This window comes from Bidens hawaiensis, unplaced genomic scaffold (assembly GCF_021521415.1).
Source record: "Bidens hawaiensis isolate Kalapana, Puna unplaced genomic scaffold, B.hawaiensis_p1.1 tig00010504_1, whole genome shotgun sequence".
Taxonomy (NCBI): Eukaryota; Viridiplantae; Streptophyta; class Magnoliopsida; order Asterales; family Asteraceae; genus Bidens; species Bidens hawaiensis.
Genome location: NW_027491802.1, coordinates 552,423 through 624,511, shown reverse-complemented (window position 1 = coordinate 624,511; position 72,089 = coordinate 552,423). Strand labels below are relative to the sequence as shown.

Here is a 72,089-nt window from a genome sequence, read left to right as displayed (position 1 = left end):
CGGGACTAAGATTCCCAGAACTTGGAATGTGGCACGGTAAAAGAAATGTTACATCTAGCAAGACATGTTATTTACTTTTTATTTTTGGCTTGCGTGCCTAATAGATTAAATGAAGGACATTTAATGTCATTTCCTGTAATTTCTTTTGGCTTATGCCTTCTTTATGAAAAGTTCCATTAATCTCACATTATAATTTTATGTAATATACATATTCTGATCCACATACCAGATGGGATTCATATATCCGTACAACAAGAGTGATGTAATCCTTTATTGAAACATAAGAAGATCCTACAAGCACTTATATTATAAAGAATAAGAGAAAGTGTACCAGATGAAACAAACTTCTTATATATGTGCAAATGGAATTACAAAAGATTACAAAGAAGACAAATCATTGTAGTTTACAAAAATAAAAAATTATGATGCTGCATCTTCATCTTCCGCATCAACTTAATCGCCATCATCGGTTGCAAGAAGCGCCTTCAACTGATCAATCCCGTCTTCTTTGTCCGTAAGCTCGACGATTTGATTTTCAATAGTGAACTTCAAATCATCAAATGTCTCCGTCTTCTCAACAAGAATTTTGGCAGTATCTAGGCCATGCAAGACATATTCCTTAGGAAATTTACTCTCCTCTGCAAATTTAAAACCTTCCAGAAAACCTGTCTGGCGGCCGGCCTGAGAAGATGTATTCAAGAGCGCCGTGAGACAATCCCCTAGTTCATCGCCTTCTCGGATGTGAGCGATAACATGTTAAAATATCATATAAGAACATTTATTTTGGGTGTGATTATTTACCTTAGCAGAATTCACAAAGAAGTAAGAATTACCTGGAGAACTCCTTCCGCCAGCAGCCATCTTTTGTCCGCCTTGGCTCGGACAAGATCCATTTTGTTCCCTGCACACTCCAAGGCTTGCTCCCTGTTTTTGGCAGCAAGAGTAGAAAGTCGTTCATCATTAGAAGATGACTCATATTTCAAAGCCTCCATAGAGGCTTTATACTCTTCTAATTGCTGCTGAAGAGCAGCGGTAGCATCCTCAGCGATTGAGCGACGAGCCTTCTCTGCCTCTAATGCCACCTTGGCATCCGCTAACTGTCGCTCAGAAATATCAGTAGCCAGGCTGTTGTCTTTGGCTTCTTTCATAGCCTCAGTGGCTTCTTTTTCCGCCTGGGCTGCTTTCACCTCCAAATCTTCCCACGCGTCGTTCATGCCTAACTAGTCTTGACATATTTCTTGACTGGTGGAGACGGCATTGGCCAGAAAGTAAGAATAAGATTTTAATAACTCTTGACGTCCACGTCCATGTTGACGATCCCTCTCTGCAGGAGGAAGACTTTCTTTCAGATATTCTAGGCACACGTCTGTGTCGCCAAATGTTGAATCCTGGCGTAAGGACCAATGTGGACGATGCACCAAAGGTTCCTCTTCATGCCGGGACGTGTCGCCAACGGCTAACTATGGGATCTATCTCGCGGGCCTGACACCAAAACTCGAAATGACGAACTCGTAACATCCCAAAAGGATGGACCTGTGATAAATGGACACCATAAGCCGTCAAGATGGCTTTAACAAACTTCTCCACAGGTAACCGGAAGTTCCCCGTGGTAAAATGATTGGCATATACGGCCATTTTCTTGGCCGGAGGGTTAGTAGCAATGGAACCGTCCGCCGGGCGTTCAGGATCTCACTCCGGAGCCAAGCTGTAAACATTGACAATGGCGTTGAAGTCCTTCTCCTTGAAGTTAAAAACGACCTCATGGATAGCAGGGGCGCTCTTCTTGTTGCCTGCCATTAGAATGGAACAAGTATACTCAAGTTCTTATAAAACTTGGATCTGAAGATCTAAGAATGAATTTCGAAATCTTAGATCTAATGTTGGAGAGAAAAAAGAAGAAGAATTGGAAGGTGATAAGAATGAATAGGAGTTGGAGTCAGTCTATTTATACACATCGCAATTAATGCGACCGATTGGATGCAGTGGAGAGAGAAAAGGCGACCCAATTGAGGGTTGACACGTCAGGCAAGAAAGACGAAAAAGTAAGACTAGACTGCCAAAAGACGTCATACGCGACTTGTCAGTTGTCTTGCGACATTTCTCTTTCCGCCACGTCATCACTTTCATGCCACTTGCAAAATTCAAAAATGGATAATCCGAAAATATCTCACAAGATAATATCCTACATACAATAATACAAGATTCACAAGATGACAAAATTTTTCTTTTCATTCATATGGAAAGATAATTACAAAATATGTAAAGAATTACAAGAAAATCTTATTCTATGGATCTTCGGCGGACGCATCTTCCGGAGGTGTGGGCGGAGTGTCTTTCGCCCCTTCCTCCAGATATTCTTTTAGTCGATCTGCGCCGTCGCTTGCCGCTGCAAAATCTGGAAACATGTCTTCCAAAGGAAACGATAAATTGTCATATTCGTTGAGACGCATCTCATACTCTTGAGAAACATCACGCCCATGCAGCGGGTGCTCCTCAAATGAACGACCGGCTTGAGCATATGCCAACCCTTCACTAAAACCCACCACGCGGACATAGTTGGAAGAGGCGGTAAGCAGGAAGGCAAGGCTATCCGTTAGCTCAGAACCTTCCTTGATATGTTTAATGACCTGCAGAAGAAAAGAAGATTCATTAACAACTGATGGCAAAAATATTATGGCAACGAAAGTATGGGATAACATATCGCGTTAAGACCCTGGCCCAGTAACCACCGTCGCTCAATCTCCGCTCGCTCCTCCCGTTCTTGAAGTTCATGGAACCCGTCAGCTATTTTTTGCTTATCATTTAGGTATTCAGCTGCACGGGCTTCTGCTTCATTACGCGCCTGCAGAAGCGAGTCGTAAGTGTCCTGCATATCGTCAGCCCTCTTATTCCTAAGCTCAGCTTACTCCTTCTGCAGTTTCAATTCTGCTTCAAGCTCTTGAATTTTGACCCCTTGACGGGTCACTTGGACTTCTAAGGCCAAATTGGCATCAAGTGCCTTAGCCAGGTCCTCCTTTTTTCTCTGAGCTTCTTCCCGGGCAGCTTGAAGAACAGAGTTTTGTTTCTTACAAGCTTCCTCCCATTGACGTGCAGCAGCCGTGTGCCTATCTTTCTCATTTCTAAGAGCAATCTCAGCACCATATAGCTTCCATTTGGCTGTGTTGCTGCCACACGGTGCTCGTCGGCTTCTTTGTTAGCCTTCTCGGCGGATCGGGTCATTTCACCCCACCTCTCTCCCATAGACCGCCACTCTCGCAAAATCTCTTGACAACAAGCCATTGTATTGGCTAGGGACGAAGAGTAGTCTATGTAAAGTTCATAATGGGAATGACCACGTTGATAGATCCCCTCCGTGGGCAGGACACATTGATTTATAAATGTCTCACAAATGCCCGGATTGGTGAAGCGGGATCCTTTCACAATATTCCAGTTGGGAATAAATATGTGATCATCTTCTCCTCGATTGGGCTCCCCGTAATAATCAGAACTTGATGCTTGCGGACGCACCGGGGCAGGCGAAGATTGTCGAGGAACATCACGTGTTGTTACCCCTTTGACATTCAATAATGGCCGTCAAGAATGATAACCCTCTCCTTCACCCATAGAGAATGGAGAAGAGGATAGGGAAAATTGTGGAGGAGGTCGAGGAGGGGATTCTTGCGTTTTGAGTGCCTCCTTATCCACAACTGGATCCTTTCCTTTGGAGCTGGAAGCATTCCCAGCCTCAAACAAATAGGCCAGCGGATCTTCAGTTTCCAGCGGAGGAAGTGGGTCTTCTTGATTCTTCTCAAACAGAGGACTTGGGAGCATGTCTTCTTTCTATGGAGGCGGAGATGGTAGTTTCTCGTCTTCAGGTGTTGTAGACGGTAATTTGTCTGATACAATATTTTCGCCAACAACTGAAGACAAATCTACATAACAAAATCGCACATGAGTATTGGCTAAAGCATAAAAGTTAAAAGAAAGGTGTTTCTTTGACTTACCAGCCATCCCTTTCATGCGTTCAGCAAGGCTGATTTTTTGCTTCTTCGAACGTTGCGTCCGTCGTATCTTTGTTGATGGTCCTTCCGCTGCATCCGCGTGGATTGCACCCGCGTCACTTTCCTGAGGGGACTGGAGGTTCCTCTTCTGCTTCAATTTTGACAGTAGATGTGAGACGGATGAAATTTCAGAAGCAACATCAGAAACTTCTTCTTCTTGGGATGACGATTCGTTACTTGTAAAAAGAATGACGATCACCCCATCAGAAGTAAGAGCACTGAGCAGATGAGGGTTAAAGATGTACGCACCTATCTGGAAAATAGCATCCAAGCCATCGGTTCAGCACGTACTTTAGTGGGGAAGAGAAACTGGTTTCGGGTCCTTTCCAGGACAGGTGTTTCTTTCACGTCACGGATACGTTTTCCCGTGCAACCCCTATTTTCAAAGAGGGCATTCAGCATAGGTCCTTCACCTGGAAAACTCATAAGTCAGTCAAAAATTTTCATATGAAATAAAAAGGAGAAAAGGAAATGTAACTTACGTTCATTCACGCCCATAACGACAAGCTCCAAATCCGGGTATGGCCACAGACGGCTCATACCCGCCCATACCAAGGCCTCCCGGGCAGAGCCCGCATTGGAGATGGTTCCAAAACCAAGGCACGCCTCGTTGGCCGGACGACGGACCATAACATCTGGAACGACGTCCTCTGAAATCCAGAAAAATTTGTAGCGCCAATCTTTATAACCTCCCTCTGACACAATGCCAATAATCCTTTTAGATATTGGATTGCACTTAAACCACCCGCGGTTGGTCATCTAATAGAACACGAGGAATCGATCGATTCGAGGCAACACTCCTTTTGCCGTACACAGGAATTCGAAGTGTCGAATTTGCATAATTGTAAGAGGGTGTAACTAGGATAAATGGATCACGTAAGTGCTTAATACCTTCACGAGAAACTTGGTTATCGAAAACCGAAGATTCCCATAAATAAAATAGTCGGTGTATACTGCCATCTTGCCGGCAGGAGGCATGCTTGCGACAGATTCGGCACTAAGGAATTCCGGTCCCCATTCCGGTGAGATACCATAAGTACTAAGTAACGTTTCGTACTCAGAGATATCCCAATTAATCTCTAAAGTATTGATGTTTGGTACCATAGATCTTGTGTCACTAGCCATTGATTCAGTTGTAAATGGAAAATAGCGAGCAATCGTGAAGAGAATCGAAAGATCGATTAGAAAATTGAGAAAAAACGAAGAATTAAGATATCAAAGGCGATAAAACTTCTTCAAAAAGATAACTTCCCTATTTATACCCATCACAATTAATGCGATGGGATACGAATAGTAGAGAGAGAAAGTTATCGTCCATCCAGCAGACGCCACGTCACACGGGAAATTCGAAAAAAAGAAAAAGGTGCATAGTTGGGTACAGTGACAGCCGGCATAAACGTCCCATCACCTGTTCACGCGCCTGCAAGTGGTCAACTTGTCCTTTTTCATAGTTATCCACACCGCCAACAGTAGATATTTCTACCAAACTCCAAAATTTAAAATCCCCAAATTCTACCTTAAGTCCATTATTCCACCCGCATAAAATCTTCACGCGGAAGAAACAATGGACTGGGGGGGACTTATAGAGGTAGGGTACCAAAAAGACCCAGACACCATTAAGTGATACCTGCGGGTCAGAGGAACACTTCTCACAAGGCACCCGCGGAATATATGGATCACCCGCGTAACTTTGTAAAGGAAGAACATTCTTATATCACGCGGAAGCATCCAGGCACCCTCAGACGTCATCCGCGTGATAACACATTCATCCGCCAAAATGACCAGGAGACAGTGCCAACAGGACAGCTGTAATTAACCAATTGCTATATAGAAGATTTACCAAGATGCTTTCTTGGGCAACATGTGATCTCTCAGCCAATAAATAAAGGACAGCTGGCCAGATTGTTATAATCGTGCACATGGCTAGGGTTACATAGCGTCCTATCATATTAAGACACATGTCCAGGTTGTTATGCCCATGCACATGCAACGTATAGCTCCACCTATCATATGAGGGCACGTTTCCAGGTGGTTACGAGAGCATCTTATAGAAAGGGACAGCTGGCCCAATTACATTCTCACACTCTTCGGCTATAAATATCCTCTCAATCTCCATGAGGTATGGATTCACTCCCAACTATTTACTCTAACTACTTAAGTACTTTCTCTCTGTAAAAACTATACTTATTCTCACGCCGGAGGGTGGTAACGGGAAGACCCCCCCCCCCACACACACACACATTGTCCTTCCCGTAACGAGCTCACGGTGTCTGTTTTTCAGGTTCCGGTCATTGGACTTTGGGAGATTGAGCTCATATCATTGTTGGTTGTTATCCATAACATACCCTGTGTACTCATTGGATCTAGGATCCGTCTAGGGGAATAGAACCGTGTTTCTTCACAGATCAAACCACAAATAGTTTCTTCATAAAAATAAGATTAATTATAAGTTAATAAAAATGGAAGATAATGTAAATTACATGGTTATGCATAACAAACAATTAGTCTCATTTCTTGAAGCCAAAATAACAACTTTTCATATTAGTTTTTGATTGAATAGTGGGTTGAAAACAAACTACTTCGATACAATCTTATGTCTTTTGAACTATCGAATCTCACTTCATACATTCAGTCGCTTTCTAAGTCGTAAACAAACATATACTTCCTCATATCTGTTAATAACACGTCTTCGCGACCATTCCAAAACCCTAAAACTTTTATTAAACCATGAGGCTAGAACTCACAATGCATCACTCATTCTCTCTTCTTTAACGCCTGCACTTCCACACCTTGGTTAACAATTTGATAGACGTCATACACATATCCAACTTCACCATGCAAATCAACCAACTGCACCTTAACCAATCCAGAAGGTAGTTCATGAAGATGATCAATTACTCCAAATTCATCATTAGGCACATAAAAGGTTATTATTGTCCTTCCTAAATAAGCTTCAAGATAATCATCATATTCATTACTAATTAACCAATGCAAACATCCATTAACAAACACGCCTTCACCAGTTATGGGTAAAGACAGGACTTGTGGTATCTTTCACTCTGAGTCCGTGACAAAATCATGCACTTTGTTACCATGAAAATAGAATGGTGTGATTTTCATGGGTGACAACTCGAAGGGTTCTCTTCTTAGAGGATGGATGAAACCAGAGTGGTGGCCTCTAGGAGGCGCTATGATGAATAGAGTATGCCCTTGCAAGTACCTATGATTATATCATTATGGTATATTGAATCCAGGTTCATACACATAAACTTCATCACCGGTGGCATCTTTGTCACTTCTAAGAGTCTAAGTATGCATGGTGAGTTGGAAAGATCTGATGGGAATAATTGATGAAACATGATGAGCACTAAATCGTTCACTGCCACTCGTTTTGTATGCAAGGTTTTGAGATTAGATTGTTGATGTAGTTGCACCATTGCTTCCCTACACACCAGATTCGAGCCAAAGATTTAATTGGTGTTCTTTATATGATGTCGTACATGTTATCCAGAGGAAACCCAGGCATGATCGTAGATTTGTGAAGGTTGAATTGTGGTAAGTTAAGGGTTTACGGTTTGCTTGATTGTAAATCACAATATGTAAGATCTTGGCATTTATTAATTTATAGTAATAAATTCTTTTGTCCGCGACAACAAAAGTGTTGAGCTCAGAAGACGGATGACCTGAGCAGTCGAATGAATGACATAATGATCAGCTGACTTGGAACTGATCGCTTTAACATATATAAAGCAGTTTTGTAGTAAATGTCGTTTGTTTCCTTTTTATAATTATTATTTGTAGGGCCAATATTCTATATTAGTTTTAGGATTTTGTATGTCTTTATATTCGCTAAGATTCGGTGTAATACGTACCTTAGTACGCTTATTTTATAAAGACAACATGTAATTGTTGGAGAAATGGGGACCCTATATAAAGGGTCACTTAACCCATTTCTCGACAACCAACCTTTGCAAATAACTCTTACATTTTCACATCCAAGTATTCCATATTCTCTCTAAATCTAAAATTGTCTCAACTCCTCACCCTCCTTCCAAGTTTCGGTTTTCTCTTACACACATACAAGATGAGATCTCGGTCCAACTAGTTGTTTCCGTCAACTAGTTGTAAGGTTGATCCAAGAACGACTAGTACTTAGTTTGTTGTGTGTTTAATCCGGTCACGGTACCTACAATTGGTATCAGAGCTTTCGGGCTCTACTAGTTGTAGATCTTGGGTCACAACCTTGGATTTTGGTCTTGTGTGTAAAAAGAAGTATTTTTCGAGAAAATAAGTTATTTTCTGATTTTTGTGTTCTTCAAGTTTTTTTAAGAAATTTAAGTTGTTCTTGTTCAAGAAGATGGTAAAAATAGGTTAAAGGTTGTGTTTGTGGTGTGTTAATCACAAAAGATTGTGTTTGTAGTTGTTGCATGTGAAGGTTGTCTTGAAAAGTTGTGTTAAACATGTATTTGGATATGGTTGAGAAAGGTGACAGGAAAGTGGGTTTGTGACTTACTAAATTTGTTTAAAATTTTCGCCTACTTTGCGTAAGTCGGTCAGTTTTCAAAATCGATCAGTTTCCAAAATCGATCAGTTTCCAAAATCAATCAGTTTTCTAAATCAATCAGTTTCCAAAATTGACCATTTTTCTAAATCGATCAGTTTCCAAAATCGATCAGATTCCAAAATCGATCAGTTTTCAAAAATCGATCAGTTTTCAAAAATCGATCAGTTTTCTAAATCGAACAGTTTCCAAAATCGATCATTTTCCAAAATCGATCAGTTTTAAGATCGTTCAGTTTTCAAAATCGATCAATTTTCAAAATCGATCAGTTTTCAAAATCGATCAGTTTTCAAATTCGATCACTTTTCAAACATCCTTTTCAAAACCCATCCTTTTTAAAACCCATCCTTTTCAAACACCATCTTTTTTTAAATCTCATATTTTCAAATCCCATCCTTTTAAAAAACCATCCTTTTTAAATCCATCCTTTTCAAAACCCATCCTTTTTGAATCTCATCATTTTCAAAAACCCATCGTTTTTTTAAAAAAAATCCCATCAATTTTAAATCCCATCGTTTTTTTAATCCCATCATTTTTTTATCGTTTTCCAAAATCCCATCATTTTTTTAAAAAAAAAGTCTTAAAATTCTAAGCTTGAAGGGAGTCTCAGTATGAGAGAATGCCAAAAGGACATGTTAAAAGAAGAATTCAACATGTTTAAATATACTCAAGGAGAATTGGTTGCCTCTCTCATCAACAGATTTGCGTCACTCGTTACTAAATTGAGAATTGTCGGTATCATCCCTGAGTTGTCTGAGATCAAAATGAAGTTGTTGGATTCACTGCCTTAAGCATGGAATAGCAGTGTGTGTACCATCAAAAGAATGACAGACCTGGATACCTTAACACTGTCAGAGTTAACTTCTACCATCAAGTTTTTGTGCAGAGAAAATAAAGATGAGACAAATGTTGTGGGTGTGAGCAGTCAAGCAAGTCCTATCATCCTCGAGTGTGCTGCAGGTGGAAGTAGTCAAGCAAACACCTCGTCAAGCTCCACTGATGGGATTCCTACACATGCCTTTCTCATTCCCGAGGTACACAAACTTTGCTCTCAAGAATGTATTGATAAAGTTATTCACTATTGAAACCATAATGCTAAAATTCTTGAACAAATTGATAGCATTAGAGTTCAGAATGATGATCTTAAAAAGGCTGCAAAGATATATGCTACTAGGATTAACACTCATGGTAATGATATGGCAGATCTTAGGGAACAAGTTTCAATTGCTAGAAATTTAGCAAAACGTCATGAAAATCATGTAATTGAACTAAACGCTAAAATTGTTAAATTGGAAATTGAGTTAACCCACAAGAAAATTGCCATAGAAAACTTTGAGTTAGCAACCGAAAAGCTGAACAAATTAATTGGGTCACAAATGGAGTTAAGAATAAAGACTGGATTAGGTTATGATAGTTCTGCAGTTCCACCTCCTTTTAATGATAACTATACTAGCCTTCCTCACTTTGATTTTAACTCTCCTCTTGCGGAAGAAATGGTCTGTGGTATTGGTCATGTGCCCATATCAAAGACATTTGTTCCTGCTGCTCCCAAGACTGTTGATTCAGTTGTTCCTTCAGTTAGTCCTAATAGTAGTTCATCTTCTTCAGCAGTTTGTGTATAAGAAAGTGGGTCGGTGGAAAGGCCTTTTGAGGTGAACATAACTAGTTGTTCATCATCAAGTTGTGAGACTGAGGATAATTCAAGTAAAAGAAAAGTGTTTGAAAATGATAATCAACCGAGTATTTCATGTAAATACGTTCCACCAAATAAAAGATCATTTTCTCAAACAACTAATCAATCACAAAATCCTCAGTCATACAACTGTTTTGATAACAACTATTATGGTCATTATCAACAAAATTTTGTTGATCCATATTACACTAATGTTTTTGATGATCGGGGTCAATCATCAAATGTGTTTTATAATCATGTTCCTTTCCACGGATCATCTTTCCCACCACACCCACCATTTTATAGTTCTGATGAGTTCTATAGTGCTCCTAAGAGAAAGTGTTGTTTTGTTTGTGGTCATTCTTCTCACCTTGCAAGACATTGCAAGCACTGGTTCAAGCAACAACTTGATATTCAAAGGCGTCTGAGTCAGTCCCCGAAAGGTGATTTTAGTAGCCCAGTTTCAAGGACTGATCAAGCTGATAGTGAAGCCAATGAAGTGGATGTGAGATCCAAAGTCAATAAAGTAAAACCCAAGAGAAAACCTATTTGGAGAACAAAAAGGATAAAATCAAAAAGAATCCTAAGACTGAAAAGTCTAAGGATTCACCAAAAACAGTTTTAAAATTTAGAAAACAAAAGTCCAAAATCTTCAAAACCAAGGAACAAGCTTATGCTTGGTTTCCTAAGGACTGTTCTTCAAGCGACGAGTCGCCAAGAAATAAATTGTTTTCAAGAAATAAAATCAAGTTTTGTCGATTTATGGTCGAATTTCCCGAGACAACTAAGTCTCGGGAACCCGTGTCCATTTAAACGCTTAGTGCATGTAGGGTCAATCAAGGAGGACTATCAAAAGCATACGGTACTTAGATAGTGGTTGCACCCAACATATGATGGGAGAAAAACCCTTGCTATATGATGCTAAACCATTCGATGGCGGATTCGATGTTTGTTATTTGATGGGATAATACATACTTACGATAGTCCATCTGACAACAGCTTTGCTGACCTTTTCACTAAAGCCATCGTCCAATTTTGATTAAAACAAACTATCTATCTTTTTGTATATAAATTTGTAAATATTTTTCAAATATGTCATAATTTTAGAGGGAGAAAATGAGTCTCAACTCACCAAAAAGATTTTACAGTTGTTAAGAAAAACAAAATTTAAGTCACTTAACTTCCAAAAATATTTTATATTATTTATTTTATTTAAGAAAAATCTGAAAAAGTCTTTAAAGTATATTCTCTCGCTTTGAGGGAGCTCATGTTTAGAGGGAGTCGGATAATATTAAAATATCAGAAAATTTTGAGAAATTGATCCGACCTTTGGAAAATGATAGAAAATTGTCTTAGGTGAACCTAGCACATGAAAAGAGTAGATCAAAAGCCAACAAGATCACTGATTGATGTGTAGATAAGCTTGACAAATGAGTAAGTATCATACTGATATAAACTTAAATAGTCGCCTATGCTAGTGGTTACACTCTTATGAAGCGGCCACCGACTCCAAATAAGTCATATTAATGAAGGCAGAAATCCTAATAGTCAGTCATGCACGAGCCCGTTAGTGATTGGTCACATTAGAAAAATTATTTCTTGCTTTAGTTTCGAATATTGAAAAATATCAAAAATCATTGAAAGAGCAGAAAAAGTGCAAAATACTCAAAAAGTATTGAAAAATCAACAACAAAAATGTTGATAATTATCAAACAAAAAGAGGTATATTAGAACCATGTAACGTGGGGCAAACAAGTAAATCCTAAACACTTTATATGAAGGCATAAGTCAACAGGAGTAGTAAGTCCATGGTTCAGCCTTTACATATTGTTTGAAAGAAAAGTTTGCAAAAGTTTATGAAAGCACAAAACGTTTTGATCAATCATTAGGGGGTCGGAGTCAATTCGGGGTGATACTGATGAAAACAAACTATGCCCGAGGTATGATGGAGTATGTAACATGTCAGATTAACAAGGGGCCACACAAGTATTGTTCCTAATTAATACCTTAACATATCACGGTGAAATCAAAATACTTGCTAAGTTTAAAGTGAAGCAACATATCTACAATCGACTTTGGGTTATTGGTATAATAATATCCAAATAGAAGTGTGATCTAAGACATTTTAGACAATGTGATTCCATGTTGTGATCTTTCTCGCAAATATATTAAAGTCATTAGAAAATTATGTAAATATTATTGTTATATAATATTAAATTCATATTTACTCCTATCTTTTCATTTTTCTTGTTTTATTTTATGTTTCAACTTCAAAACATTATGTATATATATTCGTAATATTCGATATATGAAAATTCCAAAAAGATTTTAAGTTTTTATGTGTTCGTACATATTTTATTAAACCTTTGTTTTATTCAAAATCATGTGTTTTGTTGTCAATGTCGTTCATACAAAGTTCGTTGGAAACCTGGGACTTAAACAAATCATATACAAGTTGAGGGACTGAAATTGGTATCTTGTGAGAAGTCTATATAAAATAAAATTTCAGAGTTATTAATGCAAATACTTCAAACCAAGAGCATACTTTGAAAAAGAAAATTCTTCTTTGACCCTCAAGAGGGTATGTGAACGAATTTTATTCGCTCTAAGTTTTGTGCAATAGTACATGGACAGGTATATCAAGATCAAGTGTCCTGGGCTGCAGAGACTGAAGTTGCCGATGCTGAAGCGCTTAAAAGAAAACGAGAACGTGATAGTTGGCGGTTGAACCTAAATTGAACTGATCGTGTCTAAAGATCAGTCGAAGGACAAAGCAAAGAAACAAGTCGGCACAAGAAAGTCAATAAAAGAAAATTAGATGTCGAGCCTCCCGCATCTGATGTTTCTAAAATTTGTTGTTGCCGATCCTTCCCAGAAAATAAGATTGAAGTTCAAGTCTTCAAGATCGGAAAATAAAGAACTGTTCAAGATCCAATCTCGTTCAATCTCTTGGATCAAGACAATTACTGGATTTTAAGAAATAAAGACGAAGCAAGGAACTTGATGAAGATTTCTGGACATACTCGATCCTAGAGGGAGATTGTAGGGCCAATATTCTATATCAGTTTTAGGATTGTGTATGTATTTATATTCGCTAAGAGTCGGTGTAATACGTACCTTAGTACGCTTATTTTGTAAGGACAACATGTAATTGTTGGAGAAATGGGGACCCTATATAAAGGGTCACTTAACCCATTTCTCAACAACCAACCTTTGCAAATAAACTCTTGCATTTTCACATCCAAGTATTCCGTATTCTCTCTAACTCTAAAACTCTCTCAACTCCTCACCCTCCTTCCAAGTTTCGGTTTTCTCTTACACACATACAAGATCCGAGATCTCGGTCCAACTAGTTGTTTCAGTCAACTAGTTGTGAGGTTGATCCAAGAACGACTAGTACTTAGTTTGTTGTGTTGTTTGATCCAGTCACGAGACCTACATTATTGAATTGAGCTTTTGAGCATAAACATTATGTTGTCGGCCAGCTAATGATGTCATCCATTCGACTATTAAAAGTTATCCATCTGTTTCGAGGTCCACACTTTTATTGTTGTTCAAAAGCTCATTCATTCGATTGTCTAAGATTTATTTCCCAAATAAACAACTATTATTTAAATCTGTTCCGAAGATCAGGTGACCGATACCCCATAAATGATAAACCTTCAACTTTTATATTTCAAATTTAAATGCATTGATAATTGACCCATTTAATGAATCCTAATATTAACGAATTTATTGCCATTAATTAATACAACCCATGATCTTAAATATTTGTAACATTAATAGATTTATTAATATAAATTAATACAACCCGAGATCTTATATATTACAATTTACAATCAAGCAAACCGTAAACTCTAAACTCACTACCATTCAACCATCATAAATCTACGATCATGGCTGAATTTCCTTTGGATAACATGTACGATGTTGTATAATTTGCGTACCTGGAGGATGAATTCGATCAATGATGCAAACCTGTAATCTTGATTTTAGTCTTAGTTTCTTGAACAATTGCCTGGATTAGTCTCTGAATCGTGTATCACTTTCAGATAAACCTATTTGCGGGTTACACGCAATGATTTATCGGATAAGACAGAGATTTTCTGTAGTTGGAATTGGATTTTTAATGATCCTATGAATGTGATGAAGAACCAGAGAAGAAATAACCGTCTTTGATGTTCTGTATGTTCGATAGAGAGTTATAAACCTAGGGATAACATCGATCAATATATCTATGATCAATTCCCACATGAGCCCAAAATAACCAAATATAAGCCCACTTATTATTATACTTAAGCCCAAGTATAAAAGCGAATAACAAAGCCCAAATAACATTATTGTTAAACGAGCCCGCACTCCCTCGTCACCTAACCCGCTTAATCTCTAACGTTATTTCCTCGATCGACAAGTTAATCCAATAACACTAAAATATCCAACATACGACATTGATCATATCAAGAATGCTAGTGAAAAATTTGTCTCGAATTTGGTGTGTAGGTAAACAATGGTGCAACTATATCAACGATCGATCTTAATCTCGAAACCATGCATGCAAAACAAGCGGCAATTATTCCCATCAGATCTTTCCAACTCACCATGCATACTCGGTTTCTTGGAATATAAAGAAAAATAAGGCACTTGTAGCCTAGAAGTGACAAAGAAGCCACTGATGATGGAGTTTATGTGTACAAATTTGGTTTAAGATACCCTCATAACATAATCCTTGGTGCTTGCAACTGTTTGCTCTAATCATCACTGCACCTCCCAAACGCCACCACTCTTTGTCATCCATCCTTTACGAAGAGAACGTAATGATTTGCCACCCATGAAGATCACACCATTCTGTTTTCTCTACTCATGACAACGGTCATGGAGGATTGATATTGAAGAGACAACCCGATGTGTCAAGGAGTACAACGGGCTTTGTTTTGATTAGTCTAAGAATTATTTCAATATAGTGTGCATTGTACTAGCTAAGACTACTACAAGATGAGCCCCGGCCAGGCAGTCATCAACTAAGATGAATCTACGCATCATGGTGCATGTCTTTGGGACTGACTCGTGGTGAAAGATACCACAAGTCCCGTCTTTTCCCATAATTGGTAAAAGTGTGTTTGTAATGGATGTTTGCATTGGTTAATTAGTAATTTACCAATTATGATTATTATCGTGAAGCCTATTTAGGAAGGACAGTATAACCTTTGGTTACTAATTAACCAATGCAAACATCCATGATTATTATCGTGAAGCCTATTTAGGAAGGACAGTATAACCTTTGTTATGGCTAAGGATGAATTTGGAGTAATTGATTCTCCTCATGAACTACCATGGTTTGGTTATGGAGTATTTTGTTGATTTGATTGTGAAGTTTGATATGTGTAGTATCAAATTGTTAACCAAAGCGTGTAAGCGCGGGTGTTGAATGAGTGAGAATGTGTGATACATTGTGAGTTCCAACCTCATGGTGTAATAAAGGGTTTAGGGTTTGGGAACGATAACGGAGACGTTGTAATGACATATTTGGGGAAACATATTTTTGTTTACGACTTAAAAATGACTGTATTGTATGAACTAAGATTCGATGGTGGGGAGGAAGGTTCAGAAGAAATAAGATTGTATCAAAGTGTTTGTTGTCAACCCGCCATTAATCAATCATAAGCTTATGTAAAAATTTGTTACTTTCGCTTTAATAAATGGGACTGGTTGTTTGTTATGCATGGCTATGCAATTTACATTATGTTATATATTTATTACTTATCTACTTATTATAATAAAAGACTACTTAATTTTATCACTTGTCAATCTCATAGCCTTCTCATTTTTTATCAACATATTTCAATATATAGTCCCTTATTTTTAAGTTATTTAAATATATAAATTCAAGTTTATTTTTATTAAAGGTAAATTCTAATCGATTCATTCATTAACATTAATTGTGAAATAAGAAATAAGGAAATTTCAACATTGAAGTTGCATGCCAGTTAAAATAAAGTCACGTGTAATTGTTTATTAAAGAAAATAAACGCGCATCATTGTCTAAGAATTTAGATTTGTATGGTAATAAACTACAAATTGTTTTTAAACTGGAATTCGAGCAATAATACATAATATTTTATATAAGATTGGTTTCAGATTTTGATTTAAAATTTTCTCATATGCATTTGAACTCGGGAAAATGTGTATTTTCTTAATTTTCTCCGAACATTTTATATAAATATTGCAAACATGGAGAATACATATTACATAAATTTTGGTGTTTAGTTTTAATTAATTCATTAACTTTTTGTGTAATATAAAGAGTTTTAGTAATAAGAAAATCAATATTTATTTCTTTATATTTTCTTTTATAACTCAGACCAAAATGTTTCAAAACACATATTTTATGACTTGATTTATACTTTTTCTATGCATTTAAATATATTTAATTTAATATGCCTTATAATACAGATTACTTAATTAAAAGCATTTAAATTCAAAATTTTAAACCAAAAAATTTGTTTCAATCTCATCCACTATTTTCCCTTTTCAAAAGTCATTTATGATATTGAGAACAAGATTCATAGTTAGTCACTTTCGTGAGGTTTTTAAATAATTTCAATATTACATTAACTTATTAATTTTATTTTTATACAAATACAAAGAACTGGGGTTATCTTAGTGTTTTCTGTTGGTTAGTAAATAGTTAAAGTGTTTATTATGGTTTATATCAAAACAATAAAGATGTATGCAAAATTTATAAAAATTACAGTCATAACAATTATTATTCAAATGTGTTATAAAAATTCATTAACATTCACACCTTAATTATAATATAACTTAATAGAAATATTTATTATTTTTCTTAATATTTGTAACTTGATCATGTTCCTCATTATATTTCAAGAATATTTCATTTTCACATTAACTATAAAAAATAGTTAATCAGGTTAAAAGTCATTTACCATGCTTTCATAAAATCAGAAATCTTTGCTTCTTATTATTTTTTTATCTATATAAGTTGTTAAAATATATATATATATATATATATATATATATATATATATATATATATATCGATTAATTAAGTATTCCAACAACTTTTCATTACATTACCTAATAAGTCACACGATATTAGTATTCAAAATTTAAGCATTCCTTATCCAATACTTTGAATTATTTTAAATAAGAATCACTATCTTCAGTTTATGAAACTTTAAATATTATAATATTTTGTTAACTCTGAATAATCACTGTTATTTGAACAATGACTTTAAGGTTAGCATGTCTTTGTTATTTTCCTATGAATTACATTCTTATGAAATGAAACAAATCAATTTATTATATTTTAATTTTCAGTTATATATGTTGCTTAATTATACAACTTTTAATTGTAAAATATATAATCAATTAAATTTTGTCATACACAAAATATTAATGACAACAAATATATCATAATCAATCAATTTAGATTCTAAGGATGATTATATATTTCATCAAAGTTCAGGTAATCTGTTTTTGGGATAATCATGTTTTTTAAATAAACATGAATTGATGATCTCAAATGACATAATATTAATTGTTTAAAAGGTTTGGTATTTTATGTGTATGAATACTTTTTTTGTTAGTTTCATGGATATATTTATCATTATTTAGGGTTGGTAATTTGGTATGTACTTGAAAGAACCTTATTTGTCACACGGACAACTATATGTGGTTACATCAAGAGTTACAAGCAAGCTTATATGTTACCTTATCAAGATTTAGAAGAACTCCGATGTCATGTTTAGTTCTGATTCAAAATTCTGAACTGGACAAATGTCCATTGGAGGTAATGTTCAGTTTAAAGCATATCCATAAAACTGAACTAAAACAAACATGATAAGTGAGTCCAATGTAATTCATTTTTAATTTTCATTAATGTGGTATGTACGAAGACAATCAAGAAACCCTTTCTTCCCTATCGAAACAAGAATAACACTCTCATCTTTCCAACAGGTGAGTTTATAGGTGTCTACTATAGCGAGGAATTGAAGTTTGCAAGAGACCTTAGTTACCCCGTGCTCCCACTCTGTAAGGCCCTGTTACCGGTGCCTCACTTTTGACATCGGATTTACTCATAAACGCAGTTCCAAATATCATAGTTAATTAAAAACTTCGCGGAATAATATAAAACATCAACCATTCGTTACAAATATCCTTAATTGTCTTTTAAAACATGACATAAAATATAACTTTCAAAACATCATGGCAATCTTCAGATGCCAGCCTATTCAATCCTGTCATGTGTCCATCTTAAATCAGCTGTCTCAATCTGTTAACCTGCGTGCATACTAAAAGTCAGCTACGCTGCGTGAGTTCTAGTTATTCACATAACTTATTTTACATAAACATATACGTGCCCGAAGGTACGCATTAAATACATAACATGTACTTCATTCGTCCATACACATTTATAGCTAACCTTACGTTATAAAGGGCATTTCACCCTACATACCTCGGATATTATTAGGGTCGGTACCCTCCATCCTCGGATACTATTAGGTTCCGGTCTCCCTTCATCCTCGGATATTATTAGAGTCCGGTCTCCCTTCATCCTCGGATATTATTAGGGTTCGGTACCCTCCATCCTCGGATATTATTAGGGTCTGGTCACCCTTTATTCCATTCCTTCATAACATACCTTTCTATATATATAATTGTAAGTTTCATACATACATCATTCATTCTTCATATACAAAAATTTTATCATCAAACCTTTATCTGGCAGTACATGCAATATCCGAAGATGGTTCATGTACCGACAAGCAGTCAATCATACCTTTCACATAAAACATATATGGCATACACTTATCACATAGGATAATTGTATTAACTAATCACATCGAGTATGCACATAGCCCCGAAAACATAGCAAGGAATGGGGCTAGAAACTCACCTGAAGTCGGTTACGTTCACCGTTAACAGTTATTCCTCTCTTGAGCTGAGCGCGACTAACTATATAACAATTACGCGTATCAATTAACTATCACTACCCATATCACTTTTCTAGTGTAATTATAACCCTCAACGACCTGGCAGCGAAGTTCTAGGGGCGGCAGCCCCTAAAGGGGTCCAAGCGGCTGAGCCCCTAGCTGGGGTTAAGCTGTCTTAACACATTTTCCATTAGGTTTTCATAATATTATTTTATTGCTAACTCGATAATCCTTTTAAGGCATCTTTCGTTAATTAATAAAGTCCAAGGGCTATTTTGTAATTAAATCATTCTTTTCTAAGTCTATGGACCGTTTATGCCATTCTTGTAAACTTAGCTCGTTATCCAGTTATCTGATTCGTTATTCAGTTCTTTAACGAATTAGAATTCTATAACGAATGGAGTTCTGAATCGTTATATCATAACGAATCACCACTTATGGACCATCTTAACAAATTGAACTTTATAGCGAAGTGGTCTTACATAGCGAACTGGCAATCATAGCGAATTGCTCAACTAGTTCGTTATTCTTCCTTAACAAACTAGCCTAACGAACGAGGGTTCTTCCGTAACGAACCACATAACGAACTGAAGCTCATTCGTTATTCTCCCGTAACGAATTAGGGTTAGGTTTTGTCAGAGAATGTCAGAAACATTCTCTGACATACTTAAATACCCGCGCCGCCTTTCCGGCGTCGACGTGCCGGAAAAACGCGGTTTACCCCATTTTACACCGTTTTTCGTCCCGTTCGATCCATATATGAGCTAGGGTGACCCCTAAGCTCATCTTTTGATCGGTTTACACCTGATTCTATTGGGATCTCGTGACTTTAACGGCTTAAGGTGTCGGCTCGTCGTTTCGTGACTAGATCTAGCGGGTTTTGGTTTATACAATATCGTACTATCATTACCTCGGGTCGGTGCTCGGTTTCCTTGGTTTCGGCTAAAGTAAGGAGAGAACTAGAGAGAGAGCTTAAGTGTGTGTTTTGGATGGTGTAAGGAATATGAGAAATGAAGGATTAAATTGTGATTATGGTTTATATATTTATGGGTCATGGGCTTAAGCCCATGGTATTTCCTTCTTACCTAAGTCTATAACTCACATCCATTCAATCAACACAATCCCAACTCATACTCCATTTATTTAAACCGATAATGACTCACTATAAAATAGACGAAATTTATTTTATTATTATAACCAAAAGTAGGCTGTTACACACTCTCTCGCTACCTCTATGAAAGAATGGAAAGCCCTTTCATAGAATTTGCTAACACACACTCCTCAAAGAGGATAGAAGCAAAGAAAGATGGAAATGAAGCTTTATCCTATGTGTACAAGATCCTTATGAATTCACTATACGTGAGATTTGGTATTAACACAGAAAGCACTACTGCCGAGATCTGTGATCATGATCGCTATAAAACAGTGTACAAAAAAGATTCCTTTATGTATGGTTCACTGCTTGGTAAGGAAAGATACGTAGTTTCCTACCATGTCAATACCGGTAATACCCCGGAAGAATGGAACCCACCAAGGAACGGGTTTTGAAACCAATTTCAACCTCCCACTTTAATTATCTTTCTTTTTGAATTAAAAAATAATTTTTTTTTGTTTTACTTTAAATGGTAAAAGTATTATTTGTTTCTAAGCTTACATACAAACGGTAACCATCTTAAAACATTTTTTTGAAAGGCAGTAAACATCTATAAATATTTAAATAAAATGAAATAAAATAAATAAGATACTTATAAAAGCATTATAGTTTATAGAAAGAAAATGTAGAACTAAGTGATTATGTGGAATACATGGGTGTTTAAAAGTGGATGTAGTGTTGGATGATAAATGGTAATTTTTGGTGTTTAAAGTGAATGAGTGAAAATCTGATGTGGTAGCTGATGTGACGCGCTTAGTTTTGTTTTACTTATCCACCATTGTGGATGCTCTTATAATCAGACATGGACTAAAGATTTTGATTTTCTAAAAACAATGTATACCAACCAATACAACAAATGTACTGAACAAGGAAGTTTTTTACTCATTTGTAACATATTTGTTTAACATTAGTTATGTAATTATTAAGATTTTAATGTAAATTGTAATTGTATAAACAATATATGGTTATTTTTTTAGCTGAATTTTACTTAATGTATAGTTTAAAATTTTCATCAATTACTTGTGTAATACATGGGTCTCAAACTAGTAAGTTATAATTAATCTTATTTTTATCAAGAAACTATTTGTGGTTATAAATCTTGTTTTGGATTAATGAATTGTTACTTATATGTCAATTATATATATAGAGAGAGAGAGAGAAAATTCCAATTTAACTCCCTGGGATATATCGTCGGGACACGGACTAGCCACTAAAAACTAATTTGCGCATGTTGCGCACCTGTATTTCTCCGGTGGGTTCTTCTGAATCCTACCGTTAGTTGACTTACCGTTGACTGTTAATGGTGAAGGGTAAAGTCGTCTTTGCACATCTTTTTCTCCCCTGATCCATTATAACCCCCGAATTAGGGCAATTTTCATTAGAAAATTGAATTCAAGGCCAACGTTACATCATTTTACCCCTCAATTTTTTCGATCAGCTTCAGACATCGGAATGCCGAGCTCATATTCTATTAGGCCGGACAGTGAGTATTGTGACCCGGACGACCTATATGGTAACGTTTTACAGTTTGCACAACATTTTCGTTTTTTGCTTGATTGTTATTAACGGGCTGAACGGTTGTTATAGGTGAAAATTATTTACATGCGTTCACCATAAAACTTTTCCATTGAGGGTATTTCACTACCGAGGGGCAGCGAAGATGCGAAGGGGGGAAGATAACTTACGTCGATGAAGTTCAAGTTTCTGAATTTTGTAAATGTTTGTTGGTTGGAATACTTTGTAAGTTACAATATGGTTGTGGTACAGCTTGTTGTTTTCATTACAAACATCCGCATGTCAGTTTGGATTTGGGTTTAAAGCCATTGATTAAAGATTATCATTTTCAAGATGTTTGTGCTATGGTTAGAGGTAGTGATGGTGTAGGTAGTCACATTGTTGAGATTTTTGTAGAACATGGCAGGACTAGTGGTACTAAAATTGTGGTATATGATTTTGGATTTGTGCCTGGTTTTGAAAGTGTTCATGAAGTGAGTGGTGAAAGTGTCCATGAAGTGAGTGGTGAAAGTGTTCATGAAGTGAGTGGTGAAAATAGTTCTAGTGAGGAAGATGATGACAGTTATAACAGTGATCGATCAAATGAAAATGATCCTAAGTATACGGCTGCCTTTCAAACACCCTTGGAGGATGTAGAAGTTGACATGAGGTTGTATAAAGCTATTGTAGATTTTGAGTAATTAAACACTTACACAACACAAGAATCGACGACCCGGGTTTGCATCGGTCCAAGATATCCGGTAACTTGTCCCGACACCACATGGTCATCTCCCACAACAGTCTTCTACACGGGAAGGCTTGGAAGGTTACCCCGAGGAGTATCGATTACACTTGGATTGAGACATCCGGTGTTAATAGATGAAGAACGGAGCCAGCCGGAGATAATACAGGAAACGACAGCCGGAAATAATACGGGGAAATAGGAGGAGAGTATTAATAATTCGGGTGCAAGGGTAACATAGTAATTTTGCTTATTTTTAACGAGTCAATGATAAGTCAATTGACGATAGGAGTCAGAAGAACCCTCCGGAGAAATACAGGTGCGCAATATGCGCAAATTAGTTTTTAGTGGCTATTCCGTGTCCCGACGATATATCCCAGGGAGTCAAATTGGAATTTTCTCATATATATATATATATAAAAAGGATCCAATACAATAATCCCTAATCGTACATTACGTACGCAACTCGTAGACCCGTCGATTTCAAATAAAACGCGGTGGCAATACTGTAATTTTCATCAGATCTTATTCGCTGCTCGCATCGATTCCGTCCACCTTCACCATGACCGTTCAGCAATCCGTCACCATCCAATGATTCTGTCCACAGTCCACCATCCAACGATTCTGTCCACCATACACCATCTTCCTCCGTCACGACCTGTAGGTCAGTTGATAAAATTGACCAATTGAACTTGAAATTGTTGAACTAATTGACCAATTAAACTTTGAAATTGGTCCAATTAATCATCAATTTGAAGTTTCAGTTGATCAATTTTGAGTTTTGAGTGATGGATTTTAACTGAACGTTTAAAGTTTTAAGCGCCATTTGCAGAAACCAGTTGCAGACGTTCCATATTTTGTTCATATGATCGATCGATGTTCAAATTCACGGTCGATTGATAATTGTTTGATGATTACGAGATTAGATGAAATGATTTTAGTGTTCAATTTCATGTTACAGGTATTTAATTTTTTTTTGCTAGTTTAGATATTTTGTTTAGAAGTTCTGTTTAGAAGTTCAGAACTTCTAAACCTTTTTGAACACCCAGAACTTCTTAGAACGTATTAGAACGTTTAAAGATGTTCGTTTTTTTTAACACCCAGAACTTCATTGAATGTATTAGAACGTTTAAAGATGTTCATTTTTTGTCAAAACGTTTAAAGATGTTCTTCTTTAGTCAGAACGTTTAAAAGTCTTCACTTTTGTTTCAGAACGTTTAAACATAATATTTTGAACCCTAATCAGAGCTCAACTGAGTGCATTATTTATGCAATTCCATAATCGATTGATATTTTTGTTAGAACTTCTAAACTTGAACGTTTAAAGATATTCGTTTTTTGTCAAAATGTTTAAATGTACAGTGTCTTCAGTTTTGTTTAACATCCAAAATAAGTTGCAACTGTAAATTGAAGGCTCAAATTTGTATGATTAAGCGAAAAATTGAAGAACTAAACAGCAATCATTTGTTTAATTGTAAAAAAAAGTTGACCGATTGTGTTTAAAGTTTATTTGCAGGTAACGAACATTTTTAAGTTTAGATAACTCAATTTAGTTTGATGTCAATCTGTAGATTAGTTTGATATGGATCGACGTTTGAATTATATTGATATGGATGGACGTCCGATGAATCAATTGATGAATTAGATCGTAGAATTAGATTTAGGTTATTTAAAATTATGCCACCGCGTAAAAATTTAATCGACGTTTATAAAGCTCGCGTACCTATTGTACGATAACTGATTATTGTACAATAACCCACCCCTATATATATATATATATATTGAAGGTTTGTATATGATATTGTTATATTTGATATATATTATAGCACATACCTAATACTTGACAGTTAAATGGGTAGTGGACGTTGGTCCATGTACGTGAGCTATTGATACCGAAATGTAAACACTTACCCGTATTAAGAAAATGTTGTTGTGGTGGTGGTGCTTGTGGGTGTAGTAACCAAATCAACAAAATAATTTGTTATAGAAGATATGATGAAGTTGACAAAGGGTTCACGAGAGAGATTCTTTAGACTTTCCGGTCTTCAAATATCATTTTATAATATTATATATATATATAGGGAAAGTATATGTTAGAATCCTCCTCCAGTTGTAAAAACCCTGGAAACCCAAATATATGGTTGTGATTGTACCATGTGTTCACTTGATATATTTATTAGTTGTTTCATTAAAGGGGATATGGTTGTGATTGTGCCATGTGTTCACTTGATTTTATTAGTTGTTTCATTAAACGGGTAGTTTAGTCTTTTTACCCACTCAATGTTTTTCCGTTTTATTGGACTTCATGTAGTCACATCATCAGTATTCATTAGAGGGTTATACCATATTTTCTTTTCTTATGTTCATCATTTTTCCTACTTCTCTCTTTATATCTTCATCTCTTTTCATTATCCTCTTCGATTTTACAATTAGTCAGACATGTCTTCCAAAGCAAAGCGAGTGTTATATTTTTCCCATTTTTCTCCTTCAAAGAAACAACATCAAGTTGCCCCATACAATTCTTCTGATCTTCAATCTTCAATCCATGTTTTTGCTCATCCACCACTTGACCTGTCTGTGTCAGTTGATGTTGTTCCAGTTGTTGAATATGTTAATCAGACATCCGAGTCGGTCACCGCACTCACCCATCAAGAGGCTTCTCATGTTTCTGATCAAGTTACAGTTTCGGTTATATCTATTCCTCCTCCGGCCACTGAAGACTTAACAATAACAAATGAGATTCCTCCTATTCGTGAAGATTTTGGTTTTTGCGTGTTGTGTGATGCTCCCTACCCATATCCAAGTTTGAATGGTGAGGATTTTTTTGTTATGGCAGTGGGCTTGACTCAGTCCAGTTCGTTATAACCAATGGGGTGATTACAGTCTTGATGAATCACCTTAATTTTATTTGTTTAGTAGCATTTCATTTTATTAGTTGGCTATGTGTTTTCTTTTACTATAATTTTAGTTGTGTATTTGTATGTGTAATCTTGAACTCTTTTTGTTATTAATATAATCTTAATGTGGGTAAAGTTAAAATACAAAGTGAGACAAAAATGAGAAGTGTGAGAAGGATTTATGAACACACAAAAATTCTTTAAAAATAAATACAAAAAAACAATAAAAAATCATAACTCAAAATATAAATAAAAATCGAAAAAAAATAAAAAAAATAAAATGTTTCCGCCATCATTTCGTTCAAAAAATACAAAATTTTAATAAAAGACACAATGCTAAGATTAAAGACACAATGACGAAAATAAACAAAAGACACAATAAATCGCAAAATTTAACACAATGCTGAACAAAATATAGCACAATGTTGAGTAATATAACACAATATAAAGAAAAAAAAACACAATATCAAAGAATAAAGACACAATCAATGACGAAATAAACACAAAACACAATTATAAACAAAAATACACAACGACTTTTTCACTTACCATTGTGCGTTAACGAGAAAGACTTTCTCGGTGGAAACATTTTTGTGTTTTTACTTTTTCGTTTTTTTTAATTAAATTTTGAGTTATGATTTTTTTATTTATTTTTTAAATTTTTTTAGTGGGTTTTTTGTGTGGCTATAAATCCTTCTTATTCTTCTCATTTTTATTCCCTTTTGTAGAATAACTTGACCCTCTTAATGTTTGTCAACCAATATCTATCCATCAAGATTAAGGTTTTTACAACTAGAGTGGGTTTTCATTATAACCCTACACTATATATATATATATATATATATATATATATATATATATTTGAAAAGCAACTTCTCTTGTCTCACACAAGTAACTATGGCTCAACGTACAATTACTTACGCATGATGTATAAGCACTTGATGCTGCATCTACCACCGACAAACCATACAATCCATTCTTTCCATATGTGCTTCCTTCCTTTTCACAACAAACAAATAAAAGAGGACGATGACAACGCAGTCCACGAAGCCACTCAGCTGTGATTTACCATAGCCCTAGATCATAGTTTCTACATGACAATTCACTTCTGATGAAGGCGAATTCAATCGAACATCGGACCTATGGTTATGTGAAAGTTAATATATTGAGTTCACACATTTGGACCCTAATTACACACATATATTGGTCTCATTACTGTCAATCTTAAAACTGTAATGGAGTTGGAAAAAATAAACTTTAGGGATGTTTGATGATAATCGGTTTTTACATTCATGTCAGTTTAAACTTGTTTATTCTAATATTTTCATTGGTGATTAGTTAAGTCAAATGCTGTAAAGGCTAGAGATAATTGAACATACAATAACTCAAAAAAGTAGCAGAAAGAATTGTTCAAGATTTTATTAAATTCACACAGATTAATGTATTATGCAATTGTCACGCTTCCTGTCATTTTCGGTATGTTTTTAATTTGTTTGCATGCGTAGGATTAAAATATTGAATCATAGTCATATAATCGACTTGCTTTTCAATTCAGGGTTTTGGAGTTATTCTTGAACTAATCACCCCAATTTAGACATAGCGTAGTAACATCCTTAATCTTAAATAAATTCCTTTGTTGATCAATTCACTCCAATCTAAAGAAGACGTCACTGTCAGGTGAGTAAATTGACCCGTTTCTGGAATGCAACCTAGGTGTTTGCTAAAATGTTTCAATGAATTTAGCCATTTCATTTTCAAAACAGATGTTATTTTGGATATGAGTAAGTGAATAAAACATATTTCTTACATTAGTCAAAAAAACGTCTCCCCATTAGGTGTTATTTGGATCTCGTAAGCTACATAAATGAAGGGAACTTGGGATTCTTGAACACGTTGTACTTGGTTTTGCTTGGTTTTTTTAGGATTTACATCGTTGGGTACGTTAATTCTTCTTTTTATCATATTGTGTACGTTAGCCCTTGGGCTGCAATGATCCTTTACCGGATTTGCGTTGCGTTTGGTTGTATTGGTATAAAAAAACAAATGTTTTAATTATCCATGTATATTTCTAGATGGCCATTTGTTTTGAAGAGTCTTAAAGCTAGCATTATGGCAAGAGCAATAGGTGATAGTTAATTTAATATTGATATAGCACAAGAGTTTTGAAAGGTTTTTCAAACTTTTCTAATTCTAGAGAAGTTTTTCGAGAAGTTTTTTTATTTAGACAACAAAAGAGGTAATTTTGTAGTTTTGAACAATACAATTGGATAAAAGAAATAGTCTTTTGAATAAAGTTGATGCCAACCTAAAACCCTTAAATAGATGCCAAAATACTTTACTTGCAAAGTTTCAACGCTATCTATGCAAGCAAAATTTGATGTAGTTATGGTGATTGAAATGCTTGGTCTGATTTAAAAATGCATATTCACAATTTGTATAACTTTAAGGAATAAGTTATAAGTTATACCTTATACACTTACAAAACCTAATTTCCCAAGCATCTTATAACTAACTAACAGCCTATAAGTTATAAGGTATAAGGAGCTAAAATAAGGAATCTCAAACACCCCAAAAGTCCATCTAGATAGTGTGTGTGTGTGTGTGTGTGAAGGATGCGAGAAATACTTATCCTTCTTGTTTTAAAAGCTTGCCACGTCATCTCTAAATTTTTGTTAAATCACTACACAAGGTCAAGAGGAGGCCACCAAACGATGATTAGCCCCTTTGGGTACTATGTTGTTAACTAATTTAAATATTTATTATTTTATTATTTTATTAGGTTATTGACTCATGTATGACACGGGTGAAAATATATAAATTGTCAACTAACTAATATATATAATTTCAAACGACAAGAAATCTTTTAATCTGTTTTTTTTTTAAACAGATTTCTTGTATTCATGTACGATTTCTTGTCTTTTAATCCTTTAATGTGTATTCATCAAGTAAATTGATATATAATTCATATTGATACGGAAAAAAAAATATATGAGCATATAATTAATTTTGAGAAGGAATATATAAACGTATTATATGGTAGAACAAATTATACATTACACAAAATGCAAAATAAGAATTACATGTTAAAGATTTAATAAATCTCTAACTCTTTATAGTAGTCCCCTTATTAATGATGATATCGTTTAGCATATTATGTCCCCTATTTTTATATTTGTTTATGATCATCCATTTGCATGACCTGATGATTCCAAGATTTAATAAATCTCTAACTCTTTATAGTAGTCCCCTTATTAATGATGATATCGTTTAGCATATTATGTCCCCTATTTTTATATTTGTTTATGATCATCCATTTGCATGACCTGATGATTCCTATGATAACATGCTCCAAAACTACAATGACAGATGTAAATGATATTAAATTTGTGAAAGAAAAGTGAGTTATCAATATTTGGTTTTAATGATTATTGTAATTCTCCATCTTAAACGGGTTTGCCCCTCTTTTGCTGAATACAAACCAACCATGTTGTAAAATTGTTGCAACATGAAGAGATTATTACAAATAAGTAGCTATTAAACAAACATGTAAGGTCTTTGTCAAAACTCGTTCATACCCAAACCAAGATGCCCATTTTATAAAAAGATTTGTTTTGTCCAAAGTCTAAATCACCATTTTTAAGAAGATCTTGTTGTGACCCAAACCCATTATAACCCGAACCCAAATGACCATTTTTAAAATAGACCATTTCTGGTATGAAACAAAAAAAAGCTATTTTCAAAAGACCCATTGCAACGAAACCCATGATGACCTAACTGGCTAACTCATTCGGGCATTTTAACCATTCTGACATCCATTATAGTAACATTATCCATAAACTCTAAAGCATGAAGATATATCACCTTGTACAACTAGCCTTATGCTTCAATCATATCATCTCATGAAGCTACTCTGACTTCGATTTTGTGCGCTTTACAACAATGCAAGTGAGGTTTCATGCTTACAAACATAGTCCTAAGCTTCAGCCGCATCCAAATATCTTCTTTGTGACATTTACAAAAAAAAATTAAAAAAAACAAAATAAAATGAAATATTTGACCATACAGTCACACTATTGTTATCTGGAAACAATAAACGTTTGATAATATGAAGTGAAACTACTAATTTTAATATGAAGTATAAAATTACAAATAAAATTACAAATATTGTATATAAAGTAATATTCAGAGATTTACGAATTTTAACCTATTATTTTCATATTGTGTAATTTATTCTATCATATATTATATTTTATATATGTTGAACATAGTTTTTATATTTCTTATTGTGTTATTATTTAAATATATTTATTTATTTTAATCAGTGTTCTACACGGGTACCTATTATAGAATATATAACAACACATACAATTGACACATGTTACATGAAAGGCTTAAGTAATAAAACTTACCATATTATTTCAGTTCATTTATTCTAGAGCTCATCAACAAACATGACACGTCAATTTTCATTAAAAACTAATCCATAGATATTATCAATATTTTTAAGTTAACAAAATGAGTTTACAACCAGCTGAGCAAATGCCTATAAAGTTGTCATACTCAGTGATTTTTTGCGAGTAGTGTTCTGTTTAATTGCATTTTTGCAAATATTGCTACACGCAGATAAATACAAAGGGTAAACTTGTTATTGTTTTTTATAACTCAACAGACATGTCGAATTTTCATTCAAACCTATGAATTTAGCTACAAGCTTTTGTGAAGGCCTATGCTTTCTATAATCATACCATAAAAAATATGAAAATATCAAGCAAACGCTTTTACACCAAAAATTAAAAATATAATAGAATGATTTCTTTCATTTCATATGAATGTACCTGCAAAAAACATGAATAAAACATATTAACCTTAAAGTCATTGTACATATAACAATTATTGTTCATAGTTCACAGAAGATTTAAAATGCCGTAGGGTGAATGTAGTAATTATTATTTATAATAGTTGAAAGTATCGTATAAAGAAAGCTTAAATATTGAATTAATGATTGCTACCAGATTTGATATTAATAAATACAATTAATCCGAAATTGTAGGTTTCAATATGTTGAATAATTTTAGGAAAGCGAAATTATGGGAATAAACTGAAACAAAATTTTTTTATATAAAATTTGAATTCTTTCCTTAATAGTTTTAATTCAAAATTTGAATAGATCATGTTACAATATTATTATGATAATAATAATAATAATAATAATAATAATAATAATAATAATAGGAATCAATCCGTAGATTGTTGTTATGTGTCATTTAATGCTGAAACAGTAACTAATTAATATTAATACTTTAAAGCTCACTTAATGGTTTTCAAAAACTAAAAAACCAAAATTTGTGGCTTTTGATTTGGTATGATTCCAAAACTGATCCGTAGACACTCATATAAAACTATCATTATTGTATAAGTTGATTGGTTTATCGTTAATCTATTTCAAAATTGCAGTCCAATTTAACTTCTATTAGTCAAATTTATTACATTTTTAAATATGTTATATTTTAGCTACAAAACTTAAATAAGAATATTAAGAATTAAACAAAACTCATAACCCTAACTCCATAAAGCTTGAAGCTTTCAATAATATATTTTAGAAAAACCCAAAAAACAATAAAAATGCATACAAACATATATGTGTATTCAACAAAAACTGCAGATTATAAAAATAAACCTTAATTTCATAAATCAAATCACAATCTACATGATCAAAAAATTATACTCATAAACTCAAAAAATAGTTCATGTTAAAGAGATGATATAATAATTACCATAAATATATATATATATATATATATATACAATATCAAATTTAGAAAACCTATAATTACCTTTTGTCGAAACTTCATTCCAGTTGAAACCTGAGAAGAAAATAAAAAGTTAGTATTCAAGATTTAGTCAGTAATCGATTTAACCATCAAACAAAAAATTAGGGTTCACAAATAATGAACAATGTGACTACATATGGATCTGTGTTTGAATACTTTAAACATTAAATTGATTGATATTGAAATTAAGCGCTGAATCGATAAGTAAAACACTAAATCAATTAATAGATTTGGATTCAAATTAAAACCTTTAACCAACAACCGATTATACACTATAGCGATTAAGAGTGATAATACCTTTAATCGAGCGAATATTGGAAAGCAGAAATGACGGTATAGAATGAAGATTGGAATAGAGAGAATGAGGATTAGATTATGGTTATGTTTAATTGGATGGTGTTATGAGATATGGAATTAAAAAAAAAGGAATGGTGAATGTAATGGGTTGGGATTTAATAAATGGGTCCATGTCATTATTTTGAATGTAATGTAATTTAATTTTGAATTATTTAATTATCAAGAAAATTTATAAAGTGATTGGTATTTATGGAAATAATAGGGATTAGCCAATAAAAAGAGTCAATTTGTTGAAAAACTCTATTGTTTTAATATATATATATATATATATATATATATAGGGAAATGATCATGAGAGAACTCCATTTTATGAAGAAAACTAATAATGAAGTATTTTTTATTTGATTAAAAAAATATTTTTAAATTTTTTTTTCTTTCATCCTTCTTATATGTTGTTATTCTTCACCACAAAAAAATATAACACTAAAAAAAATTTAAAAAAATAAAAAAAATTAACGAGTAATGCATATATGCAATACACCGACTTTTTTTTATAATGCATATGTGTAATAATGTACATTTTGATATTTGAAATAGTGTTGAATAGCATATATATAGTTGTTGTATTGTTTGTTTGCAATAGTGTTATATTATATACAAAGATTAAAAAAAATCGATATAGTGCATATGTGCATTAGTGTTGTATTACATATATGCGATAATGTGTTTTGCATACAATTATTAGTGTCGTATTTGCATATATTCAATAATGTGTATTGGATAATGCAATTGTGTTGTATTATATGCAATAAAACACTATTGTATATATGCAATAGGCATTAGTGCACATATGCACTACAGTACTACACCGACAAGTTTTTTTTTTTTTTAGCGTCAATATCATCTTATTAGAATGAGGAAATAAAAAAATCACAAAATATTTTTTTTTTAAATAGTTAAAAATAATTCTTTACTAGTTCTCTCTTTAAGAGGAGTTCTCTCTAAATCCCACCCATATACATATATATATATATATATATATATATATATATATTTACTGTTGATGAAGAACATTTGATGCGCTAGGAGACGAGTGAGAAATATGAAGAGCATAAAACAAAAAAACTAATTTAAATATCTATTATTATATTTACTGTTGATTAAATGCATGCTTCAAAAGAAGTGATATAGGTTATTAGATGTAGACGTAAAAAAAAACGGTTTCAGACCTGAACCGGTGGACCTGACCCGGAACCGGTTCCAGGTCATACCTGGTGGATCTAATACCCGGTTTGGGTATTTATATGCCCAAAAGTCCTACCCGGTTCCGGATATTATGTCTCAAAACGGGTCGTAGCCGGTTCCGACCCGGAATAACCGGTTCCGCCGGGTTTTAGGCATTAAATGTTGCTGCAGGTAAAAAATAACCGTTGGAACCGGTTCCATAGTCGTTGAAACCGGTTCCAATGGTAATATAACCGTTTTATAGCCGTTGGAATCGGTTTTTGATGTCCTAAAACCATATAAATTGATTTGTTTTCCATTATTTACCACTAAACTCAAAAACACTAAAAATACTTCTCGGTTCCAAACCAGTTCCGGTTTCTATCCGGAATAACCGGTTCCGCCAGGTTTTAGGCATTAAATGTTGCTGCAGGTCAAAAAAAAATAGTCGTTGGAATCGGTTCCAACGGTAATATAGCCGTTTTATAGCCGTTGAAACCGGTTTTTGATGTCCTAAAACCATATAAATTGATTTGTTACCCATTATTTTACCACCAAACTCAAAAACACTAAAAATACTTCTCGATTTACACTCATTTTACAACCCCGACCAACCTACGCCTCTCACTTCCACCACTTTTTAGTTGTTACTATGGAAAGCACCAAAAAATCTAACAACAAGACTAGCAAGAAGGCTACTACATCTGTTTTTATTGACCCGGTTCGTGTTGAAGAAGACCTCGAAGTTGTGGAGGTCCTCGCGCATACCCGCAACGAAGATGTATGGAAGAATTGGGATTTGGTTAAGTTGACCAATGGTGACGTTAAGGATCGTTGCAAATTTTGTGGCACTTTCTTAAAGCACGATTCTAACTTGACTTTAAAAAAACACAACGACAATAAATTTTGCAAGGCCTTGAAAATAGTTCCCGCAACCGACCAAGACGAGTTGGGTCAAGATGGTACACTCTATCTTTACAACATGAGCCGGGTTCATGATAGAATGACAAAGTTCTTTATTCAACAATGTTTGTCGTTTAACCACTTGGACAACCCCGAGTTGATGGCCATGATTCAAGAAACTCTAAAACCCCGATACACACATGTAAGTCGTACTACCCTTAGGCGTCATTGTATCAAATTGTGGGAGTGTGCAAAAAGAGATTTAATCGACTTTTTTCAAACTTTACAATCAATAGTGAGTTTAACTAGTGATGTTTGATCGGCACCACACGGGTTACCGGAATCATACATTTTTGTCACCACTCATTGGGTTGATCCGATGTCTTAGCAATTGATGAAACGCACCATCGCTTTTGAAAACTTCTCGTACCCACATACCACCGATAAATTGTTTATGGATGAGGTAATAACGACTTATAACTTGAAAAAGAAATATTTTCGATGTCGTTTAATAACGCCTCAAACAATTTAAAGGCGGCGGAAACATTTATCATAGAATATTCACCACCTTGTTTTGGGAATTTTTTCATGTTCGATGTGTTGCACATATTATCAATTTGTTGTTCAATAAGGTCTCGGAAATGAAAACATGGTACTCGGTTTGACTTGCTTTAGATATATGTTACAAAATGTTTTCAAAAGTGGTAAAAGAAGGTATATTTAATATAAAAACTATTGCAAATCGGTTGAAATAAAATATTTGGGGCTGAATTGGGACGTTCTGTTGGAATCCAACTTGTTATATGCTCAAGTGTGCTTTAGCCCAACGGGAAACATTGCAAAGTTTTCATAACAATCTTGTTGATCGGTGCAAAGCCGATTTGCTTCCCGACGGTATTTGGGTCAATGTCGGTTATTTGTTGGAGTATCTTGATGTTTTCAAAAGTGCAACAACTAAGTTATCGGGGGTTTATTATCCTACTAGTTGTTGGGTGTTACAAGAATTGTACAACATCTCCATGAATTTGAGAGAGTTTGAGGAGAAGAACGAATTTTTCAATCATATTGTTAAGGTAATTAAGGAAAAGTTCCTAAAATATTATGAAGACACACCACCAGTGTTTACTTGTGCTGCCGCTTTAAACCCTTATTGGAATGTTAACAGGGTTGAGGCATTGATCGAGGAAATATTTGACAACATGGGTATGCATGAAATCAACCCGAAGTTATCAACGGAAGCGAAGGACAATTTTAACAAATACCTTCAAGAACTTTATGATCATTATTTTCAACTTTATGGTCCAAGTTCAAGGTTGTCTTTTGGGATGTAAACAACAAAAAGTAATTCGTGCAAAGACAAGCTTATAAATTTGATGAATGTTGTTCGTGAGTCGGCGGCTAAGCGGCAAAGGGGAAACACACCAACAAGTGAACTTGGTCGATATAGTGGGGCAAACTATGTTGAGGGTTCAACGGTCGATGAAATTCGCAGCATTGATATTTTGGCTTGGTGGAAGGAAAGCAAAACGAATTTCCTATTCTATCTGCCATGGCTCGTGACTTAATTGTCGTCCAAGCTTCAACGGTAGTTTCGAAATCGGTTTTTCTCTTAGTGGCAGGGTATTATCAATGTGAAGAACAAAACTAACTCCTGAGTCTCTAGAGGTGTGCATTTGCCTAAAGAATCATTTATATGCGATGGATCGTATACAACACAATGCAAACTTTGAAGACGAAATATCACTAGAGCGTCCAAGTCATGATGAGGAGATGGAATAATAGCTTTCTTCCGGGATATTGGGTGGTGAAGAAGACGAAAACTAAGAAGAAGAGTTTGATGCCTTGTAATTTTTATTTGCTTTAGTAACTTAATTTGTAACACGAGCCAATCGATCAAATTTCAAGTAATTTTTAGTTTTGCTTTGTTTATTATTAGTCATGTTTTATTATTCTTTCACTTGATTACAACAACGACGAACACTTTATTATAAAACACAACATATTACAAACATTATTAAACATAACAATATTAAAACCATAACAACTCAAACAAGGTTCGTCGTTTTAATCCCATGCTCTACAACAATTAAGCATTGTTACCGGCAGCGGTAGGTACTTGAGTTGTAGAGCCGGACAACTCTCTCGCTTTCGCTTTCTTGGCATCCAAACTTTTTTTTCACGGCAATACCAATTGGTATGCTTTCGTAGCGTGGAGTTCGACCCCGCTTTTAGAAATTTGGAACAATATTTGCACCATGCCATCTCTTGTGACTTGGTCATGACAAATAAATCATAATACACCCAAACCTCGGGGCATCGTGGGGTGTCGATGACCATAACAACATTGTCATTGATTGCCATTGATTGCTGGTTTAAGCTTAATTGTGATGTAAAGTGTGTTTTAGAGTTTTAAAAGTGGTTTAACAAGTTCTACACACCATCTAGCTATTTATAGTATGTGTGTAAGGTATATATGGTAAATACCGGTTCCAACGGTCCAAACACGGCTATATAGCCGTTGGAACCGGTTCCTAACGGCCATAACTGTTTAAATTTCAAAAACCCGGTGTACCCGGTTTTTGGGTATAAACCAGACCCAGTTCGTACCCTAACCGGTTCCACTGGATTCCCATATTATTCCACCGGGTCGGGTTCGGTTCATACCCGGTTCTTGACTGGAACTAGTCTATTTTGTACCCGATCTGAAAAATAACCGGTTCCTACCCGGTTCCGGTTATTAAAAATACCCGATTTGTGCACGTCTAATTTAGATGTCTACTTCATCGTGAAAATTGTCAGAATGACCTCTTTTGATGTCGATAGAGAAATCTAAAATAGCCTATTTAAAAAAATGAAAAAAACCCTATAAATTTCGTATAGGATTCCACATTAGGAATTTATCCGACGAGGTTCAAAATGATTTGATTTTCGTTGGCTTCGTCAAATTTTAAATAATCTCGTCTTCCCCGGGCATATTTTAGGAAATCCCGTCTACTTTGTCCGAGAATTTTTTTTGTCATTTTCTTTAACACTATTTCTTGCACTTCTCAGTTTCTCTCCATCATCCTCACCATCTTCCTTAAAGAAAAACCCTCTAACCATGTAAATTGGATTGAGCTTCGACGATGTTTGAATCGTTTCGGCAAGCACAAATCAAATCCAATGGACAAATTATCGGGAATTAGTTTGTGCTCGCTGAAAACGGTTCAAACGTCACCCAAGCCCATTCCGGTGTACATGGTTGGAGATTTTTGAAGGAAGATGAAGTGAAATTAAGAAGAAAGATGTGAGAAAAGAGAGAAATAGTGTTAAAAAGGAAATGACATTTTTTCCCCTAAAAATGAACAAAGCATACGGAATCTCCTAAAATTTGGTCGGGAAAGACGGGATTACTTAAAATTTGGACGAAACCGACAAGAATAAAACCATTTTGAATCTCGTCTGATCGATTCCCAGTGTGACGCCCCATACGAGATTAGGAAGGTTATTTCCAATTAAAATAAATTGGCCTATTTTGGATTTCTTTTTTAAAAAAGTTCATTTTTGAAAATTTCCCCATTGAACTTGCAAATCTCATCATCATCAACATCATCATACTTAGTATATCCCACCAATAGCAAAGCTATGGTAGGGTCTAAAAAAGGTAAAATGTAAACAGTCTTACCTCTACCCCATATGGATATATACAAATCGAAAGTTTAAAAAATCGAAAGGGTAAAATGTAGACAGTCTTACCTCTACCCCATAGGGATATATGCAGACAGTCTTTAAATTGTGTGTGATCAAAGTTTAAAAATCAAAATATTAAAATGATAGCATACATGTAGATTGTAACTTCAGAAAATGTGCTTTTTTTCTAATTCTCCAACCATATGCTACTTTATTGTAGCAATTTGTTCCAAAATTTTACTTTCTTTTATTTAAAACTATATAATTATGCTATTAATTTTTATTACATAGATAAGGTTCGAATAATAGATGTAGCCATGATCGAGATGTAAAATAAAATTATTGCATGACTCCCCGATTGAAAAGACATGGTTCTATCATTGTGTATACGTGGCGTGGTAGTGATACGAAGAAATAATTCTTACATTTTAGTTAAACGTCTATTTGGTCAAATCACGAACATAAATGGTAAGGCAATATATAGTGGGGCGAGAAAACAATTATTTTAGGAACACCCCCCCCCCCTCCCCGCGGCGATAATAGGGGCGATAGGGGGGATGAATATTTGTCGCCGGTGTTTATTATTATTTTAAACATTTGATCGTTGCCAAAGGTCTTAAATTAAGAAAACAAAAAACAAAAAAATAACAATATATACACACACACACACACATATACCTCTTCTTCTCCAACTTCATCTCCATTTCATACAAAAATACACTATTTTCTTCAAAAACAAACATACAAACATGATTACTAGTGTAACATCCCCAAAATTTCAATCCAAAATTAACAAACTAATAAAGATAAAGAACCAAGAAATATTTTCAAGATAAATAATAATAAAATGAGATAAGGAAATAAAACAATTCCATGTTAAGAAAATATGAAAGTTCCCCCACATGGAGAGATTGAAAAAAGTGGAACCATTCCACATAGGTTAAAATTAGAAAGATAAAATGCATCACATATGAAAAGTAAGAAAAATTTAGAAGCTCTTTATAAGAAAACGAATTTCTATAGTAATATTCTTTTATGCCTAGCATGTACCCAGTGGTCCTAACGGAGGGTGCAAAGCACCCGACGCGCACATGCACGGGCTCTGGCGAAGGGCGATAGTCGCAATGTGGCGCTTTGATGACGCATTTTGCACTTCGCACGCTCGCATCACCACGAGCCGCTTGAGAGCCGCCTTATTGTTTTTGGAAAATGGAAGAAATATCAAGAACTGAAAAGTTATCAAAGACAAAGGACTAAAAATGAAAAATCTGAATTCTTGATTTTTCGCGCTATGCGAACAGACAAGAAATTGATTCTTCACGCGATGCGAAGCACAAAACGCAGAACCCAAGAAAGTACGCTTTCTCGCTAAGCGAGGAACCAACCCAGGTTTGCTTCGCGCTACGCGAAGTGCCCATTATGCATGGATGACAAGCGTGGACACGTCGCATCACTTGTCAGACCACGTGCCGCCATGTGGCACCCCTATGGTGACTCAACAATATTAAGTCGGTTCGCGCAGCGCGAAGGGATTGATGCATGTTTCTTCGTGCGACGTAAAGCAACACAAAAGTTGTTATAAATAAGATGGTTCACGGGGTATCCCTCCATACACCAAAATTCCTTCACTTTCACATACTTTACCTCGTTTTGTGTGCATAGTCTTGTAGTACGTGCCAAGATCCTAAGTTCTGACGGTTTAAGCCTCGATACGCGATATAGAGTAGAAATGATGCTCGATCAATTTTAGATATCTAACTCCAAATACCCGTGTGAGGTAGGGGTTTTGTCTAAGTTATTATTTTATTATTATAAATGGTTTAGACCATAGCCGGGGTCTAGCCTGAACCTTGATTACAATTAAGTGTAATATAATTTTTCATAAGCAAAGGTTATAGTTAAAATATATTTCTTCTTGATTAAGAAACGTAAGCATGTACATACAATGGGTATAGTCAAAATAATATTTCTTGGTGATTAAGAAATATAATATTTTATATACATAGGTTATAGTTAAATGGATGTTTCTTCTTGAAGAAGAAACTCAGTATAGATGTTTCTTCATAAAGAAGAAACGTAGTATATAATTGATATATAAACAAAAGGACTAAAGGTCTAAATGTTTTATATAAACAAATGATTTTATCAAGGTTAAAGCTATACATAACACACTAAAGGTCTCAAGCTAGATCATTGATCTAGTTATTTATACAAAAGTTATTCTCGTACTATAGGTTCGATGTAACAAATCAAGAAACAGAAATCAGTATCAGAAACTAATCAGCCCTAAACGTTTACAAACTCTTTAAGATTCAGAATGTTTGCATATGATCTATGAATCCTTAAAGCCTTGTGTTACAATAATAAGATACGGACAATCTGATTAAAAGTATACATGTGTCTGGATCCATTCATACATGGTGACTCGGAGTTCCCTGAGGGCATGCATATCATCAAACATGCATCTGGAAGCTTACAGGACTGTTAAGATAAATGATATTGGGTATATAATTAATTGTATACGTACTTAGGGTAGTTTTATCCCAATTGAGTTGGTTTCCTAATGAGTGGTCACAAATGTATTATTGTTGAATTCACAAAGGTATTGAAAAGATTTTACAACTGTCAGCGTCATTCACCAGCTGTGTGCTGACGCATTTTCTCACCCATTTTACAAGAATTCAGAAAGGTTAGAACAGACAAGCAAGACAGAATAAAAGATTGGAGATATAGTCATTAGATGATATCTGATGACTCAGATATTTTATTCAAAATAATATAAAGAAATATGTTTTCTTAAGACAAGTATTTGAATTATTAAATGAGTGTATTTAACTCCTGAGTTTTTAATATAATAATATATTATTCAAATACTTCCGCTAAAAAGAATATATTTTCTCAAACAGGCTTTGTAAACATTAAATGGGTATTTTAACCCAACAATTTTTAAATGAATATTTATTTTTAAAGACTTCCGGTAAAACAAACTCGCAAATATGATACATTTACAAAACAAATATCAACTAACATGTGTTACATCTAGGCCTTAAGTCGGGGTGTGACAACTAGAAACAACCCGAACCAACGATTCCCTTCTTTCGGACAATATCATGGTTCGCAAAACCAACCGAACCAACCGAGCGTAAACATTCAATGGTTCCCGAACACCGGAAAACCAACCGAACCTAAACTATCTGTGTCCTTTTCCCGACCCGAACTTAAACATGTATGCCAACTTTCCCAGCCCCCAAAACCCAATGCCGATGTTCAGGTCTAGCCAACCGAAGCCAGTGACGGTGCCAGAGACTTAAACAAAACGGGCTTCTGGTTCAAGCTAAAAGACGACCCGTAAATACAAAAAGAAGCAACCAGGAGAGCCGATTTCGCCTCGTGATCCATACAAGCAATGGACGGAGAATGAGGAACTAGCTCTCACAAAAGCTTGGATCGCCATTTCGGAGAATCCCGACGTTGGTAAGTTTTTTAATATTAAGTATTTATATAACTTTATTTAGTGTGTATTAAAAATTATATTAACTGTGAAAATAATTTTAATTTGTAGCTAACTTTCAAGCCTCCGAAATATTTTGGAACCGGAAGAATACCAGAGTAAAGAAGCGGTTCAAGCCCTTTAAAAGGTCAATTCAAAATGCCAAAAATTTGTTGGGATATACAACCACTTGAGTGATCGCGGTTGGAGTAGCGGGCAAAACGATACCGACATCCAATCTTGAGCGTTAAGCGACTTTCGAACTCAAGGGCAAACCGAATGGCAGATTAGGAAACCATTCCTCCGATGCTCATAACTTTAACCTCGTTTACGAATATGACGCGGTTAATTTAGACGACTACGACGTACAAGGGTTGGCTCGACCGCGCGGGAGAGGAAGAAAAAAGAATACGAAAAATGGGGAGGGTTCGTCGTCGTCACAGGTCAATGTGGGGGCCAACGAAGAAGTTGAACGTCTAAACGAGATGTTTGGTCGTTTCGAAACCCATACAGTGGAACGTACCGCTACCCTCCAACAAACACCACCAAAAGTTTGCCGCTATGTTTGAATTGCGGCAAATGGGTAAAGACTACGAATTCCTCATCGCGGCCGGGTTAGACGAAGAGGTCGCATTATTTGAAGAATTACGTGTTCAAAAAATGCACGAATATTATTAGTTTTATGTTTTGTTTGTTATGTATTTTTTTTGTATTTCTTTTTTATTTTTAATGGATTTTTATTTATTTAATTTAATGAATTTTTTTTAACGACCAACTAAGTAACGCCGGGTACTTCGTACGTGGCTTCCATTGGATAAAGGTAGCCTGAGCCGGCCACGAGTCCGGACGGACGGAGCCCCTAGCGGTCCACCTATTGAGGGATTCCTCGGATAAAACCCGATCCTCACGCCCGTCAAACGACACGACAGCGAGGAGCCGGTAAAACCGGGTGAGATCAGGACTCGAACCCTGGCTCCCTCATATCTCCCAAATAAATTAGTGATATTGAGGTTTGAACCACTTACCCCTCACTAGTAAAGTGACTACTCTATCATTGAGTCACATCCAATATATAATTTAATAGGTTTTTATATGTTTAATTTAATTATATAAAGAAAATAATAAAAATACGTGACATGATAAGTAGGGACTACAACACTATTAAAGCATCTCCAAGTGGCGGTGATTTTATTTTTCAAACATGTCCACATCATCACCATCTTTCCACTTTTCATTTATTTCTCTCTCAAATCTCTTATTTTTATTTCAGAAACACCCACTTTGAAAATACAAACTCTTCTTTCTCTCCTAATCCTGACTTTATCTCTCTCCTTGTGCTGTTCTCTCGACCCCTTTCCGCGCTGCAACTTGATTTTGCCATATATCTCTAGAAATCATCGGGTGTTTACTACTTAATTTCTTGGTAAGTTGTCCGTTGTATAATTTCTCCATTAGGGTAAGGCGGCTAAGGATCCTAACAAGCCTAAGAGACCCGCAAGCACGTTCACCATCCGCAGAATACGTAGATGGAGAGCAGTGCAGACGTCAGTTATGCGTATGAGGTAGTTTTTGATTATGTATAATTTGTTTTATTTGCCTAATTTTGTTGAATTGTTACTTAATTTATCATACTGCTGTTAGGTCAATTGGATTAATAGCAAAGTATATATATATATATATATATATTCCCAAGTAGAGATTGTAATGAAACATGAACATCAAAACTTTTGTGAGAACACTTTATGAAAAAGAAAATGTTATTTCCATGATAGAAACCGTTTTAAAGATTATTTAATTAATTGGAAGTAATTATCAGCCTCTCAATAGCCATTAGACATTGGTTATGGATACATTTAACTTTTATTAACTATGCATATTATAATTCTTATTATCCAATTGGTTGTTTAAAAGTAGCTTTAACAACATATGATGACAAATTCTGATAACAATGTTCTTGCCATCATGTAGTTATGTGTCGGGGAAGAAAGACCATTAAGATGCTGATATTTTTCTATTATTTACTTAACAGTAACTATCAACACGAGTTGAATATTTGTAGTTTTATCTAATCCGATTATTCCACAAGCTCGTGCACACACATGCATGTTTATTATATGAGACCGTTAGGGAAACATCCATCTGAATATTAAGCTCGATTGGTAAAAAATTGTAATTCATCTTCATATACATTAACATGGTTGCAAATGAGTATAGTTGTAGTTTCTAATCCTTAATAAATTATTATGTAATTTGAGTTTCTATTTTGATTATGAGTGAATGGATAGGTGGAAATGCTAATAGTCTTCACTTATGGTGCACAAGATCAATCAATCAAGCCCTGTATATTCCACCGCATAGCACGCTATCGGTAGGTCAGGGGAGGGTCGTCTTTCCTCTATCCGTGAGAATAGAGAGGCTGCTTCCAGAGAGACCCCCGGCTTATGGTGCACAAGATGTGTTACAAATAGATGTTCCCTCAAGATCAATGATCTAGAACTTCCCGGACTCACATATAATTAGCCCAAAAGAAAGTAAGAACTAAGAAGTTGTTTTTCAAACTTTTGAAAATGACTTTGAAGGTAATTCATACACTGATGAGACTTTGTAGCCTAAACTTAAATATGAATGCAGGCAGGTTCTTTATGCTTGCACACCTAAGTTCTTTCATTAGTAATGCTACTGAGTCTTTTTTTTCAAACGTGAAATTAGGAGGTTACATGTCACTGCTGCATTACTTGCAATTAGTCATGTTGGATGTAGAGATGGGCAAAAAAACCGGTTGGTGAACCGGTTCAACGGTTTAAACCGAAAACCGGTTTTTACAAAAACCGGTTATTTAAAAACCGGTTTGACCGGTTTAGTAACCGCCGGTTCGTATATCGGTTACAAGTTCTAGAGAAAAAACCGGTTACTGAACCGGTTATGGAAAAAACCGGTTAATTTTAAAACCGGTTATTATGAAAAAAACCGGTTATTAACCGGTTATTTTAAAAAAAAAAACCGGTTAATTAAAAAAACCGGTTATTAACCGGTTCTAACCGGTTTCTAAACCGGTCCTAACCGGTTAGACCGGTCCGAGTTTTGCACCAAAAAAACCGGTTAATAAACCGGTCCGGTTATTTAAAAACCGGTTTTTTTCCAGGCCAAGAAAAACCGGTCCGGTTATTTACCGAACCGGTTTTTTTAAAAAAACCGATTTGTGCACCTCTAGTTGGATGGATACATTATTCCTCTTTCCAGATTTAAAAGAAGATTAGTGCTAGGAAACTAACTTAGCTTTGTTTCATGCTCAGTTGGTATGTATTATTTTTTGATTGATTTGTTATATCATGTTTAAATCAAGTTATTAATTGTATATTTTCATACAGGGGAGCTTGGTGAGCTAGCGCCTGAACTTAAGATTTTATGCTTCCACCTTAGAAGTTGTCCCCAAATTACAACATCAAATCATATGAAATTATGAATATGTGAATTAATTGCAACTTGGATTGAAGAACAAAGCTCACTTTTGGAAAATAAACAATCAACTCAACCATGGAGTGAACAAGCATATATAACTCAAGCATTGTTTGATGTTTAGTGGTTTTGTCTACATGTGGGTGTATTGACTTGTGAACTATTTTTAAAATGTATTTTGATTAGTTATAATGAAATAAATTTTATTTTAAGATTTATTTTGATTGGTTATAATGAAAGTTTGGTCTTCAGTATATTTATTTAAAAACATATGTATTTCATTCAACATGAAATAGTTCAAAGGAGTAAAAGAGTTATTCAGGATAGTCATTCAGAGGTCCAACCAAATAATACTTACTGGTTCAGCACCTACTGTCTCACAGTCTCTTAATCACTCATACCTCGTAATAATTCAGTACTTAATGGCTCACCATTTAAAAAAAACATCCTTATGAAAAAATGAGTGAAGGTGGTAGGTGGTTTATTTTTGATGCATCACACGAAAGATCTTCATCTACCAAACACTTAAATATAATAGTGATACGCTGTTCAAAAAACATATTAAAATGATATCAACGAGAAAAATGAGGTGCCTTTATCCAATTTGTAATAAAATATGGACCTCTTATTGATCATGTCTTCATTTCCAATCAATTGCCCACGTGATAACCCTTGTCAAATCGGCCATACCGAAAGTTTCACTGCTTCCCCCTATCTTCTATCAAATAGCAAGAGGTCTTTTATTTATTACAACTTGTTAATTAGTTCTATTTATAAACAAAGGTAAAATCACTCGTAAAGTCACAACTTTATAAAACCAATTTAACAATTGGTATATACCAATTCATTTCCCATTCGTCTACAAAAGTTCGACCTCACGAACTTCATTAAAGAAAGAAACACATCTCTTAGATTTTCATTCTAACTGATAAAACTGTAGTTTTCTATAAAGTAATAGAGATACAAAAGATTTATTGTTTTAACTATAATATTGTAGATTAGTTTTGCTATACAAAAAGGAGTTACGATGCATCTTATTGCTCGTATACTTATCACTGTATTGTAATCAGTTTTGTTTTTAAATAGATTACTCCACAACCATCGTTGCAACAAAAAAAAAAAGAACTTACAATCTAAGGATCAAATATACCATTCAAGTTCACAAATATTCCATCTATTTTCACATTATCAACTTAACAATGAACCTGATACACAAATTCTGGTTTTCTCCTATGTCTAAAATAGTTTTGATCGATACGCAGTTACACATGATGAGTTACAGGTTTCCTCCTCGGTGGATGAACCATGCCACCATGTTCCGTTCTTTGAACATTTGGGTGATCCGGAGTGTCCGAACATTTGTTGTCGTTTAAAAAGAACACTAAAATTAACTAAACAAAAAAAATACAGGGATCGAGAATGGAAGTTATATTTTAACGACCACCAACACCTTTTATGAATCTCAACTCTCTCTCTCTCTCTCAATTACACACACCAATGACAACTAACCTCCTCCACATCTCTCTCCCACTTCATAAACCACCGTCCACCACCGTTAACTACCACCGCATTTCCAACCCTAACGTTAACTACAAACGCCGTTATGCCTACCTCTACCGTCCACCACCACGCATCCTCCACAACCACGTCATCACCAATTCAGTTAACCTCCAGACCTCACCGGAAACTATACACCAAACCTCACCGGAACAAAAACCAGTTCTGCTAGACGTCACCGGGATGATGTGCGGCGCGTGCGTATCACGCGTGAAGTCAATCCTCTCCTCCGACGCGCGAGTGGAGTCCGTGGTCGTCAACATGCTGACGGAAACCGCGGCGGTTAGGTTAAACTCAACTGCTGACGTGGCTGATGACGTGGCGGATGAGTTAGGTAGGCGGTTAACGGAGTGTGGATTTCCGAGTAAGAGGAGAGTGTCGGGGATTGGGATAGAGGAGAAGGTGAGCAAGTGGAAGGAGACGGTGGCCCGGAAAGAGGCCTTGATGGTTGCGAGCCGGAACCGAGTCGTGTTTGCGTGGATGTTGGTGGCGTTGTGCTGTGGATCGCATGCCGCACATATCGCGCATTCGACAGGGATTCATATCGGTCATGGTAATTAATCTAGTAGGTGAAGATGATAATAATTGAAATGAGTTTGTATAATGTTTAGTGTATAGGATGTTAGATACTTAGATTAACCTATAGAAGTGTATTTTGGTAGGTTGAGAGAAAAATTTGGAAAACAAATTGAATAATATTGAAATTGACTTTTAGGTAGTGTGATGAATTATTGATTTGTTTTAGTTTGGTAATGAATTGCCTTCTTAAGTTGTGAATCTAGCATTTGAAATCTAGTAGGAGATTGTATTAATTGAAATGGTTTTGTGCAATTTTTTTGATTCAGTGTGTAGATACACTGTAGAAATCTAATTTTGGGATTGAACAAAAGTTGGAAAACAGAGTGAATAATTTTGAAATTTCCTGCCTTAAGTTGTAAATCTAGCACATGAACAATTGAAATTTATTTTGTTCAATGCTTTAGAGGTAAATGTTAAAATACTAAGGGAGACAAAAATGAGAAGGGTGAGAGGAATTTGTGACCTTAAAAAACCCCTAAAAAATAACTTAAAAAAAATTCAAGGGAAATCATAAATATAAAAGAAAAACGAAAAAAGTAAAAAAACTAAAATGTTTCCCTGTCTTTCTTACTAAAAAAAAGAGACAATGACGAAAATAAACGATAAAACACAATATATATCACAAAATATAGGACAATGTTGAGTAATATAACACAATATCGAAGAAAAAAGACACAATGTCACAAATTAATGCACAATCAATAAATAAACAAAAAACAAAATGATCTTCTTTTATCATTGTCTTTTTTATTTGGAACGTGGACGACGGGGGGAGCATTTTCGTTTCTTTGTTTTTAATTTATATTTTGAGTTAAGATTTTTTTATTAGTCTTTTTGAGGTTTTTTTTTGGGCCACAAATCATTCTCATCATTCTCATTTTTATGCTCCTTTGTACAACAACTCAACCATGTTTTAGATTCGATATGCGATTCCATATAGGGAAGTAATCGAGCCCATCCGAGCTCCTTAATTTTTTTCTTATTTAGGTAGGATATTATTATTACTATATATTAACATTTAGGGTTTAATCTAAACTAAACAATGAGCTGAGCCAACCTTGGCTTGAGCTCAGCTTAGATTCGAGCTTTTATCGAGCAGAGCTTTCTTTGAGATATTTTCTAGCGAACCACGAGCCACATACTTTTTGAACAACCCTAATTTGATGTATAGAAATTTGAAAATTATATCAGGGAAGGGATCATGAGAAAACTAAAAGAATACGAGAAATCTGAGGCATCTATTACTAAGTAATCAATATTTTTTAATTTTTTAGTATATGTAACTTCGTGAGCTACATATTTTTCTTAATTTTTGTGTTTTTTAACCACATAATTAAAAATCTATGAAAACGAAAATTAAAAATATTGATTAGTTGGTAGTACTTTTCTCAGTTTTTTTGTAACTTTGTGGTTTCCTCTTGAACCTCCCCTGTGAATTTAAAAATCTAGTATTGTTAGGTTGAGCTAAATTTAGTAAACCGAAACTGATTGAATAGTCATGAAATTGACTTTAAATAAACACTTAAATTATTTAAACAAGGAAAGCTATTCATTAGTTATATAGCTAGATCTGGACATCTTGTAAAGTTATTCTTAGTATAGCACTTGTCTTTTACGCACCTAAAATTCTTTTAACTTGTGGTCTTTTACAGGTGCATTAATGCAGTTACTTCACAACTCCTATTTTAAAGGCAGTTTAGCTGTTGGAGCTTTGCTGGGACCTGGAAGAGGTTGATTAAATTTACATTTTCTGCTAGCTTTTTTGGTTTTGCTCCACATTGCTTCTTCATAATATACAAGCAGTTTTTTCAATACTAACATGAAGCCTAGATTGCACTTATATCCTGAACGTTCCTGTGCAATTATTAGACTAACACTATTGATCGATCTGTAGCATGACACATTTCTATTATTATTTATCAATATTGTGGATCATGGAATACACAGATAGAATTCTCAAGAAAAAGTGATAGATTATTCAATCCTTAACATTAAACGAAGGATTTCTAAATTTGGCAGGCGTAGCCAAATTTTCTAAATTACTAGCAGCCTAAGAGAGATGAAATTAAGGACATAAGGTTATCATTTCCACACATTTGCTTAAACAACGGAGAACTTGCATATTTTGTTGATGGTGAAAAGGGGCAAGTTGTCCTTAATGAGTCAATGGTGGCCCTTTTTGAAATAGTACAATTGTTTATGAACATTTAAAAGAACCAAATAGAGCATTATTTGCCTTTTAGTTTTAACTTGATCTAGCTTAGGGACACAGATTTAGCTTAACGTATAATATTGCATCTTTCTCAGATTTGCTTTCCGATGGCCTCAAGGCATTCTTTAAGGGATCTCCAAACATGAACTCTCTTGTTGGTTTTGGATCCATTGCTGCTTTTATGATAAGTGCGGTGAGCATTTATTGCATATTATTGGTGTTAGTTATACTTATTAGACATTATTTCATAGTACTAATACGTCCTTCCCTTTGTAGATTTCACTTCTTAACCCTGAGCTTGGATGGGATGCAACGTTCTTTGATGAGCCGGTTTGTATACCGTAACTTATTGGTTCTCTTTAGAGGTGGCTAACATATGAATGGGTTGGTTAGATTTATATTGTATTATTAACTGGTCAATCTGGTAAAATCAGATAAATAATTTAAACATGTAGTAAAGTAAAATAAACTAGTTAAAAAAGTTGTAACAGGTCGAACCGGGTAACAGATTGAAAGTAGCCCGGAATGTGTTTTTAATTCGTAAAACCTCTTAAATCATAATTTATAAAATATTGGACAAATTTTTATAGACACCTAGACAGGCTTGACCGATCTGAACTATTTTGACTGGCACGGTGACTCCCAAAGCACCCATTTGAATCAAACTTGTATGGTCCACTTACACAACCTGTTCATGTTGCCACTTGCCACCGTTAGTTTTTTTCTCAATAATTTTGGGGTGTTCATTGGTTAGGATATCGGTTTATAAGGTTTTTATTTTTTTTTGCGCCCGAAACGAAAATCGAACTGATCCATATTAGAATGTGTCTGTCCAAACCGAATTCAACCAATTAAACCGTTTATTATTTGGTTTATTCATTTGAATTCGGTTTAGCTATTTGAATAAGCAACATCAATGGAATAAGCAACATCTATGGAACCGATAATGGAACCGAAAAACCGAATTAACTATTTGGTTCGGTTTTTTCAGGTTTAGGATATGGTTTGCTTTTCAGGTTTTTAGGTTTTTGTTTTTTTTTCTGCACACCTCTACTCAATATGACTACTTTGTACTCATTTAGTCACATATTTTTTGCTCTCTATCTTAGATCACTGTTAATATTATCTTGAAGGGGTGCTCTCTTTTAGCATGCAGGTCATGCTTCTTGGTTTTGTTTTATTGGGACGTTCACTTGAAGAAAGGGCAAGGCTTAGAGCATCTAGCGACATGAATGAATTATTAGTAAGTTTATCTATGATAATATTAGATTACAGCTTTGGAAGTTTTAAATAATATTTCAAAAAGTATTAACTTGATAACAAACATGTTTCATATATATGTCTGCAGTCATTGATATCCACACAGTCAAGACTAGTAATTTCTTCATCTGAAAGTAATGTTACAGATGGCAGCATATTAAGCTCTGATTCAATTTGCATTGAAGTCCCTACTGATGATGTTCGAGTTGGAGATTTGGTATTGGTTTTGCCCGGAGAAACGATTCCTGTAGATGTAAGTTTTATTAACTTTCAAGTGAAACATTGTTATCCATATCTAACTCCTGCCCCCCCCCCCCCCCCCCAACACACACACACACACACATCAACCTGGGTCAAAATGTGTCGCTTTAGATAAAAAGAAAAAGAAAAAGTGTACCCATCCACCTCCAACCACCCACCAAGTCAAAATGAGTCGTTCTAGAAAAATAGAAAAGAAAAAGTGTACCCGTCCACCTCCAACCACCCACCAAGTCAAAATGAGTCGTTCTAGAAAAATAGGTACCCACCAGGTCAAAATGAGTCGTTTAGAAAAAAGTACCCAGCCCCACCCCATCCCAGTGGTGGTGTAGGTGGGTGGGGAAGGAGGCAATGATGGGGGTGTCGGTAGCCACGGCGACAGAGGTGGAGTAGTGGCGGGGGCGGCGGCGGCGGCGGTGACGAGTAAGTGAACACAAACAATGGTGCTAACCCATTTGGACCGTATTTTCAAGTGAAGAAGTTTTATAATAGTTACCCATTTTGACCCATTGACTAATTTGAGATAACACAATTTGACCCGTTGACTAATTTAAGGTGATCCATTGACTAATATAAGGTGATCCATTGACTAATATAAGGTGACTCATTTTGACTCGTTGACTAATATAAGGTGACTCATTTTGACTCGTTGACTAATATAAGGTGACCCATATAGAATTTAGTTTTACCCAAATTAACCCATTAGTTGAACAATGGGTCATGATTTATTATTCACATCTAACACATGCTATAGTAACGTAATCATTTTAGCAGCTATATTGTCGAGAAAATTAACCCATTTTTTCTTCTTTTATTTTTATTGAAATATTTGCTGGGGTCCTGTCCCCTTTACCAAAAATTAAAATAAAATAATAATAATAAAAAATCGCTTCCTGGTGTGCATTTTGTAAGATCGTTTTTATTTGCAGGGAAAAGTTGTTGCGGGAAGAAGTGTTGTGGATGAGTCCATGCTAACAGGCGAGTCACTTCCTGTGTTTAAGGAAGAAGGTCTTTTAGTGTCGGCTGGAACAATAAACTGGGTATGATGTGGCAACTTGTTTAGTTATTAACTTTAAGCATGCAGAAATAGCAGACACTTTTAAGTTTTATCTTCACATTATATACAAGACTAGTCAGGTACCCGCGCGATGCAGCGGGAAACAATACGTAAAGGTTGTTAGCAAACCAAGCCTAGCTCAAGCTCGACTAAAACTTCAATCCGAGCTCAACCTCAAGTTCGTCTTGATTATTTTGATATTTATATAATTTAAGTTCTTTTAATCATATTTTTATATAACATATAAAAGAAAAACAAATTAAAGTTGAGTAATATTTAGATAATAATAAGTAGTCAAATTTGTAATTATTCCTTAAACTTTGAATTGTAATAACTAATAAGTTCGTTTATGTTTTTTATAAAAAAGATAAAGGGCTAGATATGTAATTAAATGAAACATGAGAATATAAATTTTATCCTTTAGAAATTTGTACATTCATGCATAATTTCATGTAGTAATGACTTGTACATTTTAAACCGTCCATCTGTTTTCAAAAAAAATTATACTGAAACGTCAACAAAAATAAACACGTTTAAATAGGTATGTTCGAAAAATTTTTAATCTTATTTTTGTAAGGCATATATGGAGAAAACCAAAAAAAATAAAGTTGAGTAAAAAGTAGTTAATCATGAGGGATCAAAGTTGTAACTATTTTCTTAATTAACAAAATATAAGTAAAGTTAAGGTACTATACTTGTAATTATTTTGATGAAAATCAAATGAACGTGGGTTTTAGGTGTGTAAAAGACAAGTGTATCCCTATTTAAAGTTGTACTTCATGCTTTAAGAGTTGTAAATAACTTAAAAATGGGTGTCTTAATTTACCCTTGTTTGGTGCATTATATATAGTATAGATCAGCTTTTGAGATTTAAGCATGCGGGGTATTATGTTTTTCATAACATGACTTATTATATCAAAAGTAGGCTTGTAAACAGTAAACGAACTGAACAAACAATTGAAACACGGACAATTAAACTAAGATGGTTTTTCTTGTTCTTGTTTGTTTGTGTTTGTTTGTGTTAGTACATTAAGAGCACAAACGAACGCCGAACGGTTAGAAGTGATGTATAGAACAATGTTTTGGGTCTAAAAAGTTATTAAAATAGACTAAATTTTATGGATAAAAAATCTAAATGAATATTTTAATGAACGTAAACTAACGAACATAAACGAACATTTACGAACATAAATGAAAGAACGAGACATGTGTTCATGTTTGCTCGTTTAACTAAAAAACAATTTGTTCATGTTTGTTTGTTTAAATAATAAGCGAACATAAACTCACTTCCAACTAAATGGTTCACTAAGCGTTCAATTCGTTTACAGGAGCATGACCATGTTTAGGTTCGTTTACAGTACTATGACCATGTTAGATTGTCTTTCAGGATGGTCCACTGAAAATTGAAGCTTCATCCATGGGCTCCAACTCAACAATAACAAAGATTGTTAAAATGGTTAGTATTTTGTTTCAATATTAATTTTGTTTCCGTAACAAGGATTGCAAAAAGTAAAGTAGTTTTGAATAAAACTATTTAGGTAGAGGACGCTCAAGGCCGTGAAGCACCTATACAAAGGCTTGCAGACTCGATTGCCGGCCCATTTGTCTACAGTGTTATGACCTTATCTGCAGCAACATTTGCCTTCTGGTAACTACTTATATATCTTTTGCCACAGTATTGCAAGTATATGTTACTGATACATATATTATATTATATATTGAAACATTTGGAACATATTTTTTATTTGTTCATCATTATTGATGATGTTGCTCTCTGGCTTTATATTAAGGTACTATGCTGGGGTACACGTTTTCCCTGATGTGCTGCTAAATGACATTTCTGGCCCCGACGGAAACCCTTTACTTTTGAGCTTAAAGCTTTCCACTGATGTCTTGGTGAGGACAATCTTGTAACTTCATCCTGTTTATATACTTTCCGAGCTATTTACAAACTAAGCATCTGTAAATGCCTCTAAATAATATTTTTTTAGGTGGTATCTTGCCCATGTGCACTAGGCCTTGCAACACCAACAGCAATTCTTGTCGGAACCTCTCTTGGTAAATAAATAAATAAAAAACTGATCATTTTAACAATATGCTTTACATATTATATCTGAAATTTCTTTCTTTCTTTGTTTTTTTTTGTATTTTATTTAATAAATTTTTGGCCATTGATGTGAAACAGGTGCTAAACAAGGACTTCTTATCAGAGGAGGTGATGTGTTGGAACGCTTGGCAAAGATAGACACTATAACTCTTGACAAGGTCTTTAATTATAGATTGATTCACATTATGCTTTATCTCTAACGAGCTAAATAAGTTAAAAATGAAACGGGTCGCTCAAAGTGTAGTTTTATAAAACCTCGTAAATTATGTTTCGTTACACTAATCAGCGAGTTAACCAACCTGACACAGGCATATAAACGAACCGAACGTTCAGTGAACCGTTGATGAACTGTTCGGTGGGAAGTTCATTCATGATCATTTAATTAATAAATAAAACGGACATGAGCAAAATTTTGTGTTTATTTAATTAAATGAACGAACATGAACACATGTCCTGTTCTTTCATTTATGTTTTGTGAAAGATCGTTTATGTTCGTTCATTTAGGATCGCTTATGTTACTTACGTTCGTTTATATCCGTTAAGGAGTGTTAAAATTTATTTTTATCACTGATATTATTTAAAATTATTTATTTATTTATTTTCTGTAGCATCCCATGACATGCCTGATATTAAAATCTTTGATTTGGTGTCAGTTTTAGTTCGTTTATGTTCGTTTTCTTAACGAACAAACCAAAATAAGAAAAAACGTACATTTAACTTTTCGTGTCCGATCGTTTGTTCGGTTATTGTTGAACGAATGAACACGAGCATGCGTTGTTTGTGTGCATTCGGTTCGTTTACAACCCGACCCTTGATGTTCCTAAAGGAAATGAATTAACCGTTTGACCCGTTGATTAAATGACCCATTTTGCTGACGTGTCTTCTCACCCACAATTACTAGACTGGGACATTAACAGATGGAAAACCCGAGGTTTCTGGTGTTGCATCTTTTACTCATAAAGAAACCGATATTCTTGAATTGGCTGCTGCAGTAGAAAAAACAGCATCACATCCAATTGCCAAGGCCATCATAGCTAAAGCCGAATCGTTGAATATTAATATTCCAGTTACAAGTAGGCAGTTAGCAGAGCCCGGTTTTGGGACTTTGGCAGAAGTTGATGGGCAGTTAGTGGCCGTTGGATCTATGAAATGGGTTCATGAACGGTTCCAACATAGAAAAAACATGTCTGAAATTATGAATTTGGAGAAAGATGTGATGCAAAAATCATCTGGTTGCCGTTCATCATCGGATTATTCTCAGACTGTTGTTTTTGTTGGTCGGGAAGGTGAGGGAATCATTGGTGCTATTGGAATATCTGATAATTTGCGCCATGATGCCGAATCTACCGTGAAAAGGTACATTTTTAGTTATTTTTATTATAATTGTAACTATTATAAAAATATCTACGTAATGTGTTAAAAATTTATACAAATAATACGTTTGTTTAGGCTTGCAAGCCAACTTGATAAGCGGAGCTCGGGCTTCGCTCATTTATTAAACAAACTTATTTTTAGGCTCAAGCTCATTTACGCTTGGCTCGTTTCGAGCTTTTTGCGAGCCGATCTCAAGCAGCTTGGCTTGTTTACACTCCTAGTTAGTTATGATTAGTTATTTATGATAATAAACTATTTAATTTAAATTATTATAATATATCTTAAATAGCGACTAACTCATATATCTTGTTCAGATAAAAAAAGACACTAATTTGTCATCATGGGTTTTGAAAAGCAAAGCATTTTTTAACAAAATTCACTTACGTGTTTTATTCCATAAACCTATATTACAATATTTTTACAAGACGTTGATGCTGTCTTTATTAACATAAATTTTTGAGTTTGTTTGCTACTTTTTATAGGTTACATGAGAAGGGGATCGAAACAATCCTGTTATCAGGAGACAGGGAGGAGGCAGTTGCAAGTGTAGCAAAGGCAGTAGGTATAGAAACTCATCTCATCAATGCATCCTTAACTCCACAACAAAAATCCGGTGCCATCTCATCTCTGCAAAACTCTGGCCATCGTGTTGCAATGGTAAATTATTATTATTATTCAATAACTGACTGATTATTGTTAATACCGAAAATAAAATGTATGTTATATTTACAATTTCAATCTCTTAACAGGTTGGGGACGGGATTAATGACGCACCGTCTTTGGTTCTAGCTGATGTTGGAATTGCTTTGCAAGTTGAAGGACAAGAAAATGCTGCCTCTAATGCAGCATCCATTATTCTTCTCGGGAACAAACTTTCACAAGTAAGCGTTTTTACATAAATGCCCTTCCGGTACACTAGATAACATTCCAAGTACGGGTGATTTCAGGTTATTTATGTTTTATTTCTAACGGGTTGAATAAACAAAAGTACCTGGATACAAGCCATGTGTTAAAATTAGAGGTGCATGAAACCGAAAAATCCGATCCGGAAGCGATAAAAACCAAACCCAAATAAAAAAATACCTGGATATTAGTTATGTGTATTATGTTTTCTTAATGCTGAACATTCTGTTTGGTTTCAGTTTTGCATATAATTAAAACTGAAAAGTTGAATCGAACCGAGTTTATACATTTATTTTTTTTACTTTTGAATTATAAGTAATTTTTAAGAATTTACTAAATAGTACACAAGTATTTTGGCCCAAATCATTATGATCAATCAATTATCAACAAGCAAACAAGATGTAGGCCCAACGCTTTAGTCCCAAGTTCATTATTGTGGACTAAGTTTTCTTTTCGAGTTTTGACCTTAAAATCTCAAGCCCAAATGGAAAAATCGAAACCGAACCTAAGGTTTTTAATAATCCGAAAGCCAAAGTTTTGTTTAGTTTGAGCCTAAAACCGGCACATTCAAACCCCTAGTTGATATTACAAATCTGGACAAGAAGTGTTTGACCCAAATTCGTTCTGACATGACTCACCCATTTGGCACTTTAAAAAACATTTATGTGACATGTATGAATGATGGCAGGTGGTGGAGGCACTTGATCTTGCAAAAGCAACAATGTCAAAAGTCAATCAGAATTTATGTTGGGCTGTCGCGTATAACCTCGTTGCAATTCCGGTTGCAGCTGGTGTTCTTCTTCCTCATTTTGATTTTGCAATGACACCTTCACTTTCAGGTGATTCACAGTTCCATTTATTTATTTTATATAAATTTTAATTATATGATTACTGGAAGTGTAAACCTTTGTTTTAATAAATAGGTGGATTGATGGCTTTTAGCTCAATATTTGTTGTCAGCAACTCTTTACTTCTACAACTTCATGGGTCCCACCAAAAATTGAAAAACAAAACCGCCATACCCAAGTGAGGTTCTTCTATCTTCTGATAATTTAATGATGTGATGATGTGGGGCCCATGTAACTAGAGGAAATTAAGCGGCTAGGCAAAGACATAATAGCTTTTGTATTGATGCATGTATGTTATTGGTATTAACTATTATGGTATACGACTGATTTTCATGAAATAAGATTCACATTGTAACACATTTGATCTTGCAAGAGGACGATGATGTATATTTCGGTGAATAATGATTTATACACGGGTATTTTCTGCATCATGCTAATGAATTTGTGTTTCTATTTATGTCGGAAATGTATCAGAAATAAGAGCGGCAACAAGTACATGTGTGTTGTAATAATATCGTGAATTCTTGGTTATTTTACAATTCTACTATACTATGCTGTAAAAAAATATCCTGAATTTTTAGTTGGGTTTAAAATTTTAATTGAACAATTCTTAAAACCATGATTAATCGAATTAATGGAGGCACATATTTTTAATAAGCTAATATGCAGACAAATTGTAATAAAAACCTTACAAAATCAAAACCAAAACATTAGTTATCAAACAAACTTAACTGATTCTCACCCAAACTTCTACACAAAATCCAACAAAACCAATATCAATTAAGATGAAAAACAGTAATGTAAATCTAAATTTGACCAATTAATAATGGATGATTACACAAAAACTGTCAACTAATACTCCATGCACTCTTACCATCTTCTTCTATTCTGCCATTTGTGCGGTGGCTTAATATGGGTAGAATTCCATAACCTAATTTCTTCATCATACGTTAACCTTTTGATTCCTATCTTCTTCCCTTCCACATAATATTTCTTCATCAACATAGTATTTAAGTTTTTCTTCCACACCCACACCATCTTCAATCTTTCGTTTCAAGTTTCCCGAATTCTTTTGATCCATGTTTCTCGTCAATAGCCCTGACCAATCTTCCAGTTCCCGTTGCTTTCACAGATTCATCAAATATATCACATTCATAATCAATCAATATTTGCTTCTTCAAGTTTCCGGAATCCACCCCCTCGATCTTTCTCCCGGGTTCTAAACCTGTTTCTTTGGATCCATGTATATTGTCAGGAACACCAACCAATCTTCCAATTCCCGTTTCATCGGAAACGTCAAGCACTGGTTTAGGAACCTCCGATCTTCCAATTAACGATCGGGGCTTGTCGGTTTGTGGAGGGTTTGGATCAATAGACTCAGCTTTATTCTTTCCATTGTTATCTTTCAACCAGTCATCAACAACACCTTTCCATTCTTTCACAAGTTGTCTTGAAACCTGGACGACTTGTTTTGACGCGTGACTTCGGAGACGATTAACCGACATTCCGACTCCCGTTAACTTCAATTCTTAAACCGATCATCAGCGGAGTCAGAGATGAGGGTTTTAGAGATAATGATATCTCTCTTCTTTTCGAACTCATGCGAGTGACTGGAAGCCGCCACCATGATCGCTGCTGATTTTGATTCTTCCATCGATCGAAGAAGAAGTATTAAGGTTGTTTCTAAGGGTTTTTGTGAACTTGAGTTTTGTTAAAGAAACAAGTGGATGAAGTAATTGTAATATCGAAGTAATGTAAATGTATATAAAGAAACTAGATTATGAAGTAACGTAAAATCGAGAGAAAATCGGAGAGTTTAATGATGACAAATAACAAACTCTTTTAATGATTTAACGGTTTAAATTTATTTATTCCTAATTAAAATATAAGAAAATGCAGTAAAATTGAAATATGTAACTTGGGATTCAAGTAATTGGTAAATTTGTCATAAGTAATTTGAATAAAATTTTCTCATAGCTACCTTCAAATTATAATAGGTAAAAATTATATCCAAGCTTTAATTTTTTAACATAAAAAACGTGCCATTAATATTAATTTTTTAACACCAAACAAGATTTCATTAATATTAAAAGAACAACAAATTAAGTGTGGTATTCTAAAGAGATTGGCCCTATAGCGAAGAGTTATATATAGATGACACCTGATCGGTGGCTTAGGTAACCTCTAAACAACGTCGACGTAGACATTTAAAATTTTAGCGTTAGGGTGACTTTTCTGAAACTTAAGGCGCCATCTAGAATGGCTATCCCGACGATACGACACATCGTCGCCATAGGCTATTTTTTCATTTTCTTCTATTCCGCATTAATTGGTAACCAAAAAGAAGTCGTTAATGTTGACCATGCCCCGACGAGTTGTAGTCATCATATGCTAGTTACATAAGTATTTTTGCTAATTATCTTACGGAGTAGCATAAATAAATAGAATGACGTCGTTAGGCTTACCCAATGGCAACGACTTTAAAGAGCTAGCCCTATATCTCATATCACCCATGTAACTAGTGCAAAATACTATTTAAAATATAGTAAAAACATTTGTATTATTATTATTATTATTATTATTATTATTATTATTATAGAATATTCTAGAATATTCTAAAATATATTATTAGAGTTTTAGTATTATAGTGTTACCATAATTAGGAGATTGTATTTGAATATGTATATTCTCTAATATTTATATTAACATTTAGTTAATTATAAAACATTTATTATATAAAATTTAAGTATTAAAAAGAAACAAGATTAAGTATGCAAAGCTCTATAGCGATGACTGTCGTTGCTATAAGCAAATAACTTTAATATTTTGATCACTTTATATAGGTCAATTATGTATAAAGATGTTCACGGTTTTTAAACCCTAAATTCCAACACTCAGAAAAAAATAATCTCATTAAAACATATAAGCCAATCTACAGACCAAAATATTATAAGTTAAATGATGCATTACAAACCAAAGTATCGCAAATTAAACCAAACTATTCCGAATTAAAGAAGGTGCAAACCAATAAAAAGAGCGAATCATCTTTAGCCGCGTCACTACTACAATCACAATTACATCGACATTTTCTATCAAAATCTTTGTGCATTTTTTCCATTCGCTAGTCAAACTGTTGTTGCAAGTCATGTTACATTCAAACCCATTGTTCGTTCACTTGACTTTGAAGTTAGTTCTTTTGTAAGATGTTCTTTCATTTCCTCAAGGACACATACATACATTGGGGGTTGGTTTTACACAACATGACCAACTCCCTTTATATAGTCATGCCTTTCTTCTAATGATCATTTCATGCATCACAACGATATCTTCAGGAGTTCAGGTGATGATGAAGCCTCATTTTGAATCCTTTGCTATAAAAAAAGTAAACGTATGTTAAATTTTTTTACTTATTTCAACCGCCTAACTATTGTAATTAAATAGAAAACTATCGTATTTAAACAATAAGGACACTATTATAAGTAAATATCAACATTTAGTAAATTAGAGTGAGTTTAGGTCCTTTTGACCCATTTAAACTAAAAGTTGCATAGATTAAGCAATTTAATGTGGATTTGGGTTATATCGACTCATTTAATTTAAAAGTTGGATATTTTAAGCTTTTTAAAGTGGTCTAGGTCATTTGCAGGGGCGTCCCATACAAGGCTCTCCTAGTGTCTAGGGCACAATCTTGGTAAGGGCACAAAATATTTTTTTAAATAATTACATATATCAATTTTTTTAGACCTTAGTGAGTGAATTGTATTGAAAATGGCTGAAAATAAACCAGTACGGGACAAAAAAATATGAACAAGTCTTTTAAACATTAAAACAATCTAATAAAGTCTTGGCCTATAGTAATGAAGTATTACAATTACCGGTGATCTTTTGGAATTTTTTTTATATTTATGTAAGGGGCGTTTTTTAGTACTTGTTTTGGACAGTCAAATCTCTAATATGGCCTAATACGACCATGGTCATTTGAATGGATCAAAAACGAACCAGACCCACAGCAGTACAGTTAATATATCAATCTTGTACTTAAGATCGGCCATCCCACTTTTATGGGCTGTTTGTTTACATCTGAATTGAACCATTCAGATGTAAACATCTGATTCATTCAGACTTTAGACTGTTTGGTTCCAAACAAAAAAACATCTGAATAGTTAAAACTATGTCTGAATCATTCAGACTTACTATTGTTGCTAAATGAGACAGATGCTCATTCAGATCTAAATGAACCAAAAAACCCCTTAATAAATTCAACTTTTAGTTTAAATTGGTCAAGATGACCCAAACCCTTTAATACTAAAACTTTCAGCTTATAGTGTTATAAAGTGAGTTTGGTATTCACCCACACAAAGAAGTGTTCACAGTTCGGTTGAAAATCATGAAACCGTCCAAACCGTTCGTCGGTTTGATTTTGTGGTCGATTTTTTTTAAATTTTCTATTGGTTGGTTTCAAAATTCCAAGCTGTAACGAGCAATTTGGTTTACCGGTTTTACCAAAACTGGCCAATAAAACCGAACCGGAAGAAGATTAGTGTATAATTTATTTTTATATGTGTTTTATATCACCAGTATACAATTACTGACTTTTGACAAAAGGTAACAACCTTAACCAACTGTTAATCCAAAAAAGCTAACTTTTGCCCGTACTAGATTTAAATTTTAAACAAATAGTTGTTGACTGAACTTGATTTTTTTGATTTCCTCATTTGCCCGTTCTAGATTTAAACTAATAAATTCAACTATTTTAAAAGTATGATTAGTTAAAATTCCTAAAATAGAAAATAAGTTTAGTAGCAGGCATAGACAGAGGAATTCCTAGAAAAGAAGATTACCAAAATGTGTTGAAACTGTGAACCAAACAATATTTTTTATAAGACAACTTGTATATAGGCATAATGGACCTAAACCGGAACCAAACCATTATTCATGCTTCGGTTTAAAAATGTCAATAGTTTGGTTTCGGTTCTCAATAATAAACAAACGTTAATAACAGGTTGGTTCAAGATTTGACCTAGAAACCAATGTTTAAAAAACCAGATTTTTACCCATACCGGATTGAGCTAAAAAATGATACAACCGGTTGAACCGAGTAGTATCGAGAGGTCCAACTGGGTTGAATGTTTACCCTATAATTATATATAAATACAACTTCAACTGAAAAAATAACATAAAAATGCATGATTCTATATTAAAAAATAATCCACAAGTTAATCCATACATAACAAAAAATAGTACAAAATTATTTGATTTTCAAAAAACGTTTCTTTCAAACTAAAAGTGTGCAATAGGTTTATATCATCATGGTTGTAAAAATCGCGTCTAGGCGCCGAGTACTCAACTAGTAATACACTCCCAGGCCAAAGTCTCGACAAGCCGTCCTCGAGTACTCTTCGACTAAGGCCAAGTACTCCCAACTTCCCAGTCGTCTGGCTAGCGACTTTTGCAACCTTGGATTCAATTTTATTTGCTAGGTTATAAGTCATTTAAAAAAATATGAGCTACAAAAAATATAAAAAATCTATTGGGCTTAAAACCGGTTTGTCTTTAGACTTTAGAAACCAGTATTTTAAAAGAAACCCGACGATTTGATGCCCTAGCAAACCTTCCAAAATACCGGGCTCTAAATACCGGTCGCTCGTTTGAATACATTGCTAAAAACGATCAAAATAGGGCCATAAACACCCCTACACACATATTTAATAACATGATACTAAATCGTTATTCATTAGAGGTTTTCACTGATGGAGTCCGATAGTGTTGTAAGAATAAATATATGGATATATATATATATATTTATGTATGACCTACATGATCATTTATATTATAATAGATCAAAGTTAATTAATTATACCTTATTATTATATTAGCTAGGTAATTGTTGTTGAACAAAATTATCCTTTCTTGCTAATAAAGGGTTTTCCTTGGGTGTATAAATATATGGAGAGACTTATTAACATCATTAAATATAACCATAAACCTCACATATAATTCGTGACCCTCTCTCCCTCTATATTATTCGGCTTCTCAAGAACCCTAATCCCCATCACTAATATACATCCTAAAGGGGAACCCGACCAATCTGACTGTCATGTCGTCTGGATTGTTCTCATCAGCCGTGGCCTCTCTCTCTGCTGTGACAGGTATGTTTTAGTTGTAGGTTTATCATAATATACATGTTTTCTATTATATACATGAAGAACTGATCAACCTGTGGTATCAAGAGCGATGTTGATTAACCAGTTCTTCATGTCTTCCATCAACTCAGGATCTAAAACCAGAAGACATGGACTAAAACCTGATAAACCCTAACAATTTTCGGTTTTATTAATTCGCTTTATTTATTTATTGTTCTGATTAAAACCCGAAAATAAACAAACCCTAAAAAGTTTTCGGTTTTAAAAATCGTATATGATAGAACCTGACAGTTTTTCGAAATCTGGTAAATTACCTGATTATTCGTGTTCATAACAGTTTTTGAAAATCTGGTTTAATCTGGTTCAATATCTGGATTGTTATAATGTTTTACTAAATTTTTGATTAATATTTAGACCAAGATATTTCGAATTTTGTAAAACTTAATAAAAGACTTACTTTGAAAATAATCAAATTTTGGATAAAACCAACAATCCCTAAGAATTCAGATCAAACATTATTAACTGTTTATAAACTTATGGGTGTATGTGTTTACGGCTAAAACAGTTTTCGGAAAACACTGAGTTTCCGAAAACACAAAACCCGAAAACGAATCAAACCAGAAAACTAAATTTCCCGAGACTAAAATTTTTTCGTGAACAGTATACTAGAAAATTCAATCACACTAATTGTCCAATCCGCGCTAATATTTTGTTTGCTATTAACTGTACCAATGTTTTGTAACTACTTAAAATTCATATGGATTACTTTTACAAAACATATAAAAAGCTTAACTTGAATGAATGATGATGTACACTTCTGCCTAAAGGTGATGTGATACATCTAACATATCATTTAGGTCTAAATAAAAGTTGTGTTAGTTTAGCTTAAACATGATTTAAATGTATCACTTCTGCCCAAAGGTGATGCGATACATCTATATAAAAGCAAAACTAACTCGTGCATGATTAAAATGGTTGTTTCACTTATGCCCAAAGGTGATGTGTTACAATTGTTTTGCACATATACTTAAGTAAAATTTAATTATGCCCAAAGGTGATTTATCTTTTATTTAAGTAGAATTTTATTAATTGCATTAGTCTATTATTTTGATGTTAATAATAGATATCTATTATCACAGCTTCATATTTAAATGGTTCTTATTTATGCCTAAATTAGTTTAAGTTGCCCCTAGTTCACTCTAAGTTTCTTCTAGTTTAGTATCTTAACATTCTCATATACAATCCAATAACAGCTCCGAATGGTGGAATCACATCATTAACTGGAGATAACTTAATAGATATCTATTATCACAACTTCATAATTTAAATGGTTCTTATTTATTCCTAAATTAGTTTAAGTTGCCCCTAGTTCACTCTAAGTTTCTTCTAATTTAGTATCTTAACATTCTCATATACATTCCAATAACAGCTCCGAATGGTGGAATCACATCATTAACTGGAGATAACTTTGCTGCCTGGAAGGACTCTCTTATGCTTAATCTTGCCTTCCTGGATTTTGACTTTGCTCCAAACGAGAATGAACCTCCAGCACTAACCACTGATAGCACTCCTGTTGAGCACTTACTTTTTGAAAAATGGAAGAGATGCAACCGCATGTCTCTAATACTTATGAAAAACTCCATTAGCATGCCCATAAGAGGATCCATTCCAGACTCTGAAAATGCTAAAACCTATCTGGCTTCTGTGGAGGAACAATTCAAAGGAACGTCTAAGGCGCATGCTAGTACTCTTATTCTCAAGCTGGTGACTACTAAGTACGATGAAAGGAGTGGCATTCATGGGCACATTATGATGATGAACGACATGGACCATAAGCTGAAGGGATTAGACATGGAGATCAGTGACGATTTTTTGGGGCACTTCATCATGACCTCTCTTCCAGCTTCCTATGAAGCTTTCAAGATTAATTACAACACCCAGAAGGATAAATGGACTATGAATGAGCTGATTGCTATGTGCGTGCAAGAGGAAGAGCGTATGAAGATGGACAAACCTGAAGTTGCTTACCTTGCCACCAGTTCCAAGAAGAGGAAGAACACTAATCCAAGAAAGGAGTTTGCTAAAGTTCAGAAAACTAATACAGGTGCCTCAACTAGCTCTCAGAACTCCACTGGAAAGCCCTTCTGCAAGTTCTGTAAGAAGTACATTCATAAGCAGAAGGACTCTTCGGACTTTAAGGAGTGGCTAGCTAAGAAAGGTAATGATCTTTCTATGATACCTGATTCCTATAATTTAACTATTCCTGCTAATACATGGTGGTTTGATTCCGGTTCTATGGTTCATGTGACCAATCCTACTCAGGGATTCCTTTCAATTCGGAAGCTGGAAAGAAACCAAAGAACACTAAGACTGGGGAATGATAAAGAGCTTGAAGTCAAGGCTGTGGGAACTTTACAATTAATAATGAAAACTGGTTTATGTATTAAACTTTATGATACCTTATATATTCCTGAGATTACTCAAAATCTTGTATCAGGACCAAAGTTAGACATGGACGGTTTTGATGTTTCTCATGGTCGTGGCAAACTTACTATTTCTTTAAATTCTCAAGTATTTGGTTATGGCTTTTTGGATGGTGGTCTTTATAGATTAGAACTAGATGATAATTTTTCTAAATTTTTGTTGTCATATAATATTAATGAATCACTCACAAAGATTAAAGAAAAATGAGACTTAGAGACTTCTTCTATGTTGTGGCATCAACGTTTAGGCCACATCTCACGAGACCAGTTAGCCCGCCTCGTGAAGAATGAAGTCTTACCACATCTCGATTTCACCAATTTTGGAACATGTGTCAAATGCCTTAAAGGCAAAATGACATCAGCAAATAAGAAAGGCGCCACTAGAAGCTCTAATTTATTAGAACTCATTCATACTGATATTAGTGGTCCTTACCCCATTGCTGGTATAGCTGGACATACTTCATTTATCACTTTCATTGATGATTATTCCCGATATATGTACCTGTATCTCATTAAAGAAAAATCTGAATCTGTAACAACTTTTAAAGATTATAAAGTTGAAGTTGAAAAACAATTAGATCGTCAAATAAAAGTTGTCAGATCAGATAGAGGAGGTGAATATTATGGAAGACATACTGATGTAGGTCAGGCCCCTGGTCCATCTTATGAGTTTTGTAAGGGCCATGGGATCGTGAACCAATATACCATGCCAGGCACTCCTCAGAAAAATGGTGTCGCTGAACGGAGAAATCGAACCCTTATGGATATGGTACGCAGTATGTTAGCCAACACTAATTTACCCCTATTTCTCTGGACTGAAGCCTTAAGAGCAACCGTTCATATACTCAATAGAGTTCATTCTAAGTCTGTCCCTAAAACTCCTTATGAACTTTGGACATGAAGGAAACCGAGTCTTAATTATATGAAAGTATGGGGCTATATTGCTGAAGCAAAATTTTATAACCCTTTCATAAAGAAACTTGACCCTAAAATTGTTACCTGCTTCTTTATCGGGTATCCTAAAAATTCAAAGGGTTATCGTTTCTATTGTCCTTCCCATGTAATTCGTATCGTATAAACCAAGCGTGCCGTGTTCCTGGAGGATTACAAGATCAGTGGGAGCAGTACTAACCCTTATGAAGAATTGCAAGAAATACAAGATGCGGGGGGAGACTCGTCGATTATTGTAACTCCGGTTATTCCTCTTGCCCCATGCAATTGAACCTTCTGCACCACCTTCTCCACACTCAGAACCCGTTATAACAGAAAATGAAGGCACATCAAACACTCAAAACCAAGACAATGATGAACCCGCTAATCAACTTAGGAGGTCATCTAGGTCTAGAAGACTTACTAACTTTGATGATTATGTCACCTACCTGACTGAAGTTTACACCGGAAAGCTTAATGATCCTATCTCTTATAATGAAGCCATGAGCAGTGATCAGTCTTCTGAGTGGAATAAAGCGATGATTGATGAACGTGTTCATCTTCTCCAATGATTTATAGTCAGTATTCCATTGGATCAACATTTGAGTTCTTTTAAATCTAAACTTACAAGTTATTATGGAACTATTAGGGCACAGTCGGAGGCGGGTTACAGGAGAAAGCTTACAAGTGATTAGGATTATTTTTAAAATTTTAGGTGATATAGGTTGATGTGTTAATATTTTTGTATATGTATGACATTTTTAGTACTGTCATAAGATGTTTTTGAAATCAACCGGTATGTACATATCCCGTATAAGGAACTAGTATTCTATTCTGATCAACGTTTCCAATATGTCGGTGTGAGGAAGCTTCTCTGTTGGTCATCGAATGAACCGACAAGTCTGACGTATTAAGACCTGATAAAAGCATCTCGATGAAAAGCTCGTGTTAGGGGTCTTAATCTGTTTGAGATATTGGTTCATTTAGTGACTAACAGAACCACTTATATTTTTGAAAGGGAGGGGGACACCGACATATCAATCACTTTTCTTAGAAAAGTAATGTTTTTTTATGCGGGATGTGTTTGTGACTGGTTAATGTAAAAACTTTTGATTGTCGAATTATAGGTTGATGTGTTAGTTTTGTACGATTTTGGTATGTAGTCGTTTGATATATATATATATATAGGGTGGAGTTACTGTACGCTAATGCTTAACGTACGTTAGGTACACGAGACGCTCAAAAGCAAAAAAAACAAAGGCAAAAACCTAAAAACACTCAAAAAACACTCACAAAACTTAAACGCTCAGCAAATGCTCAACAAACGCTCAAAAAAAGGTCTTCGTGTAAAAAGTGAAAAATTGATCGATTAACCATCCAAAACTGTTTTTTTCGGTGAACAAATGATTGATTGGATATGTATTGACGATTTCGAGATGTTTGGATGTGATTTCATGGATCGATTCGTGAAAAAATGGATTCACGTACGTAATGTACGTTAAGGCATTAGTGTATTGGATCTTTTCACTATATATGTCATTAGTATTTTGGTATCGGAAATCTAAATTTAGTTATTAGTTTGATAGTTGGTTCAAGATGCACTTTGTATAATCATTAGGACATTATTTGGTTAATGCTTATAATACACTTATGTAGTTCCCTACAACGGATGGATAACGACGTTGTCACGAACTCTAAGCGTGCGGAATCCCCTTATTCTTCGTTTACGAGTGTGTTAATATATTAGGATGAGTAGGAAGAAAAAGAATATCACAAAAGCTTCTCTGGTATATTGAGTATATCTCGATAACAATCAATACACAGTTAATTAATGACGCATAGAGGCGATAATGAACAACCCAAAACCCTTGCCAAATTTGTGTTTATATAACACATAACTTCACATATTACAGACATGGAGAAGTTAAGTAAGTTTGCTACTTTCTAACTTCTCTCCTAACCATCTTCGCCTCTACCTAAACATACACAAAATATAAACATAAACATCCAAAATAAAATGTATCAAATACAGACTCGATTACAAACATAAACCAATGAACCACTGACACCAATATGTACCAACAGAATCCCCCTTGGTAGTAGCTTTAACTTTTTCTTGTTTGTCTTTAGTCTTCATCAAAACTCGTCACTTGAAACGTCCCACATGCACCCTGTGTCTTACACAAACTGTGACAATTTTTTGGTACTTAATCCCTTCTGACTTCCATGCAGGAATATAAAAAATCATTTTTTTATGTATATATAATTAGACTTAGATAAGTTCACCAAGTGCAATGGATCATAAGCCCTCAGGATATCTCTCTCATCTTCGTTTTCCATAACTACCTCAATAACTTATTGTCTATTACAATTTCTTTTCAAATAATCGTCCTTATCACATTAGCAAAGTTATCACCATTCCTGTTGATTAGCTTCATCTTTCCCAAATCTTTAATCTCAAATTTTGGAAGAGAGTTAAAAGATCTTAAAAACATCTTAAAGTATTGAATTCCATCATATCTTTTTAGCCCAAACAACTTCAAATCAGCATAAAAAATCCAGTCGATAATTCCCTTTTAAGCTTCAATATAACCACGAATATTGTAATTCTTCTTATAAGACGGAGGAACAACATGTTTCCTTCTTTTGATAAACCAATTAGCACAGCCTTCCTTCCATATTGGTTCTTCTTCCCATTCAACATCATCTACTTCTTCATGTACCTTCTGTTGTAAATCAATTACCTCTCCCTTGTCATTCCCATCATCATTAACCCGATGATAATCATGTATAGGAGAGAAAATTGTTAGAAATAAAAATGAAATATATATTCAAGGAGTAGTTTTTTACATCATTTCCTTATTACCTTTCTTGAAAGAATTGACAACCAAATGACAGCCTCTCATATGACCGCTTACTTCATCAATCAAGGGATTCACTTGTATTTCTTTATTGTATTTTTCATGTTTAGAGATAAGGTCCCATGTGTATATTAGTTTGTCTTCTTTCATTGTAAGAGAAACAAGTTACAGACAATACAACAATATATTTCAAGCTTTTTCTCTATTCTTATAATTACAAATCAACATAGTATCAGAGCAGTGAATGATTCTATGATCATCTCATATTCACCTACCCAAACCCATTAGCCATGTCTAACGATTACAGTTCAATCAATACCGATCTGTCAATACAGAGTGAAAGCCAATTCATTCTAAAAAACAGCCTCTGTTCTCAGAATCATAGCCAAAAACAAAATCTTTCTCATAAACTAAAAAAATGATTTACATGTCAAAGCCAACGGAATCAAACAAAAAGGTGCACCTCTTGGAGATGAACCGGGCCTTGCTACCACTGGACCAAATGAAGCCGAGGGTGGAGGTATCATCTCAAGAGGTCAATACCGGGCATACCAAAGCCATAAAGAACTGGGAAAAACAGCGGCCGAGGGTGGAAGGTTCATCTCGAGAGGTCAATACCGAGTAGACTGAGGCCATAAGAACCGGGAAAAACGGCGGCCGCGGTAGGCAACTTGGAAGCTACCAAAATCGGCGACGACCACCGGCGCGATGGTGGTATGGAACTTCGTAACAGTGGCGGCTATAGAGGCATGGTAGCGTCGGGATACGGGTTTGAGGATATGGTTTCAAGCCCTTCTATTTTAAATCCTTGTTTTCCTTGCCCTATAATTCTTGAAAAATTAGAAACCACCCCTCAACAATCTGGTAAAATCAAAACAAATGACGTTGTGTTTACAAAATCAAGAATTAAACAATGCTTGTCAAATACTGAGTAAACGTTTTACGATCCAAGATCTAACCGCTAACACGATACATCAATAATGATAAACACGAGATCGATACATTAAATATATACTTTATTAATAACTTAGAGATGAATACATTATGATGGATAATAACTTATGGAGAGAATCCGGCATGGTGAGGGTATGGATGAATTAAGGCTCGGATCTCACTAAGTTATGAACAGGAGCTGCCTATTTATAGGCCAAAGGTCCCATTCATTAAGTTAGTCTCATTCGTTTTACTATAGTAACGAATGAGACACCATTCATTATGCCTCCATAACGAATGGGTAATAACTTAACGAATAAGCCATCATTCGTTATAGTACATAACGAATGGGCTTATAACTTAACGAATAGCCTAGTTAACTAACAAATGGACCTCACCCGCTATACAATCTATAGCGAATGTGCCATTTTACAATAAATATTCAACCTAGACTAATGACTATCTATAACTTATTCGCTCGCTACAGAAACCAAAACCGTGAACTAACAAATACCACACAGGTTTTAAAAATTGACCCACTCTTGACAAATAAAGATCTCCATGATCCTTTTTTCCACAAAATATACCAAGATAAAATTGAGGGGAAGTCTAGAACCAATTTAGAATCAACTAGGAAATTTAATATGGCTAAAATATGTGATAATTTAGATAAATCTTCGATCTTTGATTGTGGTGCTACCGACACCATGACATTTGAACTGTCTGATATGGTTTCAATTTCTCAACCAACAATTAATCAAATTAAAACCGCCAACGGAGGGATAGCTCCCGTAAAGGGAGAAGGAACCATTGAAATCTCCCCAACGTTAAAACTGTCAAATTGCCATTACGTTCCGTCCTTGTCACATAAACTGTTATCCATCAGTCATGTGACAAAGGAACTAAATTGTATAGTGTTATACAATGATACAAACACAATTTAAAACAAACATTCAAACTCTTCGGTCCGACAATTTGGGGGGGGGGGAGGCGAATACATAAACGAATCAATGAAAAAATTTTGTCAAACAAAAGGGATAATTCACTAAACGCCTTGCTCCTACACTTCACAACAAAACGGCACAATTGAAAGGAAAAATCGTATTCTCTTAGAAATAACTCGAGCTTTCTTAATTGAATCTCGAGTTCCTAAGACCTTCTGGCCTGGAGCTCTTGCAACTGCCACGTACTTTATTAATGATTACAAACCAAAGCCCTTGACTTAAAACCCCCACTTGAAATTCTTTCCGAATTTACCAAAATTCCACCCATTCTTACGTTACAATCACGAATATTTGGATGCTCAGTCTTTATCCACATTCCCAAGGTAAATCGAAGCAAACTCGACCCATGTGTGGAAAAATGTGTGTTTGTAGGCTATGGTATCAAACAAAAAGGATACCGGTGCTATAGCCCCAAAAAACGTCATATGTACACTACCATGGATTGTGACTTTTTGGAAATCGAATTCTTTTATACCTCTCAACACAGTGGTCAGGGGGAGGAGTATAATGACACACTAAGTTGGCTAAAATGGGTTCCATAATGGGCTTCATCATCGGAAGAAGTTAATCACAATACCCAAGCGTTTTCAAGAGAAAATCATAGTACCCAAGATGAGTCACTAGCTTCCCAACAATAAAATGGTCCAACAATCAGTGTTCCATGACCAAAAACTCCAAACTTAGAGTCTGTGGTAAGTAATACTCAAATACATGAAGAAATACAAAATAATGAATCCCGTGAAAATCAAAGTATTAATTTAAATGATAATCGTGAGATAGTTGTAGAACAAACAGTGCAGGAAGAACAAGGTGAACCAATACAAGTAGAGAGAGCAGAAATATATGTTCTACCACCGAGAGCTAGCAGAGGAGTCCCTCCTAAAAATTACTCTCTAGAATTTTGACCTAAGTCATCTAGATATCCCATGGCAAACATAGCCGAAGGCTTTATCTGAAGAAACCAAGGCTTTTAATTCTTCCTTATACGTTCAACAACTTCCAAACTCTGTGGAACAAGCCTTAAAATCAAAGAACAGGAAGGATGCAATGGAAGTAGAGATGAAAGCATTAGTGAAAAATGACACATAGGAAAAATGTGAGCTCCCTTCAGGAAAGAAACCAGTAGGATGCCGATGGGTCTTCACAATTAAGCATAAACCGAATGGAACCATTGAAAGGTACAAAGAACGATTATTA

At 34.7% G+C, this 72,089-nt stretch overlaps 2 protein-coding genes across 2 annotated transcripts; both read left to right on the top strand.

Annotated features, from left to right (window-relative positions):
- Positions 1–45,849: 45,849 nt before the first annotated feature.
- LOC143535489 (copper-transporting ATPase PAA2, chloroplastic-like) lies at positions 45,850–56,930 on the top strand. The gene is made up of 17 exons (XM_077029721.1): positions 45,850–46,493; positions 48,172–48,249; positions 48,827–48,924; positions 49,008–49,061; positions 49,888–49,974; positions 50,080–50,244; positions 51,179–51,289; positions 52,694–52,762; positions 52,845–52,954; positions 53,097–53,202; positions 53,298–53,364; positions 53,492–53,571; positions 54,315–54,769; positions 55,270–55,444; positions 55,537–55,668; positions 56,379–56,529; positions 56,614–56,930. The coding sequence occupies exons 1-17, from the start codon at positions 45,881–45,883 to the stop codon at positions 56,718–56,720; spliced, it is 2,658 nt and encodes an 885-aa protein (XP_076885836.1). The 5' UTR covers positions 45,850–45,880; the 3' UTR covers positions 56,721–56,930.
- Positions 56,931–62,635: 5,705 nt separating this feature from the next.
- On the top strand, positions 62,636–66,666 carry LOC143535494 (uncharacterized). The gene is made up of 4 exons (XM_077029725.1): positions 62,636–62,687; positions 64,111–65,115; positions 65,413–65,940; positions 66,416–66,666. Exons 1-4 carry the CDS (start codon positions 62,636–62,638, stop codon positions 66,664–66,666), a joined length of 1,836 nt encoding a protein of 611 aa, XP_076885840.1.
- The last annotated feature ends 5,423 nt before the right edge of the window (positions 66,667–72,089 follow it).

Bases quoted from the DNA above. Each gene is read 5' to 3' on its own strand.
- LOC143535494 (XM_077029725.1), top strand. From the start codon at position 62,636: ATGTCGTCTGGATTGTTCTCATCAGCCGTGGCCTCTCTCTCTGCTGTG. The intron at 65,116-65,412 runs GTTTATGTATTA...ATCAACGTTTAG, and splicing joins ACAATTAATAATGAAAACTG to GCCACATCTCACGAGACCAG. The intron at 65,941-66,415 runs GTATGTTAGCCA...CTCCACACTCAG, and splicing joins CCTTATGGATATGGTACGCA to AACCCGTTATAACAGAAAAT.
- LOC143535489 (XM_077029721.1), top strand. From the start codon at position 45,881: ATGACAACTAACCTCCTCCACATCTCTCTCCCACTTCATAAACCACCG. The intron at 48,250-48,826 runs GTTGATTAAATT...CATCTTTCTCAG, and splicing joins TTTGCTGGGACCTGGAAGAG to ATTTGCTTTCCGATGGCCTC. The intron at 56,530-56,613 runs GTGATTCACAGT...TTTAATAAATAG, and splicing joins AATGACACCTTCACTTTCAG to GTGGATTGATGGCTTTTAGC.